Source organism: Triticum aestivum, chromosome 6D, assembly GCF_018294505.1.
Source record: "Triticum aestivum cultivar Chinese Spring chromosome 6D, IWGSC CS RefSeq v2.1, whole genome shotgun sequence".
Lineage (NCBI taxonomy): Eukaryota > Viridiplantae > Streptophyta > Magnoliopsida > Poales > Poaceae > Triticum > Triticum aestivum.
Genome location: NC_057811.1, coordinates 188,354,394 through 188,426,482, shown reverse-complemented (window position 1 = coordinate 188,426,482; position 72,089 = coordinate 188,354,394). Strand labels below are relative to the sequence as shown.

At 45.5% G+C, this 72,089-nt stretch overlaps 1 protein-coding gene and 1 pseudogene across 10 annotated transcripts; both read right to left on the bottom strand.

The window, feature by feature from the left end:
• Positions 1 to 25,640: 25,640 nt before the first annotated feature.
• Positions 25,641 to 66,146, bottom strand: LOC123144421 (protein phosphatase 2C and cyclic nucleotide-binding/kinase domain-containing protein). 10 transcript variants are annotated; one of them, XR_006471437.1, is made up of 16 exons: positions 66,038 to 66,146; positions 63,044 to 64,311; positions 62,614 to 62,745; positions 62,303 to 62,527; positions 62,081 to 62,206; positions 61,932 to 61,994; positions 49,700 to 49,782; positions 28,720 to 28,951; positions 28,204 to 28,514; positions 28,027 to 28,118; positions 27,862 to 27,928; positions 27,467 to 27,744; positions 27,212 to 27,277; positions 26,819 to 26,940; positions 26,294 to 26,450; positions 25,641 to 26,186 (listed from the first exon to the last, which is right to left on the bottom strand). XR_006471437.1 is itself a non-coding variant. In XM_044563555.1 (16 exons), the coding sequence occupies exons 2-16, from the start codon at positions 64,109 to 64,111 to the stop codon at positions 25,941 to 25,943; spliced, it is 3,261 nt and encodes a 1,086-aa protein (XP_044419490.1). In that variant the 5' UTR covers positions 64,112 to 64,311; positions 66,038 to 66,146; the 3' UTR covers positions 25,641 to 25,940. The 10 variants fall into 10 exon arrangements, 6 of the variants coding, with proteins under 6 accessions (XP_044419490.1, XP_044419488.1, XP_044419491.1 ...); XM_044563555.1 differs by having other exon boundaries at positions 28,034 to 28,118; XM_044563553.1 differs by having other exon boundaries at positions 28,034 to 28,118; positions 62,081 to 62,527.
• On the bottom strand, positions 28,959 to 31,783 carry LOC123144422 (uncharacterized; annotated as a pseudogene).
• Positions 66,147 to 72,089: the final 5,943 nt, after the last annotated feature.

Sequence of the window (72,089 nt, the reverse complement as noted above, 5' to 3'; positions counted from 1 at the left end):
ATCAGGTTTCAGACTTGGCAGAAAACAGAGCATGGCAGAATTATTAGTATGTAGGCCTCTTTGTGAGCTTGATGCACTCACTACAGAGCAATGCATGACAAAACAAGCATATTTACAGCAAGATGGCATGTTTATGAAGCTATCCATGGCAAGAAAAATTGCATAGCAAGTATGGATCAACTACAATAAGCTTGGCAAGATTGCAAATCATGTCAAGAATCTGCCAGAAATATTTTATAGCAAAAGTAGAGCAAGATTAAGTCATGCTACGGCCCTCCATAATTGCAAACAATTGCAGTAATGCATCAATTGCAACTATAGCTACAAAACATCCTTACTAGACATCTCCAAAATATGCATGGATCTCTCTGTAGCATCAAGTTTACATGGCAACAAAATTACAGCAGACAAAGACTTAGAGAAATCACCAAGTCCCTGAAATCAGAAATATTACGGGGCCTACTTTGCATGCTTGTGCTAGTCACCACAGAGATCACAAAAATACATGGACTATACCACTGGAAAGATGGCATGGCATACTTCAAAACACGTAGAGCTCATGCTCAAAAGATGCACAGAATAAATGATACAAAAATGACAAATCTCCAAGTTCTGTTAGGAACCAGAGAATAACAGCAACTAGCCCTCTTCCAGTGAAGATTTGGGCATCAAGATGACCTCTAATGAATATGGTGCAATTGAAAAAAATGAAGAGCATCGCGAGACGAACAATTTGACATATTACACGCGCGAATCAGAGCTACATGCAAGAAGTTATCGCATCGGGAATAAGTGCATATACTGATAAGATTCCAGGACTTGGAAGAAATTTGAGGCGAGAAAAAGTCAACGGGGCTCACAGATCGGAACGAGCCCGTGGTCTCGAGCTCGTGCTCGTCGACCGGAGGAGGAGAAGGGCGAGGCGGCGGCGGCGGTCGTCAGAGGAGGAGGGGACCCGGGGACGGCGGTCGCCGGCGGGCCTGCGGGCGGCGGCCGGAGGCCCAAGGCGCGGCGGCGGTGGTGATGGCGAGCCGGCCGGCGGCGATGGCGGCGGCGGCGGGGCCGGCCGTCGGTGGCGGCGCGCGGCGGGGCCGGCGGCGGTGCGCGGCGGGCGGCGGCGCGGGCACAGGAGGAGGCGGCGGCGGGCCCGCTGCGGGCTTCGCGGGCCGGCGGCGGGGCGGTTGGACGTTGTCCGGCGCGGACGGACGCGTCCGGCGGCGCGGTGGGAAAATCTCTAGGGTTCGTCTGCGAGTCCGTTTTCGGGATGCCCACTTATAAATAGGTAGAGGGAGCTAGGAGACTCCAAATGAGGTGCGTTTTCGCCCACACGATCGTAATCGAACGACCTAGAGCATGGAAGAGAGTCTGGTGGGTTTTGGGCTGGTTTTGGAGGGGGTTTTTGCTGGACACTCAAATGGACTTTGTGGATGCCCGGTTAACCGATGGAGTACCAAACGACCTCCGAATGGAAAGAAACTTGACCGGTAGTCTCCGGGTGGTATATTAAGACCACTTGACAAGCCTCGGTCCATTCCGAGAAAGTTTGACACATGCACACGAAAGAAAACAAGAGGGGTGCACCGGAGGAGATAGGAGCGCCGGATTGGAAAACGGACAACGGGGAAAATGCTCGGTTGCATGAGACGAACACGTATGCAAATGCAATGCACATGATGACATGATATGAAAATGCATGACATGACAAAATACAAAACGAAAGACAAAACCCGACAACGGAGGAAAAAACATAACACATAGCCGGAAATGGCAAGAGTCGGAGTTACAAATATGGCAAGTTACATGCGGGGTGTTACACCTACCATGTACGGACATGGTCTCGGAACACTGGAGACCGAAAGGTCGAACGTGAGTCATATAGTAGATATGATCAACATAGAGATGTTTGTCGGTGTCAAAACCGGCGGATCTCGGGTAGGGGGTCCCGAACTGTGCGTCTAAGGTCGATGGTTTACAGGAGACAGGGGACACGATGTTTACCCAGGTTCGGGCCCTCTCTATGGAGGTAATACCCTACTTCCTGCTTGATTGATCTTGATGAATATGAGTATTACAAGAGTTGATCTACCACGAGATCGTAATGGCTAAACCCTAGAAGCCTAGCCTGTATGACTATGGTAATGAGTATGTCCTTTCCGGACTAAACCCTCCGGTTTATATAGACACCTGGGGGATCTAGGGTTACATACAGTCGGTTACATAAGAAGGAATCTTCATAGTTGGTCACCAAGCTTGCCTTCCACGCCAAGGAGAGTCCAATCCGGACACGGGTACAGTCTTCGGCCTTCGTGTCTTCACAGCCCAACAGTCCGGCCCATTGATAATAGACCGGACGCCCGAGGACCCCTTAGTCCAGGACTCCCTCAGTAGCCCCTGAACCTGGCTTCAATGACGAGGAGTCCGGCGCGCAGATTGTCTTCGGCATTGCAAGCCAACTCCAAGATAGTCTTCAGATGTAATGATTGTATCCGGACTTGTAAACACAACTACAGAGGATATAATATTTCACGAACCCAATCTGCTGACAACTTTTTGGTAATATGACATCATGCCTGCTCGGTCATTATTTCCGAACCGTTGACTAGCCCGTCGTCCCATGTCTCAAGACGTGGTTTTATTGGAACGTCTTATCCAAGCGGAGATCGTGTCTCCCTTTTTTAAGGGATTCTTATTAACCCGGACGTGGGTAACCCAACCGTCACTCGGGTACAACTCCTTGGGAATAGGCAAGTTTTGAGGCCCAGGAGGAGACGCTCGATATCCGCGGTCTTTATATAGGGGTACAGACCCGTCTTTTTTCTTTCAGGCTTGCTTCTTCCTCAACCCTTGCTACCCCGAGTTCCAACACCCGGGTTTCAATCACCACAAGCTCCGATCATGTCAGGATCCAGCCGTCAAGGCCGGTGGGTGGCTTCCTCTGTCACGGAGGGAGATATTGCAAAGCTTCGGGAGGCGAGGTATCTGACCGCAGAAATCCTTCATCGGCTTCCTGCCGAGGGGCAGGTTATTCCCACCCCCAGATCCGGCGAGAGGGTCGTGTTTGTGTCGCACTTCCTCCGCGGGTTAGGGTTTGCACTTAACCCCTTCGTCCAAGGGCTCATGTTCTATTATGGGCTAGATTTTCATGATCTGGCCCCGGACTCTATTCTTCTTATCTCGGCGTTTATCGTCACGTGCGAAGCCTTCCTCTGAACTCCTCCGCACTTCGGCTTGTGGCTCAAGACTTTCGATGTGAAGCCGCAAGTGATAGAGGGGGAGCAGGCAGAGTGCGGTGGTGCCGCGTTGAGCAAGCTTGCTAGCGCTGTTTGGCTGAAAGGATCATTTGCCGAATCTTCCGACTTATGGCAGCAGGGGTGGTTCTATATCACCGAGCCCCGTGGCTCCAAGTGGGCAGCTACGCCCGCATTTCGATCCAGCCCCCCAATTCAGCTTGCATCGTGGATTAATAAGGGGTTGGACTGGGGATCAACGGACGAGGTGCGGGCTCTGCAAAGTCGCATCTGAAGCCTCATTGAGAGGGACATCAATATCGTCAATGTTGTTCAAGTAATGCTAGTCCGCCGGACCCTGCCGTGCCAGCGACGGCCTCTCCGCATGTGGGAGTTTAATCCAGAGGGGTCGTGGACTCTTCAGCACTTCTTTGGCACTACGCACGAAGGAATGTGGAGATTATTTTTCGGGAAACAAAAGCAATGGCCGGACACCACCGAAGATATCGGCCTAGACTGTAACCATCCGGACACCCCGGTAAGTGCCCGTTCGCCGAACACCTCATAATCAGATACCCAGTGGTAAGACACTGACCGAACCATCCTTTTTCAGGGCTGGATAAAGAAAGTGGAACGGATTAGGTGTCTGGCTCCCCCTTCCCGAAGACTCAGCTAATCCTGTGTTAACAAGGATGCTGGCCTCGGCACCATACCAGGCGCCGGCAAGGGAGGGCAAAAAGAAGAGTGAAAAGACCCGGGATGACCTTTGTTCCGGAGGTAAGTCGGATACTGAGTCCGGAGAAATCGACCTTTCCTCGCCTGAAGACAAAGGCGAAAGAGGAGCCAGTATCCCTTCTCCGAGCAGGAGGAAAAGGGCCGCCTCCGAAGGTTGGGAGGGGCGATCTCCCAAGAGGGGAAAGATGCCACCGTCGAGTGGCTTGGGTTTGGAAAGCGACGCCGTTGAACAACTCCAACATGGGGACAAGTCCTCGACCAAACCGTGAGTGAATCCGGGGTGCTTTGATAGCGTCCCGCTCCTTTGCCGTTACCAAAGATATACGTAACGTGTCCGTGCATTTTTACAGGTCAGCACAGAGTTTTTCGGGGCAATCCTCTTCTTCGGGAGGTCTCCTCCCAGAGATGATGGAAAGCGAGACGCCTCCCCCGGCCTCCTCGCCCAATAAGGCGGACGACTCCGAAGTGTCATCGCGGAGGGTTTTTCTTGCTCAACAAGCTATGCAGGGGATGAAAGAGGCAGTACCCGAAGGTGGACCTCCGACCGTCTGGGATTCTGGGGCCAATAATAAAGGCCCCGGACTGTCTGGCTTGCAGCCGACGATGATTCCGGAGACAGATGAACAGATTCCTTCAAAGGATGACTGTGCTCCTAGAGCGGCTTCCGGAGACCCAGCGGCTCCGGACATATTGCGGGACCTGTTGCGAAACGCATCTGTCTCGGGGGAACAGCGTACCTTGATGGGTACAGTGGTTGAGAAGATTTTGTCCGCGAAGAGCGGATTAAATGAAGCCTTCATGAGCCTGCTAAAAGGCTTCGAGGTTTGTGATATAATGTTTTCAGCTATGTTTTATTTGCAAAGGTGCACCTGTGTATAGGTAGTAGCCCCTGAGACTCGGGTTGGCTTCCACAGGGAAGCGAACGGAGGATCGAAAAGAATTATTCGAGGACTAACCTGATGAACTTGAACTCAGGCTGCTTCCCCCTTGGCTACTTCCCAGACTATGGATATTGCCGAGCTGCAGTGGAAGCTTGATGTAGCAGGGGACGATCTTGCGTTAATCAATATGCGTCTTGATGAGTCGCAAGGTATGTCTTCGGGGCAATCCCCATACATTTTTGTGGTATAAGCATGATGCTACAATTTATATGCTAGAATATCCATGGCTACAGATGGTGCTGCCGCCGTTGAAGTTCTTCGAGCGGAGCTGGCCCGGGCCAAGGAGCAGGCCCGGTGTAGCAATGCTGCTGCCGAAAAGGCATCTGCTGAGTTAAAAGCCGAACAAGCTGCACGGCGCCAAGACGAGGAGAAAGTATCCACGATGGCGCTCGAACTGAAAAATGCTACTAGCCGCTGTGAATTTCTGGAGAAGGAGAATGAAGCCAAAACGGCTGAACTGGACAAAGCCTTACAAGAGGCGAGAGAAGCACGGTCAGAATCGAGAGCAGCCCGTGAGGAGATCCGGCAAGCTGGGGAGATTGCGGCTGGTAACCCTTTTTGCTACAAACTAAGTTCGGCGATCCGAACTATGCTCAGCTTAACCGAGTGTGGAGTTCTCTGGATGAGTTTTTAGACTTGCCGAAGAGTTCTTCCGATGCGGCACAGTATTACCAAGCACGAGATGGGTACGCAACGGAGAAGCTTTTCTGGTCACAGTTTGGCGCATCAAAGCGCCCTCTGTTGCTGAATGAACAGATGTCCCAGTGGGCCGAGCTTCATAGGATATCCGGCGCTGCCATGAAGAACGTCATAATCCGGTTGTGGCCAACTGAGCCCGTTCCGGATAGCTACTTCGGTTTGGTGCAAAGGCTTGTTGACGCGGTGTCGCGTATCGACGCTGTGAAGCGGTCGGCGTGCATTGAGGGTGCACGGATGGCTTTTGCCCGAGCCAAGACATTCTGGGGGAAGATGAAGGCCATCGATGTCGCGGCGAAGAGTCCACCCAAGGGCAAGGACCGTCCTGAACCGGAGCATTATTTTGAAGACGTCCTAGAGGCCGCCCGCTTGATAGAGGGTCAGTGCTTGAAAGACATAATGTTCGAGTGAGTTGTATGAGAATTGTAAAAGACAATTTTATAGTTAATCTATTTGTATGTTTTGCTCTAAAGCTTGTATTCCTCCTGTGCGGCCGTTGTAATATAATCTGAAAGTTTTCCAGTCGTCGGCTTCAGCCCCCTCGTAGGAAGTACAGGGGTGTTCAGAAAAGCATTTAATCACTCTTTATCCAACGTCTTGGTCCATGAAGGAGGTGATAATGCGGCGAACCAGGCAATTGGACTATAGGGCGTTAACACTTTCACTTAGCCATAGGAGTTTTATGGTAGGACTACGACATAGCCCCTGGTATGTACGCGCCGTATTATAATACGATGCTTTACATTTTTGATCTGAAAAAGATCCCTCGTGTGACAGGGAGAATCGCTAAAGATTCCAATAAGTCGTCAAATGGTTGACCAGCTCTCGCCGCATCATGACAGTCAGTTTTCGGCTTTCTCTACTGAGGTACTTGACCGGATGAACCGGAAGCACAATCGTAGTAGTTATCCCTTTACTACCCTAGCCGATGGAGCGGAACATAGGGTAGCAAGCACAGGAGCCGGGAAACCCAACTATTGACCCAAGACAATGATTCGGAGCTGATGCATATAAGGCCAAACTTACGACGCCGAAGTACGCTATAGAGCTGTTCGGACTTTTGTTGGCAACTCATTTGTTCCCGTACCGATCCCCTGGCAGGTTATGCCAAGGTATATCTGTGAAACAAACATGGGAGCCATTTTCATTGGCGAAACAACACGGATGATTAATTCGGGTACTGTTTACTGGGACCTGAGTGATATGCCAATGATTACTTTATATATATATAAAGACCACAACCCCGGCCATTTGACATGCTCAAGGTTGGGGCGGAGGAAGAGGCATAGTACAGGCTCGAAATAAAGAGTGCGGTCTACAAAAAGTTATTTTGGACCTCCTGTCGCACGTCTGCGCCGCCTGTCCTCGGCGAGGGGAATCCTTTGTGGAAGAAGCCCCTTAGGTGAGTGTATGGATCCGAACTCCGATAGAGTCAGTTTTAGATGTTTGTCCTATTCGTCACCTGTTTTTAAGACATAGTGAAGGAAAAAATAAAAATAAAATAGATAAAAGGTGTTACGGGAATGCTTGCAGGTTTGTCTGTAATGTGCTTCCGCCAATGCCCATGGTATCTTGAGTGCATAGTGATGTATGTGCGGTACAAATTTTGCAGGTATACGAAGTGAGCGGCGGAAGCCGGGCTGCTATTTCCGCTCTGGGAGTAGTCTATCCTCGGGTGGAAATTGCTTCTGACCCCCTATATGTCATTGGTGAACCTCTTCATTGTTCCTGTCGCCTGGCAGCCTCCTCCCCTTGTATTCGGCGTTGAGCTTGCTGGCCTGCTTAAAGACCCAACAGTTTCTGTTGGTATGATTAGCTGGTTTATCGTGGTGGTCGTGAATCTGGCAGGGTCGGTCCAATATCCTGTCTAGGTTTGATGGTTCGTCTCGGTTTGCCTTGAATGGCTTGTTCCGTTGACCAGGCTTGGGATTGCTGAATCCGGCGTTGACCGTTGTGTCGCGTGATCTTTCATTATCATTGCGGCTATTGTAGTTGCTTCGTCGTGGCTTGCCGTTGCCGTCTCGGATTTCGGAAGTGCCCGTGTCGCTGGCACTGTTGCTTCTACGAGCGAGCCAGCTGTCTTCTCCTGCGCAAAAGCGGGTCATTAGAGCAGTGAGGGTTGTCGTGGATTTAGGTCCTTCTTGACCGAGGTGGCGTGCAAGCCATTCGTCCCGGACGCTGTGTCTGAAGGCCGCAAGGGCTTCCGCGTCCGGACCGTCGACGATTTGGTTCTTTTTGACTAAGAACCGAGTCCAGAGCTTCCTGGCTGACTCTCCGGGCTGCTGGACAATGTGACTTAGGTCATCGGCATCCGGTGGCCGGACATATGTTCCTTGGAAGTTGTCAAGGAAGGCTTCTTCCAAGTCCTCCCAGCTGCCTATGGAATTTTCAGGCAGGCTGTTTAACCAGTGCCGAGCTGGCCCTTTTAGCTTTAGTGGGAGGTATTTAATGGCGTGGAGGTCGTCTCCACGGGCCATATGGATGTGGACGATAAAATCTTCTATCCATACCGCGGGATCGGTTGTTCCGTCGTATGATTCAATATTGACGGGTTTGAATCCTTCGGGGAATTCATGATCCATTACTTCATCAGTGAAGCAAAGAGGGTGTGCGGCGCCTCTATGTTGGGCCACACTGCGACGTAACTCCGAAGGAGTCCATTTGCGGTTTTCAGCTCTGGCGTGGCTAGGTTTGTCACGTCCGGATAGGTAGCCGTCGTCGCGTGTCCGGGCATGCCCTCGCGATCCGTAGATCGATCTTATGTGTCCTGCTCTACTGTCCAAGTCCCGTTGAAGGTCGTCTGTACAGCCACGGGCTGTGTTATTCTTGCCTTTACGGCGAGGTGGGGCGGTCTGGTGTTCGGCTTGAGTTGGCTCTTTATCCGGACCGAATTGTCGATGACCTGCCGAATTGTGTGATGATGGTACGGGCTCTAATGCCTCGTCATTGAACTGAGGTAGCAGTCTATGCTTCGGGTAGCTTTTGGCTGGGCCACTAAGGCCGTATTCTTCGGCGGCCAGGACGTCAGTCCATCTATCGTTGAGTAGGTCTTGGTCAGCTTGAAGCTGTTGCTGCTTCTTTTTCAGGCTCCTTGCAGTAGCTATTAGCCTGCACTTGAAGCGCTCCTGCTCGAGGGGTTCTTCGGGTACGATGAAGTCTTCATCGCCGAGGCTTACCTCATCTTCGGAGAGCGGAAGGTAGTTGTCGTCCTCCGAATTGTCACTGGGCAGAGCCTGTTCATCGGGGCTGGCTTGCCCGTTTTCTTGTTCCTCCTGTTCGGATCTTGCTCCAACAGGGTCTTCATTGTTTTCGACGTCATCCGAAGTACTATTTTCTCCGGTACCAGTGTTGCTATCTTTTGAGCGACGTGACTTAGAATGGCGTTTAGGGCGCCGGCGCTTGGACTATGTCTCAGGAGGTTTATTCGCAACTGGATCTTCTTTGTCATCATCGCTAGCTTTTTTAGGTGTATCAACCATGTACACATCGTACGAAGAGGTGGACGTCCCACGTCCAGTGAATGGTGGGTCTTGGCCTTGCTCCTTGTCGGCATCGTCGTCTATACCGTGAATGTCTTAGGAGCCATAATCAAGCATGTCGGTTAAGTCCTCGATAGTGGCTATGAAGTGGGTGGCGGGTGGGAAGCGAAATTCTCCATCATCAGCCTCCAGTTCGAACCGGACATAGTTCGGCTGTGAGTCCCCCGCCAAGGACAGGCTCTTCAATGAATTTAGCACATCGCCCAAGGGCGAGTGTTGGAAGATATCTGCGGTGCTCAACTCGAAGATCGATAACTGATCCAGTTCGGCGTCCGCAGGCGTGCGTTGTTTAGAACTTATAGCCGGAAACGAGTCCGGAATTCCGTTGACGCAGATATTGCAAGGTGCTGAGTCTGTGTGCGGCTCCAACACCGCAGATTATGTGGCTTCGGATGGCGCGATCTGCTCCGGATCTAAGGCCGTAGCAGTTACAGGAACCATCTCTTGAATATGGTCCGATGACAGATTTAAGTCATGTTCATCGGAGCAAGGGGGAGCGATCGCCGTGGACTCAAATCCGTTGAAGATCAAGTCTCCACGGATATCTGCGACATTGTTCAGGCTTCCAAATCTGACCTGGTGGCCAGGGGCATAGCTATCGATCTGCTCCAGATGGCCAAGCGAGTTGGCCCGCAGTACGAAGCCGCCAAATACGAAGATCTGTCCGGGGAGGAAGGTTTCTCCTTGGACAGCGTCACTATCGACGATTGAAGGGGCCATCGAACTTTTCGTCGACGGCACAGTGGAACTCTCAATGAAAGCACCAATGTCGGTGTCAAAACCGGCGGATCTCGGGTAGGGGGTCCCGAACCGTGCGTCTAAGGTCGATGGTTTACAGGAGACAGGGGACACGATGTTTACCCAGGTTCGGGCCCTCTGTATGGAGGTAATACCCTACTTCCTGCTTGATCGATCTTAATGAATATGAGTATTACAAGAGTTGATCTACCACGAGATTGTAATGGCTAAACCCTAGAAGCCTAGCCTGTATGACTATGGTAATGAGTATATCCTTTCCGGACTAACCCTCCGGTTTATATAGACACCGGGGGATCTAGGGTTACATAGAGTCAGTTACATAAGAAGGAATCTTCATAGTTGGTCGCCAAGCTTGCCTTCCACGCCTAGGAGAGTCCAATCCGGACACGGGTACAGTCTTCGGCCTTCGTGTCTTCACAGCCCATCAGTCTGGCCCATTGATAATAGACCGTACGCCCGAGGACCCCTTAGTCCAGGACACCCTCAATGTTCACCATTGATGACTACCCCATCTCACGTGATGATCGGACATGGGTTAGTTGATTTGGATTAGGTGTCACTTAGATGACTTGAGGGATGTTTATTTAAATGGGAGTTCATTAGTATTTTATTAATTGAACTTAATTTATCATGAACTTAGTCTTAATAGTGTTTGCATATCTATGTTGTAGATCAATAGATCGTGATATAGATCCCCTATTTTGATATGCTCCTAGAGAAAACTAAGTTGAAAGATGATGGTAGCAATGATGCGGAATGGGTCCATGATCTGAGGATTATCCTCGTTGATGCATAGAAGAATTATGTCCTTGATGCACCGTTAAGTGACAGACCTGTTGCAGGAGCAGATGTAGACGTTATGAACTTTTGGCAAGCTCGATATGATGACTACTTGATAGTTTAGTGCGCCATGCTTTACGGCTTAGAACCGGGACTTCAAAAACATTTTGAACGCCACGGAGCATATGAGATATTCCAAGGGCTGAAAATTGGTATATCAGACTCATGCCCGTGTCGAGAGGTATGAGACCTCTGACAAGTACTTTGCCTACAAGATGGAGGCGAATAGCTCAGCCAATGAGCATGTGCTCAAAATTCTGGGTACTATAATCACTTGAATCAAGTGGGAGTTAATCTTCCAGATAATATAGTGATTGACAGAGTTCTCTAGTCACTATCGCCAAGCTACTAGAACTTCGTGATGAACTATAACATGCAAGGGATGACGAAAACGATTCCCGAGCTCTTCACGATGCTGAAATCGGCGAAGGTAGAAATCAAGAAAAAAACATTAAGTGTTGATGGTTAATAAGATCACTAGTTTCAAGAAAAAAGGCAAGGGAAATAAAAGGAACTTCAAGAAGAATGGCAAGCAAGTTGCGACTCCCGTGAAGAAGCCCAAAGCTGGATCCAAGCATGAAACTAAGTGCTTCTACTACAAAAGAAATGGTCACTGGAAGCGGAACTACCCCAAATACTTGGCGGATAAGAAGGATGGCAAAGTGAACAAAGGTATATTTGATATACATGTTATTGATGTGTACCTTACTAGTGTTTGTAGTAGCCCCTGGGTATTTGATACCGGTTCAGTTGCTAAGATTAGTAACTCAAAACAGGAGTTACAGAATGAACAGAGACTAGTTAAGGGCGAAACGACGATGTGTGTTGGAAGTGATTCCAAGGTTGATACGACCACCATCGCACACTCCCTCTACCTTCGGGATTAGTGTTGAACCTAAATAAATGTTATTTGGCATTTGCGTTGAGCATGAATATGATTAGATCGTGTTTATTGCAATATGATTATTCATTTAATTCAGAGAATAATTATTGTTCTGTTTACATGAATAAAACTTTCTATGGTCATACACCCAATGTGAATGGTTTATTAAATCACAATCGTAGTGAAACACATATTCATAATATTGATGCCAAAAGATGCAAAGTTGATAATGATAGTGCAACATACTTGTGGCACTGCCATTTAGGTCATATTGGTGTAAAGCGCATGAAGAAACTATGCAGATGGATTTTTGGAATCACTTGATTATGAATCATTTGATGTTTGCGAACCATGCCTCATGGGCAAGATGACTAAAACTCCGTTTTCCGGAACAGTGGAGGGAGCTAATGACTTACTGGAAATAATAAATACTGATGTATAGAGTGTTGAGGCACACGATGGGTATCGTTATCTTCTAACCTTCACATATGATTTGAGTAGGTATGGGTATATCTACTTGATGAAACACAAGTCTGAAACATTTGAAAAGTTCAAAGAATTTCAGAGTGAAGTGGAGAATCATCGTAACATGAAAATAAAGTTTCTACGATCTGATCGCAGAGGTGAATATTTGAGTTACGAGTTTGGCCTTCATTTAAAACAATGTGGAATTGTTTCACAACTCATGCCACCTGGAACACCACAGCGTAATGGTGTGTCCGAATGTTGTAACCGTAATTTATTAGATATGGTGCATTCTATGATGTCTCTTACCAATCTACCACTAACATTTTGGGGTTATGCATTAGAGACAGCCGCATTCACCTTAAATAGGGCACCGTCTAAATCCGTTGAGACGACATCGTTTGAACTATGGTTTGGCAAGAAACCTAAGCTGTCATTTCTTAAAGTTTGGCGTTGCGACACTTATGTCAAAAGGCTTGAACCTGATAAGCTCGAACCCAAATCGGAGAAGTGCATCTTCATAGGATACCCTAAGGAAACAATTGGGTACACCTTCTACCACAAATCCAAAGGCAAGATCTTTGTTGCCAAGAATGGAACTTTTCTAGAGAAGGAGTTTCTCTCGAAAGAAGTGAGTGGGAGGAAAGTAGAACTTCATGAGGTAATTGTACCTTCTCTCAATTTGGAAAGTAGCACATCAGAGAAATCCATTCCCGTGATGCCTACACCAAATACAAAGGAAGCTAATGATGATAATTATGAAACTTCAGATCAAGTTACTGCTGGACCTCGTAGGTCGAACAGAGCACGTTCCGCACCAGAGTGGTACTGTAGTCCTGTCCTGGAAGTCATGTTATTAGAACATGGCGAACCTATGAACTATGAAGAAGCTATGATGAACCCAGATTCCGACAAATGGCTTGAGGCCATGAAATTTGAGATAGGATCCATGTATGAGAACAAAGTGTGGACTTTGGTGGACTTGCCCGGTGCTCGGTAAGCCATTGAGAGTAAATGGATCTTCAAGAGGAAGACGGACGCTGATGGTAATATCACCATCTACAAAGCTTGACTTGTCGCAAAAGGTTTTCGACAAGTTCAAGGGGTTGACTATGATGAGACTTTCTCACCCGTAGCGATGCTTAAGTCTGTCCAAATCATGTTAGCAATTGCCGCATTTTATAATTATGAAATCTGGCAAATGGATGTCAAAACTGCATTCCTTAATGGATTTCTTAAAGAAGAGTTGTATATGATGCAACCAGAAGGTTTTATCAATCCTAAAGGTGCTAACAATGTGTGCAAGCTCCAGCGATCCATCTATGGACTAGTGCAAACATCTCAGAGTTGGAATATATGCTTTGATGAGGTGATCAAAGCATATCGTTTTATACAGACTTATGGTGAAGCCTGTATTTACAAGAAAGTGAGTGGGAGCTCTATAGCATTTCTGATAATTTATGTGGATGACATATTGCTGCTTGGAAATGATATAGAATTTCTAGATAGCATAAAAGGATACTTGAATAAGAATTTTTTTCAATGAAAGACCTTGGTGAAGCTGCTTACATATTGGACATCAAGATCTATAGGGATAGATCGAGACGCTTAATAGGACATTTACAAAGCACATACCTTGAAAAGATTTTGAAGGAGTTCAAAATGGATCAGTCAAACAAGGACTTCTAGCCAGTATTGTAAGGTGTGAAGTTGAGTAAGACTCAAAGCCCGACCACGGCAGAAGATAGAGAGAGAATGAAAGTCATTCCCTATGCCTCAGCTATAGGTTCTATAAAGTTTGCCATGCTGTGTACCAGACCAATTGTGTGCCTTGCCATGAGTTTGGCAAGGGGGGTACAATAGTGATCCAGGAGTGGATCACTGGACAACGGTCAAAATTGTCCTTAGTTACCTAAGAGGACTAAGGAAATATTTCTCGGTTATGGAGGTGATAAAGAGTTCATCGTAAAGGGTTACGTCGATGCAAGCTTTGACACCGATTCAGATGACTATGAGTCTCAATCTGGATATGCATTGAATGTGGGAGCAATTAGCTAGAGTAGCTCCATGCAGAGCATTGTAGAGATAGAAATTTGCAAAATACATACGGATCTAAATTTGATAGACCCACTAAACTTCTTTCATGAGCAAAACATGATCACACCTTAGTACTCTTTGGGTGTTAATCACATGGCGATGTGAACTAGATTATTGACTCTAGTAAACTCTTTGGGTGTTGGTCACATGGCGATGTGAACTATGGGTCTTAATCACATGTCGATGTGAACTAGATTATTGACTCTAGTGCAAGTGGGAGACTGAAGGAAATATGCCCTAGAGGCAATAATAAAGTTGATATTTTATATTTCCTTATTCATGATAAAGGTTTATTATTCATGCTAGAGTTGTATTGATCAGAAACTTAAATACATGTGTGAATACATAAACAAATACCGTGTCCCTAGTAAGCCTCTACTAGACTAGCTCATTGATCAAAGATGGTTAAGGTTTCCTAACCATAGACATGTGCTGTCATTTGATAACCGGATCACATCATTAGGAGAATGATGTGATGGACAAGACCCATCCGTTAGCTTAGCATATTGATCGTTCAGTTTGTTGCTATTGCTTTCTTAATGTCAAATACATATTCCTTCGACAATGAGATTATGCAACTCCCGGATACCGGAGGAATACCTTGTGTGCTATCAAATGTCACAACGTAACTGGGTGATCATAAAGATGCTCTACAGGTATCTCCGAAGGTGTTTGTTGAGTTGGCATAGATCGAGATTAGGATTTTTCACTCCGAGTATTGGAGAGGTATCTCTGGGCCCTCTCGGTAATACACATCATAAGAAGCCTTGCAAGCAACGTGACTAATGAGTTAGTCGCAAGACGGTGTATTACAGAACGAATAAAGAGACTTGTCGGTAACAAGATTGAACTAGGTATGAAGATACCGACGATCGAATCTCGGGCAAGTAACATACCGATGGACAAAGGGAAATACGTATGTTGTCATAACGGTTCGACCGATAAAGATCTTCGTAGAATATATAGGAGCCAATATGGGCATCCAGGTTGCGCTATTGGCTATTGACCGGAGAGGTGTCTCGGTCATGTCTACATAGTTCTCGAACCCGTAGGGTCCACACGCTTAATGTTCGTTGACGATATAGTGTTATATGAGTTATATGATTTGGTGACCGAATGTTGTTCGGAGTCCCGAATGAGATCACGGACATGACGAGGAGTCTTGAAATGGTCGAGAGGTAAAGATTGATATATAGGACGATAGTATTCGAACACCAGAAGTGTTTCGGAGTACACGGGGTACTCATCGGGTCACCGGAAGGGGTTCCAGGCACCCCCGGCAAGTGTATGGGCCTTATGGGCCAAAGGAGGGGACAGACCAGCCCACGAAGGTGCTGGTGCGCCCCTCCCCTTGGTTGGCCAGCCCTAGGGGAAGGAAAGGAGAAGGGGTAGCCCCTCCTGCCTTTCCCTCCTCGGGGGAGAAAGGAAGGGGGCGCCACCTCCTTCATTTCTCCCGCACTTATACAAGGAAAGGGAGGCACTTTGGGGAGGACCCCAAGTAGGATTCAGCCTGCTTGGGGGCGCCTCCTGGCTGCTTCCTCCACCCCCACATATATATATGTGGGAGGGGGGCGCCTAGCACACCAGAACATTGTCTTAGCAGTGTGTGACGCCCACCTCCACCGTTTACACCCCCGGTAATATTTTCGTAGTGCTTAGGCGAAGGCCTACGGAGATAACTTCACGATCACCAGCACCACGCCGTCATGCTGCCGGAACTCATCCACTACCTTGCTGAAGGAAATGTGCCCTGGAGGCAATAATAAAGTTATTATTTATTTCCTTATATCATGGTAAATGTTTATTATTCATGCTAGAATTGTATTAACCGGAAACTTAGTACATGTGTGAATACATAGACAAAAACAGAGTGTCCCTAGTATGCCTCTACTTGACTAGCTTGTTTGTCAAAGATTGTTATGCTTCCTGACCATAGACATGTGTTGTCATTTGATGAACAGGATCACATCATTAGAGAATGATGTGATGGACAAGACCCATCCGTTAGCTTGGCATAATGATCGTTTAGTTTTATTGCTATTACTTTCTTCATGACTTATACATGTTCCTCTGACTATGAGATTATGCAACTCCCGAATACCGGAGGAACACCTTGTGTGCTATCAAACGTCACAACGTAACTGGGTGATTATAAAGATGCTCTACAGGTGTCTCCAAAGGTGTTTGTTGGGTTGGCATAGATCGAGATTAGGATTTGTCACTCCGTGTATCGGAGAGGTATCTCTGGGCCCTCTCGGTAATGCACATCACTATAAGCCTTGCAAGCAATGTGACTAATGAGTTAGTTACGGGATGATGCATTACGGAACGAGTAAAGAGACTTGCCGGTAACGAGATTGAACTAGGTATTGAGATACCGACGATCGAATCTCGGGCAAGTAACATACCGATGACAAAGGGAACAACGTATGTTGTTATGCGGTTTGACCGATAAAGATCTTCGTAGAATATGTAGGAGCCAATATGAGCATCCAGGTTCCGCTATTGGTTATTGACCGGAGATGTGTCTCGGTCATGTCTACATAGTTCTCGAACCCGTAGGGTCCGCACGCTTAACGTTCGATGACGATTTGTATTATGAGTTATGTGATTTGATGTACCGAAGGTTGTTCGGAGTCCCGGATTAGATCACGGACATGACGAGGATTCTCAAAATGGTCGAGACATAAAGATTGATATATTGGAAGGTTATATTCGGACACCGGAAAGGTTCTGAAGTGTATCGGGTATTTTTCGGAGTACCGGGAGGTTACCGGAACCCCCCGGGGAGTCTATGGGCCTTATTGGGCCCTAGTAGAGAAAGAGGGCAGCAAGCAAGGTGTGGGGCGCCCCCTCCCCCCCTAGGCCCAAACCGAATTGGTTTAGGGTTTGGGGGGCCGGCCCCCTCTTTCCTTCTTCCCTCCTCCTCTTTCCTCCTCCTAGTAGGAATAGGAAAGGCGGGCCAAACCTACTTGGAGTAGGATTGCCCCCCCTTGGCGCGCGCCTCCTCCTAGGACGGCCTCCTCCTCCCTCCCTCCTTTATATACGTGGGGAGGGGGCACCCCAAAGACACACAAAGATTTGTCTTAACCGTGTGCGGTGCCCCCTCCACAGTTACACACCTCGGTCATATCGTCGTAGTGCTTAGGCGAAGCCCTGCGCCGCTAACTTCATCATCACCGTCACCATGCCGTCGTACTGACGGAACTCTCCCTCGGCCTCAACTGGATCAAGAGCTCGAGGGACGTCATCGAGCTGAACGTGTGCTGAACGTGTGTTGAACGCGGAGGTGCCGTACGTTCGGTACTTGGATCGGTTGGATCGCGAAGATGTTCGACTACATCAACTGCGTTACTAAACGCTTCCGCTTTCGGTCTACGAGGGTACGTGGACACACTCTCCTCGCTCGTTGCTATGCTTCTGCTAGATAGATCTTGCGTGATCGTAGGCAAATTTTTTGAAATACTACGTTCCCCAACAGTGGCATCCGAGTCAGGTCTATGCGTAGATGTTATATGCACGAGTAGAACACAAAGAGTTGTGGGCCATAATAGTCATACTGCTTACCAGCATGTCATACTTTGATTCGGCGGATTGTTGGATGAAGCGGCTCAGACCGACATTACGCGTACGCTTACGCGATACTGGTTCTACCGACGTGCTTTGCACACAGGTGGCTGGCGGGTGTCAGTTTCTCCAACTTTAGTTGAATCGAGTGTGACTACGCCCGATCCTTGTTGAAGGTTAAAACAACACACTTGATGAAAAATCGTTGTGGTTTTGATGCGTAGGTAAGAATGGTTCTTGCTAAGCCCGTAGCAGCCACGTAAAACTTGCAACTACAAAGTAGAAGACGTCTAACTTGTTTTTGCAGGGCATGTTGTGATGTGATATGGTCAAGACGTGATCAGATATAAATTGTTGTATGAGATGATCATGTTTTGTTGAAGTATCGGCAACTGGCAGGAGCCTTATGGTTGTCTCTTTATTGCATAAGATGCAAGTGCCATATAATTGTTTTACTTTATCGCTATGCGATAGCAATAGTTGCAAAAGCAATAGTTGGCGAGACGACCATGTGATGACACGTTGATAAAGATCAAGATGATGGAGATCATTGTGTCATGCCGGTGACGATGGAGATCATAATGGTAGTTTGGAGATGGAGATCAAAGGCACAAGATGATGATGGCCATATCATATCAAATATTTTGATTGCATGTGATGTTTATCTTTTATACATCTTATTTTGCTTAGTTCGGCGGTATCTTTATAAGATGATCCCATACTAAAATTTCAAGGTATAAGTGTTCCCCTGAGTATGCACCGTTGAGACATTTCTTCGTGCTGAGACACCACATGATGATCGGGTGTGATAAGCTCTACGTTCACATACAATGGGTGCAAGCCAGTTTTGCACACGCAGAATACTCGGGTTAAACTTGATGAGCCTAGCATATGCAGATATGGCCTCGGAACACTAAGACCGAAAGGTCAAGCGTGGATCATATAGTAGATATGATCAACGTAGTGATGTTCACCATTGAAAACTACTCCATCTCACGTGATGATCAGACATGGTTTAGTTGATATGGATCACGTGATCATTTAGATGACTAGAGGGATGTCTATCTAAGTGGGAGTTCTTAAGTAATATGATTAATTGAACTTTAATTTATCATGAACTTAGTATTGTTAGTATTTGCAAATTATGTTGTAGATCAATAGCTCGCGATGTAGCTCCCCGTTTATTTTGATATGTTCCTAGAGAAAACTAAGTTGAAAGATGATAGTAGCAATGATGCGGACTAGGTCCGTGATCTGAGGATTATCCTCATTGCTGCACAGAAGTATTATGTCCTTCGTGCACCGCTAGGTGACAGAACTATTGCAGGAGAAAATACAGACGTTATGAACGTTTGACAAGCTCAGTATGATGACTACTTGATAGTTTAGTGCACCATGCTTTACGGCTTAGAACCGGGACTTCAAACATGTTTTGAACGACATGGAGCATATGAGATGTTCCAAGAGTTGAAATTTGTATTTCAGACTCATGCCCATGTTAAGAGGTACGAGACCTCAAACAAAAACTTTGCCTACAAGATGGAGGAGAATAGCTCAGCTAGTGAGCATGTGCTCAGAATGTCTGAGTACTACAATCACTTGAATCAAGTGGGAGTTAATCTTCCAGATAAGATAGAGATTGACAGAGTTCTCTAGTCACTATCACCAAGTTACTAGAACTTCGTGATGAACTATAATATGCAAGGGATAACGAAACAATTCCCAAGCTCTTCGCGATGCTGAAATCGGCGAAGGTAGAAATCAAGAAAAGCATCAAGTGTTGATGGTTGACAAGACCACTAGTTTCAAGTAAAAGGGCAAGGGAAAGAAAGGGAACTTCAAGAAGAATGGCAAGCAAGTTGCCACTCCCATAAAGAAGCCCAAAGCTAGACCCAAGCCTGAAACTGAGTGCTTCTACTGCAAAGGAAATGGTCACTGGAAGTGGAACTGCCCTAGATACTTGGCGGATAAGAAGGATGGCAAAGTGAACACAGGTATATTTGATATACATGTTATTGATGTGTACTTTACTACTGTTTATAGCAACCCTTCGGTATTTGATACTAGTTCAGTTGCTAAGAGTAGTAACTCAAAACGGGAGTTGCAAAATAAACAGAGACTAGTTAAGGGCGAGGTGATGATGTGTGTTGGAAGTGATTCCAAGGTTGATAAGATCACCATCACACACTCCCTTTACCTTCGGGATTAGTGTTGAACCTAAAATAAATGTTATTTGGTGTTTGCGTTGAGCATGAATATGATTGGATCATGTTTATTGCAATACGGTTATTCATTTAAGTCAAAGAATAATTGTTGTTCTATTTAAATGAATAAAACCTTCTATGGTCATACACTCAATATAAATGGTTTATTGAATCTCGATCGTAGTGATACACATATTCATAATATTGAAGCCAAAAGATTCAAAGTTAATAATGATAGTGCAACTTATTTGTGGCACTGCCGTTTAGGTCATATTGGTGTAAAGCGCATGAAGAAACTCCATGTTGATGGGCTTTTGGAATCACTTGATTATAAATCACTTGATGCTTGCGAACCATGCCTCATGGGCAAGATGACTAAGACTCCGTTCTCCGGAACAATGGAGCGAGCAACTGACTTATTGGAAATAATACATACTGATGTATACGGTCCGATGAGTGTTGAGGCTCGCGGCGGGTATCGTTATTTTCTCACCTTCACAGATGATTTATCTACTTGATGAAACATAAGTCTGAAACATTTGAAAAGTTCAAAGAATTTCAGAGTGAAGTGGAAAATCATTGTAACAAGAAAAAGTTTCTACAATCTGATCGCGGAGACGAATATTTGAGTTACGAGTTTGGTCTTCATTTGAAACAATGTGGAATAGTTTCGCAACTCACGCCACCTGGAACACCACAACGTAATGGTGTGTCCGAACGTCATAACCGTACTTTATTAGATATGGTGCGATCTATGATGTCTCTTACCGATTTCCCACTATCGTTTTGGGGTTATGCACTAGAGATAGCTGCATTCACGTTAAAAAGAGCACCATCTAAATCCGTTGAGACGACACCGTATGAACTGTGGTTTAGCAAGAAACCTAAGCTGTCGTTTCTTAAAGTTTGGGGTTGCGATGCTTATGTGAAAAAGTTTCATCCTGATAAGCTCAAACCCAAATCGGAGAAGTGCGTCTTCATAGGATACCCAAAAGTAACTGTTGGGTACACCTTCTATCACAGATCCGAAGGCAAGATATTCGTTGCTAAGAATGGATCCTTTCTAGAGAAGGAGTTTCTCTCGAAAGAAGTGAGTGGGAGGAAAGTAGAACTTGATAAGGTAATTGTACCTTCTCCCGAATTGGAAAGTAGTTCATCACAGAAATCAGTTCCAGTGATGCCTACACCGATTAGTGAGGAAGTTAATGATGATGATCATGAAACTTCAGATCAAGTCACTATCGAACCTCATAGGTCAACCAGAATACATTCTGCACCAAAGTGGTACGGTAATCCTGTTCTGGAAATCATGTTACTAGACCATGACAAACCTACGAACTATGAGGAAGCGATGATGAGCCCAGATTCCGCAAAATGGCTTGAGGCCATGAAATCTGAGATGGGATCCATGTATGAGAACAAAGTATGGACTTTGGTTGACTTGCCCGATGATCGGCAAGCAATAGAAAATAAATGGATCTTCAAGAGGAAGACGGACACTGATAGTAGTGTTACTATCTACAAAGCTAGACTTGTCGAAAAAGGTTTTTTACAAGTTCAAGGTGTTGACTACGATGAGATTTTCTCACTCGTAGCGATGCTTAAGTCTGTCCGAATCATGTTAGCAATTGCCACATTTTATGAAATCTGCCAAATGGATGTCAAAACTACATTCCTTAATGGATTTGTTAAAGAAGAGTTGTATATGATCCAACCAAAAAGGTTTTGTCAATCCTAAAGGTGCTAACAAAATGTGCAAGCTCCAGCAATCCGTCTATGGACTGGTGCAAGCATCTCGGAGTTGGAATATACGCTTTGATGAGTTGATCAAAGCATATAGTTTTATACAAACTTGCGGTGAAGCCTGTATTTACAAGAAAGTGAGTGGGAGCACTACATCCTTTCTGATAAGTATATGTGAATGACATATTGTTGATCAGAAATGATGTAGCATTTTCTGGAAGCATAAAGGAGTGTTTGAAAGGAGTTTCTCAAAGAAAGACCTCGGTGAAGTTGCATACATATTGAGCATCAAGATCCATAGAGATAGATCAAGACGCTTGATAAGTTTTTTCAATGAGTACATACCTTGACAAGATTTTGAAGTAGTTCAAAATGGAACAATCAAAGAAAGAGTTCTTGCCTGTATTGCAAGGTGTGATGTTGAGTAAAGACTCAAAACCTGACCACGGCTGAAAATAGAAATAGAATGAAAAGTCATTCCCTATGCCTCAGTCATAGATTCTATAAAGTATGCCATGTTGTGTACCAGACCTATTGTGAACCTCACCATGAGTTTGGCAAGAGGGTACAATAGTGATCCAGGAGTGGATCACTGGACAGCGGTCAAAATTATCCTTAGTGGTATAAGGATATGTTTCTCGGTTATGGAGGTGACAAAAGGTTCGTCGTAAAGGGTTACGTCGATGCAAGTTTTGACACTGATTTAGATGACTCTAAGTCTCAATCTGGATACATATTGAAAGTGGGAGCAATTAGCTAGAGTAGCTCCGTGCAGAGTACTGTAAGACACAGAATATTTGCAAAATACATACGGCTCTAAATGTGGCAGACCCGTTGACTAAACTTCTCTCACAAGCAAAACATGATCACACCTTAAGTACTCTTTGGGTGTTAATCACATGGCGATGATAACTATAGAGTGTTAAATCACATGACGATGTGAACTATTGGTGTTAAATCACATGGCGATGTGACCTAGATTATTGACTCGTGCAAGTGGGAGACTGAAGGAAATATGCCCTAGAGGTAATAATAAAGTTATTATTTATTTCCTTATATTATCATAAATGTTTATTATTCATGCTAGAATTGTATTAACCGGAAACTTAGTACATGTGTGAATACATAGACAAAAACAGAGTGTCCCTAGTATGCCTCTACTTGACTAGCTTGTTTGTCAAAGATTGTTATGCTTCCTGACCATAGACATGTGTTGTCATTTGATGAACAGGATCACATCATTAGAGAATGATGTGATGGACAAGACCCATCCGTTAGCTTGGCATAATGATCGTTTAGTTTTATTGCTATTACTTTCTTCATGACTTATACATGTTCCTCTGACTATGAGATTATGCAACTCCCGAATACCGGAGGAACACCTTGTGTGCTATCAAACGTCACAACATAACTGGGTGATTATAAAGATGCTCTACAGGTGTCTCCAAAGGTGTTTGTTGGGTTGGGATAGATCGAGATTAGGATTTGTCACTCCGTGTATCGGAGAGGTATCTCTGGGCGCCCTCAGTAATGCACATCACTATAAGCCTTGCAAGCAATGTGACTAATGAGTTAGTTACGGGATGATGCATTACGAAACGAGTAAAGAGACTTGCCGGTAACGAGATTGAACTAGGTATTGAGATACCGACGATCGAATCTCGGGCAAGTAACATACCGATGACAAAGGGAACAACGTATGTTGTTATGCGGTTTGACCGATAAAGATCTTCGTAGAATATGTAGGAGACAATATGAGCATCCAGGTTCCGCTATTGGTTATTGACCGGAGATGTGTCTCGGTCATGTCTACATAGTTCCCGATCCCGTAGGGTCCGCACGCTTAACGTTCGATGACGATTTGTATTATGACTTATGTGATTTGATGTACCGAAGGTTGTTCGGAGTCCCGGATGAGATCACGGACATGACGAGGAGTCTCGAAATGGTCGAGACATAAAGATTGATATATTGGAAGGTTATATTCGGACACCGGAAAGGTTCCGAAGTGTATCGGGTATTTTTCGGAGTACCGGGAGGTTACCAGAACCCCCCGGGGAGTCTATGGGCCTTATTGGGGCCTAGTGGAGAAAGAGGGCAGCAAGCAAGGTGTGGGCGCCCCCCTAGGCCCAAACCGAATTGGTTTAGGGTTTGGGGGCCGGCCCCCTCTTTCCTTCTCCCCTCCTTCTCTTTCCTCCTCCTAGTAGGAATAGGAAAGGGGGGCCAAACCTACTTGGAGTAGGATTGCCCCCCTTCGCGCGCTTCCTCCTAGGCCGGCCTCCTCCTCCCTTCCTCCTTTATATATGTGGGGAGGGGGCACCCCAAAGACACACCAAGATTTGTCTTAACCGTGTGCGGTGCCCCCCTCCACAATTACACACCTCGGTCATATCGTCGTAGTGCTTAGGCGAAGCCCTGCGCCGGTAACTTCATCATCACCGTCACCACGTCGTCGTGCTGACGGAACTCTCCCTCGGCCTCAACTGGATCAAGAGCTCGAGGGACGTCATCGAGCTAAACGTGTGCTGAACGCGGAGGTGTCGTACGTTCGGTACTTGGATCGGTTGGATCGCGAAGATGTTCGACTACATCAACCGCGTTACTAAACTCTTCCGCTTTCGGTCTAGGAGGGTACGTGGACACACTCTCCCGCTCGTTGCTATGCTTCTCCTAGATAGATCTTGCGTGATCGTAGGCAAATTTTTTGAAATGCTACGTTCCCCAACACTCGCCGTCTTGTTGGATCAAGAAGGTGGAGGACGTCATCGAGCTGAACGTGTGCTGAACGCGGAGGTGTCGTACGTTTGGTACTCGATTGGTTGGAACGCAAAGAAGTTCGACTACATCAACCGCGTTGTTAAAGGCTTCTGCTTACTGTCTACGAGGGTACGTAGACATACTCTCCCCCTCGTTGCTATGCATCTCAATGGATAGATCTTGCGTGTGCGTAGAAAAATGTTTGCTTTCCATGCAACATTACCCAGCACCATGTAGCAAGGAAGATTATTCGCCCCCAAAAGGCAAACATAAGCCGGCACAATGGTCCTCATAGCTTGAAGAAGTCACTTTGAGCGCTCGAGCACCGCAGGGCAAGGCGCCAAGGTAGCCCCTAAGCCATCGAGATGAAGAAGGAAGCGAGCCCAAGGCTGCCCTGCTATTGTTTTGCAAGCTACCTCCGTCGCCAGCGGAAGCCCGAACAACCAAGTAAGCCCCTCGCAGGGGGGGGGGGTGTCAAGGAAATGCTCTTCCTGGGCAAGCTCAAGAAACCAACTATCAAAAATGTCATGGGAGATTCCATCTCACTTCATCCCATGCAGGCACACCCTATCACCACCTGGGGGCAGAGAAGACGACCCCATGGGAGTACATGAGCCACCTCCGCAAATTCGCAACCCAGGCGACAAATGTCTCGGAGGCTCTACACCAAGGTGTGACCCTTGAAGGTCACGCGAGGAGCACGTGGGGGGACAACAATATTCCGGGCACACTACCATACATACCTTTGATGTAGGTGGGACAACATACCAGTCATCATCATTGCCAGGAACATCATGGATACCCGCTTCGATAGCTCGGCGCCTTCCTCGTCGACACCATCATCATTAGCTGCACAACGCTTGAAGAGCATGCTCAAGGAAGGCGATGGGCATCAAGCCCCCACCGAGCCCCCACCAATACCTCAAAGGGCTTTACGAAGATACAGGGAGAATATCGGGGAGGCGCCCTGAAGCCTTCACCCCACTCATTGGCTTCACTCCAGGAAGGCTGCCCTCCGCCACCTTCATGGCAAAGCTTGCCTCATCACACAAGAGCCGCCACCAGCCACCCATGTTGAATCCTCGTCTTACATAAAGAGCACAAGTTACAACCAAGTACCTTCGGACACACGGCTCTTGTTTTTTCTCGTAATTTTTTTAACAAAATCACACAGATGGATAGCAAAAGATGAAAATTGCAAAATAATTAACAAATGAAAGACGGATATCCATACATATGTATCATATGGATTATTAGCCACCTTACAATCCAATGTTGGTGCCTTATTAGAAACCAATTTATCACTATTTTCTCGTTTTGATGGGCACTAAAGAAATGATTGCAGCTTGACCATTTATCTTTTTGACAAAACTTCGCTACGTTTAATCATCTAGATATCTTGTTTTCACAAGATATGAAAATGCTCGCAAAAAATCAAAAGAAGTTTTCTTAAATAGCACCAGCAATCTGTCAGCATTCATCTGAAATTACCAATCTTTGATCCACTCTGGAGTAGTCATATCAGCAGGATCTTCAGTCAGGATGGAAGGGGGCACTGTTAAATCCTGCTGAAGAGTTTCTACATATATGTCGATGCGATTAGAGATTTCTTGAGGTACTCTTGAAGTGCCATCTGCTATTTGTTTCCAGTCAATGTCATCAAACCAGGGATGTTCCTTCACAGCGTCAGCACCTGTGGCTCCAAGGCGTGTATTTTCATCTACCACAAGTAGCTGGCCAGAGAAACCACAAAATTGAGTTGCCTTATTGCACATAGAACAAATAAGGTCAAAGATATATATGAACAATGAAAGTACAAACATTGGACCGCGGGTACAACCTTGGTTATAAGGTCACCAACTTCCACACTGAAAGCTGATGGTATAATTAGGCGACCTTTCGCAATCTTACCGAAAGGTTCTAGCTCGCTCTCCCTCCAGGACCCAAATGGCATGTCTGATTGCAGCATGAAATAAATCAATACTCCAAGCGCCCACCTGATCATACAAAAGCAAAATAACGATTGGTTAATGTTTACAGAACTATAGATATACATACAAATCGCAAACTCATAGCTTTCCAGCTGAAGAATGTAGTGCAAAAAATATTAATGTGCATTCTTTCCTGAAGAGAATTTGTAATTTCGTATCTACTTCAATCTTGCTTCTTGGGAGAGATTAGGTTTTTATATGTCTCCATCTGCTGTGTTTTCGGCACTGAAAGCACCTTCTAGAGGAAAATGGGCATGTCGGCACTGACACCGACGGCAACAATGACAACAACAAAGACATCCATGACAACAATAATTCACAGCACGCATAATTTGGAAGGTCTTACACAAAAATGGGGGTAGATAACCACTTACCAGTCAGCAGTAAACCCATGCCCCCTGCCAAGAACAATCTCTGGAGGTAGAGAGTCAGCGATGCCACATATTGTGTAAGTCCTTTCACCTTCCAACTTCTTCGCAAACCTGAAGTCAACTATCTGTCACACATAAATACATTTTTATCATTAGAACAGCGATGCTATCTGCTCTCCTGTCACATGAAATGTCAATTTAGTAAATTAGAAACTACGCAACAATCAAGATTTGTCCTGGTCGAAGAAGGATTATATATTTGTATGCTATGGTCTTAGGGCTAGATGAACATGTGTGTTAGTTTTACATTCCTCAAAAAGTGCTTATTAGAAACATGAACATTCTCTGCAACAAATGGTAGTTCTATCACCAGATACCTTAAGGTCAGATAATCACCTGCAGATATCCCGATCGGTCGAGCATAAGAATATCTGCTGAAACACCTCTGTAAAGAATAGACCTCTGAAATATTGTACATACTTAGATGCATATTGTAGATAAGCTCATAATATGAAACATAATACAGTTTTTTTTAATGTCTGCAGAAAAGACACAAAATGGTCTGACCCTTCCCCGGACCCTGCGCAAGCGGGAGCTACATGCACCCGGCTGCCCTATTAGTCTCTCAAGTGCAGAAAATGAAAATCTTACCCGATGAAGTTCTTCTAGAGCAACAACAACTGAAGCTGCATAGAATCGTGCGGATGACTCACTTAGTGGTGCATTAAGTATTGAAGCCAGTGAGCAACAAAGGCAACAATTCAGCAGTATTCCAAGGTATGATTGATCCGCACAAGTACATAAAACTTCTGGCACACAAGCTGATTTGCTCAAAGTTTTCATCATGTCTTTCTCCTGAAACACCTGCTTTTCCTTACGGAGATCATTTACCCTCTTAATGTAGAACCTTTTGAAGCTTTTCATCTTGTCTGGTTGATGGTTAGCACAAAGGAAACAGAACACGATTAGCTAAAAGTCATGTATGGCTGTTAGAAAATTGATACATCTGATAACAAAGGACAGCCAAGCTGAATTCATCATCATACCAGAGCCTCTAATTTGGACAAGACCGATCTCGCTGCAATCAGCGGCATATATGCACTCCTTCCATTCCTGTGAACATATATAGAGCCATGCATCAGCAATGATCTGACCAAATCTTTCCCCTGATAGAAACATTGACATTAGAGAAAAGAAATTGAAATACTAACCCCCTACCAAATCAGATAGCTGAACCCTCCTGAAGGGCAAATCGTCATCCGCACAATGCTGGTTCTCCTTTGGGATAAGAGAACTTTTAAGCCTGCATATATGTCGTGAAATGATAAGCTCAGTGGCTGAGAAACATCTCCTGGGTGACTATGAAAAATATGTTACATGTACAGTACTTGGAATCAGCCTGTGATGGTTTAGGCAAGGACCCAACAATTAAATCAAATTTCTCTTTTGCTATAGTAGAACAGATCACATCACCAACTGAGCTAGCAGTAAATGTGATAGTCTCTCCAATGAGAGCCCACTCTCCAAAGTGACCTCCCTCATCTATCTCAACCACATAATTACCACTTTCTTGACTCTGTTGGACTTGCTTTCCGTGAGTACTAAGAAGATCCCACGAATCTGAATTTAACCTATCAGCTGCTACTGTAAGTCTCACATGGCCTCTTTGAATAATATATAGAGAAGAGACGTCATCATCCTGAAAAAGAAAAGAAACAATTAATAACTATTCAAGGATCCCATAAGTTTGCAAAAGAGCATGCCGATATGTTTTCTTTTGGCCGTGTGCATTGCAGATGCAGAGGTGGGGAGTTAACTCTTTTGTGATTATATCTCCCTGATATGGTGCAAACAATCAATAAAAGCTTCCATTTCATTAAAAAAACAATTTTCAGGCAGTATACCTTGTCTACTATTACTTGTCCATCTGCAAATGATACCTCAACAAGTGAGTCGGCAAGTTGACTTAGCTGAAGCACTGTCAATCTTGTAAACAGTTGTACAGATCGGAGCAACTTCAGTGATGGTATGTTTGAAAATTCTGACATCAGAATTCCCCGGAAATCCTCCCGCTTTAGAGCCCATAATGTTCCATTAGTCACGGCACGGACCGAAGACTGAAGTGGCTTGTTATACCTGTTTGTTTATAAACAACAAATGGTAATTAGATGTGCTAAATAGTGAGGGACTGAGCGTCACCTATATCCGTCTGGACTGCTTATTCATATAGTACTCCCTCCGTAAACTAATATAAAAGTGTTTAGATCACTATTTTAGTAATCTAAACACTCTTATATTAGTTTACAGAGGGAGAATATGGTTAAGTCAAGTCATGGCATGGGGGAGATACTTAGGGCGGCCAGGCCAGACCCAACAAGAATGAAATTTTATTGGATTCATTTGGTTCAGAGGTTGATGGTGGCCAACCTATCAGGTGATGACGACTCGTTTCGGTAGAAGCTAATAAATCCTGGTAGTTTTACCATAATATCATGTAGACTGATGGTATTAATACTGGTACGGTCTTGCAAGATCAATATATATAGAAGTTTAAGATTTCATTGAAATTAAAGATTTACCAAAAAAGGCTTTCGCCCTGCTTTATATATAAAGCAACAATCATCAACAACCCGGTACAAACACACGCCAACACAACACACGCACACACCCAACGCAGGATACATTGGTGCTGAGAGCGGCAACACCACCCCTAGGACTACAAGAGCAACCGGGGCCTTCAACCGTGAACACGCCACCGCGAAGATATGAAGCTGCATACGACGAACCGTGGGCTCCAAGGGGGCGCCTTCAGGAAGGTTACGACACCGGAGCGCCACCACCTCCCGATCCGAGGATCAGAGGAGCAACACGACGGGCAATGAGAGCCGCGACAACGCCTTCAAGAAGGGAACGAGCTTCGCTGCCGCCGGTCCGTCCGAAGATAGAGGTTTTCACCCGGCCAACACTCACCGCTACCGAACGCCACACCCCAGCTAGCACGCTGCCCACACGGCTATGGCCACCGGGCAGACCGAGCCACGGGCTCTGGCCATGAGCACCGCGCTAACACCACCTAGGCTGCCGCCCCGTCATCCAAGACCTTGACACCACCTCACCCGAGACCCGCCGCTACCCCAACCAAAGAGACGAGCAGAAAGGCCCCGCCTTTCACACCCCTGGGCGGCCCCCAGCGCCGAGACCCAATAGGCCGGCCAAAACTGACCTCCATCGACCCGTCCTGCAGCACCGGGCGCGAGACGAGCTCGGTCCTGCAACACCGGCCGTGAGATGAGCGATGGACCGCAGCTGGGAGAGGGCCAACCCTTCGACGAAAGTAACGCCCGGACGACGAGGAGAGGGATCGAAGGCCGACACAAGCCGCGTACGGACGAGCTGACGCCGAAACATGCTAGCCGCTGCCGCAGCCAACCTGCCAAGCTGTCGTGGGGCCACCCACGACCGGAGCAGCAACCACACCGGGCACGCAACCACCAGGAAGCCAACAGCACGGCGCCGCCAGATCAGAGGCAGCCCCGCCCCACCGCTTCCTTGCCAAGCACAGGGCTCACCACCAGCTTCGCACCAGAGCATGCTGGGGAGCACCACCCCGGCCAACACCCCGCGCGGCGCCCCAGCCAAGTCGCTGCCATCTCCCCGCGTTGCCTTACGCAGCTGAGCAGCCGGAGGTCTCGACTGCCCCGAATTGGCGCCGCCACGCCCGGCACACCCCACCATCTCCGACGTGGCCTTCCACGCCAGCGAGCTCGCCGCCAAACGCAGCCACGCCCCACGCAGCGCAGCGCCCCCACCCGACGGTGCTGGCCCGCGCCATCCACCACTGCGCGGAGGAGAGAGGAAGCCTCGCCGCCGCCCACGCCGCTAGGGCTTTGCCCGCCAGCGGGATCAGGCGGCGGCGAGGAGGGGGGAGGAAGGAGGGAAGAACTTGGACCGGCGGCGGCTAGGTGAAAGCACAAGTGCTCTCTGGGCGATTTTTGGTAATTAATGTCAACATATCTCTTGTTGGACTAATACTTTTATCTAGTATATCTCAGATGAGTTCAACAATGGCGTGGCAATGACGAGAGGATGTGGAACCCCTTCAAAATGCTAAGGACAAAGATTGGCAAAAGCTCAAGACTCTTCATTTTCATTTTAGTGATCCAAGATCACATTGAGTCCATAGGAAAGCCAATACTATTAAAAGGGGATGAGGTGTTGCTTAATGGTCTACTTGCTCAAACTGCTTAGTGATATTGCTCCAAAAACCCTCAACCACTTTCTCATTTTCACATATGTCCAAAACCAGAAGTCAAACTCGACCCCACCGATTTGATCTATCCGGCGGCACCGAGTTCATTTGACCTAGCCACTGACAGAAACCTTAGACAATTCGGTCTCACCGATCGGGATCTCGGTTTCACCGAGATGGCCTTGCAAACTCTCTGTTACATGTTGTAATTATTTCGGTCTCACCGAAATGTGCAATCGGTCCCACCGAGTTTGCTTGACCAACTCTCTGTTTGCTCTTTGCTGAAATCGGTCTCACCGAGTTCATGCAATCAGTCTCACCGAGATAAGGTTTTGCCCTAACCCTAACACATCGGTCCCACCGAGTTGATCATGTCGGTCCCATCGAGATTCCTAACGTTCACATTTTGAACTAAATCGGTCTCACCGAGTTCTTCTATTCGGTCTGACCGAGTTGGGTCAAATGTGTGTAACGGTTGGATTTTGTGTGGAGGCCATATATACCCCTCCACCACTTCTCCATTCAAGAGAGAGACATCAGAACATGCCTACACTTCCACTACTCATTTTCTGAGAGAGAACCACCTACTCATGTGTTGAGACCAAGACATTCCAATCCAACCACAAGAATCTTGATCTCTAGTCTTCCCCAAGTTGCCTTTCACTCAAATCATCTTTCCACCATAGCCAAATCTGTGTGAGAGAGAGAGAGAGTTGAGTGTTGGGGACACTATCATTTGAAGCACAAGAGCAAGGAGTTCATCATCATCACACCATCTATTACCTTTTGGAGAGTGGTGTCTCCTAAATTGGTTAGGTGTCACTTGGGAGCCTCCGACAAGATTGTGGAGTTGAAGCAAGGAGTTTGTAACGGCAAGGAGATCGCCTACTTCGTGAAGATCTACCCGAGTGAGGCAAGTCCTTTGTGAGCGATGGCCATGGTGGGATAGACAAGGTTGCTTCTTCGTGGACCCTTCATGGGTGGAGCCCTCCGATGGACTCGCGCAACCGTTACCTTTCGTGGGTTGAAGTCTCCATCAACGTGGATGTACGATAGCACCACCTATTGGAACGACGGCAAAAATCTCCGTGTCTTAATTGCGTTTGCACACTCCAATCCCATCCCTTTACTTTCTTGCAATTAGCATGCTTTACTCTTTCCGCTGCTCATACTCTTGCCATGCTTGCTTGAAATGTATTGTGAATGCTTAAACTTGTGCTAAAACTCCACCTCAACTTGAAGAACTTAAAAACTGCTACTTTTGCTTGTTGAGGGTCTAATCACTCCCCCCCCCCTGGTAGACACCTCTTCTCGATCCTTTCAATTGGTATCAGAGCTTTGGTCTCCATAGCTTTGGTTTAATCACCATTGGAGGAAGATGCATGAGTCTATGATTGAGAGTATTAGACGTAGAGTGCCAATGCTTGATGGAGAGTTCTATAGTGCTTGGAAAAATGAGATGCTTGAGATTTTCAATGAATATAATTTGAACAAGTATATTACTAGCCCTTGTGCGCCTCCCATTGATCCCTTGCATCCTACCCCCGATGAGTATCTTGACATGACCCACAACCTTAGAGTTATTGATCTTATCATTAGAGGATTGACTAGAAATTTGCTTGTGTGCTTGACTACATTTGAATGTGCTTATACCATATGGAGATATCTTGAGGAGTGCTTTCCAAACTATTCCTCAAAAAATCTAGATGAGATACTTCAAAAGTCCATTGCTTTTCATAAAATGCATCCTAGTGGTCCTAAATTTGGTGATTGTCTATTTGAGCTTCGTGACCTCATGCGTGCCAAAGGAGACGTTGGAGTCATTAGTAGCATCATTTCTCAAGTCATTAGAATTCATAAAGATGCACATTGTCATGGTCATAAATCTAATGAATCACTCTCTCTAGGTGATGATCAATCACAAGACGATGTTGACATGGATATTATGACGAGGATGATGATAATGACTTTGATCTTGATGAGTCAATGAGACACTTTGGTCTTATGGCTAACCTTCGTGGTTACATGGCTGGAGGAAAGGAATGGGTTCTTGATAGTGGATGTACCGATCACATGACCGGAGACAAGGATGTGTTTCGAGAGCTTGCTAAAAATAATGATCCCCGAAAGTATGTCACTTTTGGTGATAACTCAAAGGGTAAGGTGCTTGGCCTTGGTAAGGTGGCTATCTCACATGACAGCTCCATCCAAAATGTTATGCTCGTTGAATCTCTTGGCTATAATTTACTTTCCGTATCTAGACTAGCCGATTTCGGTTTCAATGTCCTATTTACTTAAGTAGATTGCCAAGTGTTTCGAAGAGATAATCATAATATGGTCTTTACCGGGTATATGTAGAGGTGATCTATACATTGTTGACTTCACTAAAAGAGCTCAACCTAGAACTTGCTTAATTGCTAAATCTTCTAAAGGTTGGTTGTGGCATAGAAGGTTAGGTCACGTGGGCATGCGAAATCTTGATAAGCTTATTAAAGGTGATCATATACTTGGTATTAAAGATGTTATATTTGACAAGGATAGACTTTGCAGTGCTTGTCAAGCAGGAAAACAAGTTGGAGGAACTCATCCCGTGAAGAACATCATGACCACGAGAAGACCACTCGAGCTACTTCATATGGATCTTTTTGGTCCCAACGCCTACAAGTCTCGGTGGTAACTCGTTCGGATTGGTCATTGTTGATGATTTTTCAAGATTTACGTGGGTGTTCTTTTTTGATGATAAATCGCAGGTCCAAAAGATCAGGAAGGCCCAAAATCAATTTGAAGTAAAGATCAAGAAGGTTCGGAGCGACAACGGAACGGAGTTCAAGAACGCCAATGTGGATACCTTTCTTGACGAAGAAGGGATTTCACATGAGTTCTCGGCTACGTACACACCTCAACAAAATGGAGTTGTTGAGAGAAAGAACCGGACACTTTTTGAGATGGCAAGAATGATGCTTGATGAATACAAGACGCCAAAACACTTTTGGGCGGAAGCGGTTGAGACAGCTTGTCATGCAACAAATTGACTATATCTCCACAAGCTTCTCGGCAAGACGGCATACGAGCTTCTTACCAGTAACAAACCCCAAATTGGATACTTTCGAGTATTTGGCTCAAAGTGCTTCATTCTTGATAAGCAGCGTCGTTCGAAATTTGCCCCTAAATCTCATGAAGGTTTCCTACTTGGTTATGGCTCAAACTCTCACACTTACCGTGTCTACAACAATTTCACCTGAAAGGCTGAAGAGACGGTAGATGTGAAGTTTGATGAATCTAACGGCTCGCAAGTAGAGCAATTGCCAATTGATGTAGGAGACAAAGACCCTTCGAAAGCAATTCAAGACTTGTCCATTGGCAAGATTCGTCCAACGGAGGTGAAGGAGAGTACCTCGTCCGTTCAAGTGGAAGTCTCAACTTCACGACAAGGTGAACCACAAGTTGACTTGGAGGCATCCACAAGTGGAACACGTCAAAATGAAGGAAACGAGGAAGTGCAACAAGATGAACCTCATCGACGTCCTTCTCCACCTCCACAAGAGAATAACAACGCCAACAACAATGAAGAAGAACAAGAAGAAGACAATGAAGAGGATGTTCCACCCCGACCCAAACAAAAGCTCTCACGAGTTAGAGCAAGAGTCTCAAGAGACCATCCCGTCGAACAAATCTTTAATGATATTCAAACCGGGAGAATTACTCGCTCTAAAACTCGTTTGGCTAACTTTTGTGAACATTACTCATTCATTTCTAGTATTGAACCTATGAAGGTTGAAGAAGCTCTTGATGATCTGGATTGGGTGAACGCCATGCATGAAGAGCTACAAAATTTCGAGAGGAATCAAGTGTGGACATTGGTAGAAAAGCCGAACAACAACCAAAATGTCATTGGAACCAAGTGGGTGTTTCGGAATAAGCAAGATGAGGATGGACAAGTTGTACGCAACAAGGCTCGTCTCGTCTCCCAAGGCTACACTCAAGTCAAAGGTATGGACAATGGTGAGACATATGCCCCCGTTGCTAGACTTGAGTCCATACGGATCTTACTTGCTTATGCCAATCACCATGATATCATGTTATACCAAATGGACATTAAAAGTGCTTTACTAAATGGTGAAATTGAGGAGGAAGTCTATGTTAAACAACCTCTCGGCTTTGTTAATCCCAAGAAACCTAATCATGTTTACAAACTTCACGAATCTTTTTATGGTCTTAAACAAGCTCCTAGAGCATGGTATAAATGCTTGACCAAATTTCTTATTGAAAAAGGCTTTGAAATTGGGAAAATTGATTCTACACTTTTTACTACAAGGGTTAATGATGAATTATTTGTGTGCCAAATTTATGTGGATGATATCATATTTGGTTCGACTAACCCTCATTTTAGTGAAAAGTTTGGAAGGCTAATGTCGGAGAAGTTTGAGATGTCTATGATGAGTGAACTCAAATTCTTTTTTGGTTTGCAAATCAAGCAAACTAAGGAAGGTATCTTTGTTTCCCAAACAAAGTATACCAAGGACTTATTCAAGAAGTTCAATATGCAAGAAAGCAAAGGTATGGAAACACCCATGCCTACTAGTGGACATCTTGACTTGACTAAAGATGGCAAACCGGTTGACCAAAAGGTTTACCGTCTATAAGTGGTTAATTGTTATATATGTATGTGCCTCCCGTCCCGATATTATGCTAATTGTGTGCATGTGTGCACGATATCAAGCGGCCCCTAAAGAATGTCATCTTAAAGCCGTGAAAAGGATAGTGAGATACTTAATTCATACACCAAACTTTGGCATTTGGTATCCTAAGAGGTCTTCTTTCGATCTTGTTGGCTACTCCGACTCGGACTATGCCGGAGACAAGGCTGATAGAAAGTCCACTTCGGGTACTTGTCAATTTTTTGGTAGATCTCTTGTGTCTTGGTCCTTCAAGAAACAAAACTCGGTATCCTTATCCACCGCCAAAGCGGAATACATTGCCGCCGGATCATGTTGTGCTCAGTTACTTTGGATGACCCAAACTCTTAAAGATTATGGGATATATGTGAAACATGTTCCATTGCTATGTGATAATGAGAGTGCTATTAAGATTTCTCACAATCCCGTGCAACATTCTCGAACTAAGCATATTGAAGTTCGTCATCATTTCATTCGAGATCATGTTGCTAAAGGAGACATCAATCTTAAGCATGTTCGTACCGATAAGCAATTGGCGGATATATTTACCAAACCGCTCGATGAGAAAGTATTTTTCCGTTTGAGAGATGAATTGAACATCATTGATGCCTCAAACTTGGAGTAGAAACTCCATTTGGATACATGCAACACATGAGCCTTCTATGACTAATCCTTGGTATTTCTCTTAAGATGATGATCATATGTCTTGGATCTATTCTTGTACCTTGCATGTTATCTAACCCTTGTAGGTACTTGGATGACCCAAATCTATGAGATTGCAAGGCACTCACATCTTGAGCAATCTCTACATCACCAAGTTTCTACTATATGGTTGTCGAATATAAGGAAGCATGAATCCACTCAACATATCCTTTGACAATTTCTATATATCAATTCATGATTGTTATTTTGGATACACAAGTGCTCTTCAAAAGCAAGACTAACCCATGTAGAAAGATGAACTCAAACTATCAAGTGGTGCTCCAAACTCTTGATGAACTACATCAACCTTGAGCATCCAACACAAGTTCGACTATATGATCAAAATCAACACCACTCAAGGTATGTTATTCCATCTTAGAGAAGTTTTACTCCAAGTCTGAGACAAAGAAACTCTACAAGATGTGAAGACATCAAAATGCTTAAACGAAAAATGATAACCCCATTTTGAGCTTCGATGAGTATGACCTATAATCAAGTGTTATCACTTGACTCCTCGGTCAATATACTCTAACATAGGTGACTTTATCGCCGACCCCTCTCTAGATGAAGTTCTTTAGTGTTTCTTTGCTTTGTGTTTTTGCATATGATTCTTGCTATCTTGTTCCTCTTATAAAAAAACTTCATCTAGATCTCTTTTCTTTTGTGTGTTTGTTGCAAAACTTTCCGTTAATTCCTTGCAAATCTTTGTGAGATTCCAATTGCCAAGTGAGCTGAGATGACAAGATTTTTCCTCTACATTGAACTCGGACTCACCGATTCATGCCTATCGGCTAGACCGAACTACAGGGATTACTTGTAGACAGTTCATCGGTACTACCGACGAGGACTAACCCGATCTGACCGATATGCCTCATCCATGACACTGCCAACTCGGTGTCACCGATGAAAACGGATCGGCGTTACCGATTTCACTGCTGAGAAAACCTTTTGCCCTTGCATATTTCATTTCTTCTCCAGCTCCACTCAATGATTTTTATCCTCTACTCGCATCTTAATTTACATGTTGCTTTGTAGTGTGTCTTAAGGACCAAACCTAATTGACTCATGCTTCAGAAGTTTCCTTCTTGGAAATTGATGCCAAAGGGGGGAGAGAGAGAGAGCACATCAAAGCTTATCACATGGGAAAGAGAGTACATCCTAACTCTTCCAGATGCCAGTAAAATAAGAGGAGAGAAGTCACATGTCTTTAAGAGGGGAAAGACATGTCAATATATGGTTTCATTGCTTTAATTTTTCATGCTCTGATTTTCTGATTTTCTCTTACCCTACCTTCTCCCATTATCCAATATCAGATTCAGGGGGAGAAAGAGTTCATATCTAGGGTAGAAAATCTGCTGGAATTCATTGCATATTTTTAATCCTTGGGGACATGTCTATATCCAAATGAAGTACTAAGTACCCACCCGTTACATGTCATCCCAGTCTTGGTACTCTTGTGGTTTCCTGAACTTGCTTTATTTCGAGTGTTCTTGTGTTATCTAACCCTGTTTTCTCAAGTTCATCTCTTCCAAAGCCAACTCAAGACCATAAGGTAAGTATATGCATCACACTCATGCATGATGATCTCTTGCTGCTGCACATATTGTTTGCAAGAAGGATTCATGAACATGTAGGTACACCTATTCTATTTACATCATCTGCTCTGATGCATATAGCCAAGATACATGTAACTCATTGCTTGCTCTGACATGCTTATGCACTCACATGTTCTTATATTCCATCTTTACATGATTGCATACATGTAGGGGGAGCCTATGCATGTTACATGTCCTTCCAAAGCTTTACTTGTTACTCTTCATATCTTTATCTAAAGCTTTGATGTATGTTGTCACCAATTACCAAAAGGGGGATATTGAAAGCACAAGTGCTCCCTGGGTGATTTTGGTAATTAATATCAACATATCTCTTGTTGGAGTAATACTTTCATCTAGTATATCTCAGATGAGTTCAACAATGGCGTGGCAAGGACAAGAGGATGTGGAACCCCTTCAAATGCTAAGGACAAAGATTGGCAAAAGCTCAAGACTCTTCATTTTCATTTTAGTGATCCAAGATCACATTGAGTCCATAGAAAAGCCAATACTATTAAAAGGGGATGAGGTGTTGCTTAATGGTCTACTTGCTCAAAGTGTTTAGTGATATTGCTCCAAAAACCCTCAGCCACTTTCTCATTTCCACATTTGTCCAAAACCAAAAGTCAAACTCGGTCCACCGATTTGATCTATCCGGCGCCACCGATATCATTTAACCTAGCCACTGCCAGAAACCCTAGACAATTCGGTCTCACCGATCGGGATCTCGATTTCACCGAGATGGCCTTGCAAACTCTCTGTTACCTGTTGTAATTATTTCGGTCTCACCGAAATGTGCAATCAGTCCCACCGAGTTTGCTTGACCAACTCTCTGTTTGCTCTTTGCTGAAATCGGTCTCACCGAGTTCATGCAATCGGTCTCACCGAGATAAGGTTTTTCCCTAACCCTAACAAATCGGTCCCGCCGAGTTGATCATGTCAGTCCCACCGAGATTCCTAACGTTCATATTTTGAACTAAATCGGTCTCACCGAATTCTTCTATTCGGTCTGACCGAGTTGGGTCAAATGTGTGTAACGCTTGGATTTTGTGTGGAGGCTATATATACCCCTTCACCCCTTGTCCATTCAAGAGAGAGCCATCGGAACGTGCCTACACTTTCACTACTTATTTTCTGAGAGAGAACCACCTACTCATGTGTTGAGACCAAGACATTCCAATCCAAACACAAGAATCTTGATCTCTAGCCTTCCCCAAGTTGCCTTCCACTCAATCATCTTTCCACCATAGTCAAATCTGTGAGAGAGGAGTTGAGTGTTGGGGACACTATCATTTGAAGCACAAGAGCAAGGAGTTCATCATCATCACACCATTCATTATCTTTTGGAGAGTGGTGTCTCCTAGATTGGTTAGGTGTCACTTGGGAGCCTCCGACAAGATTGTGGAGTTGAACCAAGAAGTTTGTAAGGGCAAGGAGATCGCCTACTTCGTGAAGATCTACCCGAGTGAGGCAAGTCCTTCATGAGCGATGGCCATGGTGGGATAGACAAGGTTGCTTCTTCGTGGACCCTTCGTGGGTGGAGCCCTTCGTGGACTCGTGCAACCGTTACCCTTCGTGGGTCGAAGTCTCCATCAACGTGGATGTACGATAACACCACCTATCAGAACCACGCCAAAAATCTCCGTGTCTTAATTGCGTTTGCACACTCCAATCCCATCCCTTTACTTTCTTGCAATTAGCATGCTTTACACTTTCTGCTGCTCATACTCTTGCCATGCTTGCTTGAAATGTATTGTGAATGCTTAAACTTGTGCTAAAACTTCACCTCAACTTGAAGAACTTGAAAACTGCTACTTTTGCTTGTTGAGGGTCTAATCATCCCCCCCCTCTAGACACCTCTTCTCGATCCTTTCACTAGGGTTTCCCCCAGGTCGCACGCGGGGGCGACGCAGGGGGAGGGGTGAATCATTAAAGATTTTTATGTGGTTCTTGCACAACGGTATAGTTCTGACCAAGGATAACCTGGCAATCGTCGTTGGCAGGGATGCAAGAAATGTTGCTTTTGTTATCAGAAGGAAACTATTTAGCATTTGTTTCAAGCATGCCCATTTGCAACATTGGTATGGTGAATAAAGCTTTTAATCTACTACCCCCAACTAGCATGACGAATATGTTCGGTTCCCTCTACACTTAAGGCACAAATACATGTTGGTGTTCGCGATTTACTATGGGCATTATGGAATTGTTGTAATGACTTCATCTTGAACAAATACAAATTTCCAAAACTTCTTGCAGGTCATCTACAGAGCCACCAACTTTTGCGCGTGGTCTACCCTTCTTCGCGTGGAGGACAGTGGGTTGATGGACTTTGGGTGCAACGGACGAAATGATAGGATATGCGATTGAGTCATTGTATCTTGTTAGTGCCTGATTGTTTCAAGCATTGTGCCCTTTTGCTTGTTACTGTATGTACGTCGTACTGGATGTTTGACACTCTAACCTTAATAAGTACGGCTGTGTGCATGGGATGATGCAGAGGCCAGGGGTAAACCCCCCTTTTTGAAAAAAAAACTTTACCTCTAAAGTTATTCATTATTCCTCTTTCAGTTTTTAGGTTCACTTATTTTTGTAGTTTTATGTTTATCTAAAAATTTCTTTTGGACATTGTATTTGTAAAAATATTCAAGGAATATGTGTTTTTTCAGCAGGAGATATAGTTTGTTCAAACAGTACACATTTTTAGAATAAAGGTAATACACGCAAGTTAATTGTATCTGTGTGTGGCATAAGTAAACCTTCTAACTTCTTTAAAAAAGGAAATTTTTAAACACGCGAATATTTGTTTGAAAGACATTTACATTTTCTAATCGTATGTTGGAAAAAAATTCCAAATATGTTCAGCGTTCGCAGGGTGGTGGGCTAACCAGGTTTCCGGGCTCCCCACCCATCACCAGTGTGGTGGGTCAAACAAGTTTTTGGGCTAGCACGATAGTTGATGGCGATATGATTTTGTTGTTGTGTCTTTGCTTTGTTGCACAAGTGTGTGAGCATTGGTTGTTGCGCTGAAAAGGTTGCACGACCTTTGTCGCTGACCACAAGGGCGGCACCCTCGTGGGTCATTCCTTGTGCTCTAGTCCTTCGGGTGAAAACCTAGATCAGACGATGGCGACCTCGATGTCGCTTCCTCCTGGGGGCGTTGTTCTTGGAAGTATGACCCCTGGTTGGTGTGCATGTTGTTATGTCTTGCACGCCCTTTCGGACCTGCTAGGGCCGACCATGTCAGATCGTGTCTAATTGGTGGTGGGTCAGGTACAAGATCGCCTTGGTGCGGTAGGGATGCCCCTCATGGTGGTGAGAGGTAAGCGATCTGCAGTGTCTTCATCCAGTTGTCTTTGTTTATAGGTTATGGTAGGTTAGGATTTGCTAAGATTGTTTTTAATCTCTCCTATACAATCCTACCTTATCTCTAAGAGAGACTTCTTACCCTCCAAGTTTTGTACTCTGTATATGTTACAGTATATGTGCACTGCATTAGCCCTTTTCATAATTTCGGACTTTTGGTTGCGTTGGCTAGTGCATGAAGCTTGACATGGTATCAGAGCTAGGTTATTTTTTTGGGCGCCGGAACTCGCCCTCCCGATCCAATCTTGCGCGTCGCCGACACTTCTTACGCTGGCGTGCTGCTTCCCTTGGTTAACGCACGGACGACGTTCGAATCGTGGCTCTTGCAGCCGCCCCGTCCAGATCGAGGTTGTCGCCGTTGTCGTTCTGCTCCAAGTCACCGCTCCGTTCGGGCCGCTAGTTGCCTTCTCCGGATGGGTCACGCCTGGGTTGTGAAGAAAGCTGTCGATCCAGCAGACCTGATCGATCTGGAGCTCTGGACATGGCCAAAGCGCAGCCACCTTCGTCCAACACTTGTGCACGTCTGCATGTTTGTCCGCTGTTGCCCCCTCTATGTCCACGCATAGGCCTCTTGAGCCATACCTCTGGGTCTATTCACGTGTTGACTTCCCCGTCACACGTGAGAGGGGGTGTTACAGTATATGTGGACTGTCTAGCCCTTTCCATCAGTTCGGACTTTTGGTTGCGTTGGCTAGTGCATGAAGCTTAACATGGTACCGGAGCTGAGGTCTTGAGTTCAAGTCCTAGCTTTTGCAATTTATCTAAAAAATTGTTGATGCCCCCCTTTGTGTCCACGTAGTCCTCTTGAGTCATACATGAGTTTCGTGAGCCGTCGCTCTCTTCCGGTTGCACGTGTTGACTTGTCTTCCCTATCACACGTGACGGGGTGTTATAGTATATGTGGCTAGCACTAGCCCTTTCCACCAATTCGGACTTTTGGTTGCCTTGGCTAGTGCATGAAGCTTAACAGTATATACTAGCCCTCGAGGCTCCGCAATACAACAAGCGATTCCATCACCCCTCTAATCCTCTTGCATGGTATCGCCGCAAGTTCCTGACATCGCTCCACCACAACTTCTGCGCTGCCTCCCCTGGGAGGTTCGTCTGCCGATTGTGCTGATCGGCTGCCTTAGAGAGTCCTTCTCCTGATTCATTTATCAAGGGTTTTCTCTCTCGTCGGTCGTTTGATCGGCGTTTCTTTTTTGGTTTTCCGCTCTAAGATCGGTTTGCATTGCCCGTCAACCCTCTATGCGCCTCTACCTCGACATTTGTGTCAACAAGACCGGCCTCTTTTTCGACTATGCGGCCTAAGGCGGCACGCGACACCCTAGGGGATGCCCATTGTCCGCCGTTCCATCCACACATCGTTCTATAAGAGCCTTGAGTGGTTAGTTATTTGTCCTAATTAGTCTATTAAATATATTCTTTCTATCAACGCATCGAGACACAAGCGTTGTGTTTTCTCGAGAGAAAAAATGCGAAAGAGCAAATTTTAATAGCTAACCAAACATTTTTTTCTTGTGCTATAATTAGTCATGAAAATATTTTATTTACTTCTTAACTAAACATGAATTGTAAACTACCTTGTTGCTAAATTCTATAATAAACATCTGCTTTTTGGGAAAAAAGTTTTTTGACAAAAACAAAATTAAAAAGATGTGCTAAATGGGCTTGCCCATACCCGGCCCATTTGCTCCCTTACACATGTGGCATCCAGCAGTGGGAAATAGGACCGCTCCATGGCATGGTACATTTCGGATATAAAAAAAATACTTTGCGTGTAGTTTGCAAGCAAAGGCATAGCTCAACATTTTAGTATCCGTGCACTTAAGAGTTTACAGGTTAATATTTTGCATTTCAACATTGTTCAAAGGGAGATAACATGGACTACATGCTTTATAGCGATTTCTTTTGAATCTTCAGCGCATGGTAGAACACTTGGCATGGTAGAAAATGTACAGACTGGCCAAATGGAGTGTGGTTTGTAGGCCGAAAGACCAAGGTGGCCTTGACATTAATGACCTGCAGGTCAAGAATGATGCCGTACTTAGTAAATGGGTTTTCATGCTAGTTACTGAGGATGGTGTATGGCACACCATGCTGCGCAATAAATATCTAGGCCAAAAAGCTGTGTCTTAGGCCTATTGGAAACCTGGCGACTCGCACTTTTGGGCTGGACTACTAGTGGCAAAGAAACATCTTTTTCACTTTGGATCCTTCTCGATAAAAGATTGGTCGGAGATTCGTTTCTGGGAGGACAAATGGCTAGGCAAGCCAACCTCCGAGAACAATATCCAGCTTTGTGCCGCATTGCTCGTGATAAAAAACATACTATTGCGCATGTGCTCTCAATTCATACCTGCCAAATATTTCTTTTGGGCAGGATTTGATTGGCTCCCGTCTTTTGTCATGGCAAAATCTTCTATCCAGATTGGATTTGAATAACCTGACACAAGGACAAGATGTGTTTCGCTGGAATCTCACTACATCTGGGTCCTTCATAGTTGAATATATGTATCGTGCGCTCACACATTCAGAGGTTCCAGTGGATAATAACAAGAAAATTTGGAAGTCAAAGATTCTGCTAAAGTTTAAAATCTTCATGTGGTATCTTCGGAAGTGAGTTCTACTAACCAAAGACAACCTCGCCCGTCGCAATTGTGTCACGACCCTGGATCAAGGCGTAACAAATCAACACGGAACAACTCAAATCGATTGATACAAGTGTTCCCGGTGTATGAATCGAATTCACCAAACCTAGGTTCACTGAGGGGATATAATCTAGAGAAGAGAACTGAGGATGGGAGGAACATAGATCAAGGATAGAAGAGCAACAGAGGATACATGGGGAGAGACTCGTCAGGCCACGAGGGAGGGGCGAGCCGAGGAAGAAGAAGCAATTCTGTTCTGTTATGTTCGATACCGCCCCTCGCTGCACTCCTGTGTCCTTTATAGTTCTTGCTCCAAGGCTTGATCCGCTGGGCCAAGCCCATGTACAAGCAGCCCATAAATCCAATGCGGTCCAGTGGGTATGTAGGGTGTACCGCCCCCGCAAAACATTGCTTGCCCCCAAGCAATGGCTCGGATTCCACTTCCATGAACACCTCCGGGTTCTCATGGCAATCCATCAAGCGTGCACATGTTGCACGGTTGAGGAATACAGGACTTACAACCTGGATTGGATGTGGAAGCAATGCTGCGAGCCATCTTCTTGTTGATTCATGGGAACCATTCCCTCCTGAATGAATGAAACCCACTGATCAATCTGATAGTGCCAAATGACACGGGCAAAAGCTAGCTCTGATTCAGTATTATGTAGGGATCTTTTCAACCTTGAAATTCTACAACTAGTTTCAGTTAATCCATCTGCATTTGTTCCTAGACGAAGGACAACACTTGTATGTACTTTCATCTGTGGTCTCCAACTTGTACAGTTCAACATCAGACTCATTCGACACCACATAATAGCTAATCCTGGGCACTGTTCATACTGCCATATTCCCATTGGCTGAGGTATTGGATTCTCGAATTTCTTGATACATACACAGTATTCTGGCCAACACTACTCCCATTTTGCCATCACGAATACAGACTGAAGAGCTTGAACATTGAAACTGCTAGTAGGACCTAAATCATGTTTCCCACTGTTCAACAGCAACAAATCCAGTTGACATCCTTTAGTACCTTTTATCAGACTGGAATAGGCAAAGAAAGCATGACATGATTGTGTAGTTTGAGTCGGAAACTGACTTGGTTGCTGCATTAAGGCATAAATCAAAAGTCTGCGCTCTAGTGTCAGACAACAACAATTCCAATCTGTACAAGCAAACCTCAAAGTACCAGGATCCCAATTTCTTGTGGCCAATCTGTACAAGCAAATCTCAAGGATGCCAAATTCTCCTCTGTATTTACTGTGTCGTGTTTTAGCAACTTTCTCTGCTTGCATTACTCCAACAATGGCTGAAATAACAAGGATTCAGACATATCGCGCATCCTTGGTATGCAGAAAATGATAAGCTTGACAGAGAATTATAACATCCAATGAGCAGTTATCCGTCAATATATTTGCACAAAGTTTGAGACCAAAAAACTGACCGTAGCCGCTGCCCCACAATTGCATGCATATAAAGAATCTTCATAATACCAGGCTCCCATTGCACATAAAGTTCAATTGAAAGAACTCTAATCTTGGCATCCTCCCAAACATTTAGGACAAGCGGCAGGTTCATGTAATAGACTTTGATGGTTCCAGCAAAATGTTTGCAACTAAATACTCCACATATGTATGGTTCTAGCAGAGTAAGCACTAGTGGACCTGATGGCATGTGAGTAAACTTAATTAAGCTTTTGCATGTGCACCTTCCAGCCTTCAGCTTGATAGCAAGTCTTAGGATGCCTAGGATAGAGCTGCAGACTGATATTACACCCAGATCAATACCATGAGACGGACATTGTTCCTTGCTGCTGGCCGGACTCCACCATCGGCACAAGAAATGACCACTGTCGGTATAGAGACATTTCCTCAGAGGAAGAGTTCCAAATAACAACTCCAAGTATGATGTTTGTCGTGATAGGCAAGCCAATGTCATATGTACACTTTCCTGTCGACTGCATGCAAACGACGGTCATGGTTGTGGCCTGCATATGTGTATAGTGTGGCTTATCCACACTTACAATTGTGGAGGCCATGGTTGCCACTCATGATGCAACCCTTCTTCGAGCAGCACGTACATGTCGACGTCCTCTGTATCATCACCTACCGGCACCAGCGAGAACATAGGCATTGTCCTGCTGATGTCTTCGTCGAAGCATTCTGTCAAGCACTTGTGGAGCATCTGCTTGTCAGTAGAATCGACACAGGCTCCAAAGGACTAGTTATGGCCGCAGACAGACCCCCCATGCTATGGAACACGTCGGCATTGTCGATGCCTTGGCCGGGACAATGCGTCGAACAGGTGGTGGCTGTCAGCATGTTGAACTCAAGGGCAGTGCACCGCTGAAGCGGTTGTCCAGGGAAGGCTCCATGGATATCATGAGAGGGGCAAGCGAAGTGAGTGTTGACTGCACCTCACTTTTTGCAGGAGTCAACAACATCATAGGCTTGACAACCTCGGCATTGGAGCTTGGCATGGGTGGCGATGCTCCTTGTACTGCAACTTGTACCGAGGTAGGTGGTGCCATCTCCACACAATCAAAATCAACAACGAACGACTTTGAGTTGGGCAGTGTGATGAAGCTGATGGACGATGGGGCATGCTGGATGTCCAAAAAGGAACACCCATCATAGATGCATCCTCCATGCAGTGCATCCTTAGCCGCTCGCCTCCGGCCATGATTGGAACTCCACAAACACCTCCATGTGCAAGGATTTATACGAGACACACAGATCATGCACCCCATAGGCATCAAAGAGCTGATTAGTACATCCTCTGTTACCTGGTAGATCAAGTTGGTGATGGTGATATGCAAAACGCAGTTGCTGGCTGCCTTCTGGTGTATTGACATTTTGTCGAACAGGTGGTGAGTGGTGGAAAGGGACACGAAATTTGATGGAAATTTTCTGGGATTTTTTGAGAAAATCGATGGGTGGATCGAACAGCTCTGAATACCAACTGTCACGACCCTGGATCAAGGCGTAACAAATCAACACCGAACAACTCAAATCGATTGATACAAATGTTCCCGGTGTATGAATCGAATTCACCAAACCTAGGTTCACTGAGGGAATATAATCCAGAGAAGAGAACTGAGGATGGGAGGAGCATAGATCAAGGATAGAAGAGCAAGAGAGTATACATGGGGAGAGAGAGACTCGTCAGGCCACGAGGGAGGAGGAGCGAGCCGAGGAAGAAGCAATTCTGTTCTGTTCTGTTCGATGGAATTCCCTATCTGACGCTCTCTGCGTCAACGTGTCGACCAAACGCACAGGTGCGCAATTGATTGGGCCGGCCCATCTACAAATGCACGTATAGCTGGCAGTTCCGGTTTTGGGAACCTTCTAGAAGATTCCTAGCCGGTTTTCTCGGTTCTGGGATCCTTCTAGAAGGTTCCTCAACTGGCTTCTTTTCCTTTTTCTGATTTTTTTTCTTTTTCTTTTTTCTGTTTCCTATTATCTGTTTCTTTTAATTGTATATTTTCAAAATTGTTCCAAATATTCGAAAAAAATTGTTTCCAATTTTCTTTCAGTATTTAAAAAAAAATTGAAGTTTAAAAATTGTTCGTGTTATACAAATGTTTCTTTTTATTTTAGAAAAATGTTTTGATTTTCAAAGAAAATCGTGTATACAAAAAATCTTCAGGATTTTCAAATTGTATCAGATTCAAAATTTTGTTCTGCATTTGAAAATCTGTACCAATTTTCAAATTTACTCACCAATTTATAAAATGTTTGCATTTTCAAAAAGTGTTATGGAATTGTTTTTTTGTGTTATACAAAAAAAATGAAGTTAGCGAAAAATGTTTCCATTTTCAATATTTTGTTCACATATACAAAAAAGCTTCGGGATTTTAAAATTGTTCTCGGGTTCAAAATTTTGTTCTTCATTTCTAAAGTTTTACCTGTTTTCAAAATATGTTCACCAATTTAAAAATGTTTGTCTTTTAAAAAATGTTCTGGAATTTGAAAATTTGCTCGCGTTTTACAAAAAATGTTTCCATTTTCAATTTTTTTGTTCACGTACACAAAAAATCTTCAGGATTTTAAAATTGTTCTCATGTTCAAAATTTTGTTCTGCATTTCAAAAGTTGTACTTGTTTTCAAAATATGTTCACCAATTTTGAAAATGTTTGCATTTTCCAAAATTATTCTAAAATTTGAAAATATGTCCACGCTATACAAGAAATGTTTCCATTATCAACTTTTTGTTCACGTACAGAAAAAATCTTCAGGATTTTCAAATTGATCTAAAATTCAAAATTTTGTTCTGTAATTTCAAAAAAGTGTTTGCAGTTTTTAAGTAATGCTCAATTTACGCCGGTGTTTTTAGTTCATTTGACTTCGAGCCAAATATTTGCCACGAAGGCTCGATCGGTGTGGTGGCTAGCTAGATGCGTTCACACCCGGGAGGTCTATAGTTCAAATTCCAGCTCGGGTGCAGTTTTCTTTTTACAAACTTTTGCTCGCGCGACTTCAGTCCTAACGGGTCGGCCCAGTCGCGCGAATCCTGTGCAAAAGGATGACTTTTTGACGCAGAATGCGTCAAATAGGTGCTCCCCTGTTCGATACCTCCCCTCGCTGCACTCTTGTGTCCTTTATAGTTCTTGCTCCAAGGCTTGACCCGCTGGGCCAAGCCCATGTACAAGCAGCCCATAAATCCAATGCGGTCCGGTGGGTATGTAGGGTGTTATAAATTGGCAAGGAAGTAAGAACTGTAGTTTTTGTACTCACGATTAGACAATCAAACACCTCCTTTTTCAGTGCAAGTTTGCACGTTCTACATGGTTAGTCATCCAAGTAGCGTTTAATTTGTATCTGTCAACAAGTGTTGCCAATATTTGTGGCCATTGATTGAACAGTATTCCAAACAGTATTCAAAACGCTAACAAGGATGGGAGTGTATGCCTTGTTATGTGGCTATGTACAAATGATTTGGTCTTTAATGGCAAAAATTGTTCACCTTCACAGCTTATTCTCCGCTGTATGCACTCGCTTCGTAGATGGTCTACGCTACACCGAACGGAGTGCCAACCGCTGTTTAAGGTGGTGTGTATGCGGTTGGAGCAGGTGGCCATGGAAGTTTTTACCCAACATGGGTGGCAGCATAGTCTCTGGATCAGTCCACCACCTCATTCGACATAGGAATAGTGTCGGTCCTATGACTCTTCTGTTGCGATATGTCGGTTTTTAATTTTCATTTTGTCAGACTGTTGGTATTGACCGTGTGCGTTTTAGCTATGCAGAGGCTGGGTGTTGCTCATCATGCTTTGTATTCACTTGATGCTACATTTTGAGTCAATAAAAGTGCCCTTTATTATTGACAAAAGAGAGTAATGCATTAGCTTTCAGTTTTGGCACTTAGTGTTGTATGTCCTTGGAAATGATCGAGTGACTGATTACAAGGGCCAATGGTTGAGTACGGCTCTAAGCTCCATATTTAGGTGCAGAGAAGAAAAGCTTAATTATGTACTACTGATAAAATCAATGTGACACTGAGAGCTGACCATTATTCACCACCTCGCACACGTATGCGTGTTGAATGGTAACACTAGGGGTGACAGGTGTTCACCCAAGTATTTTCTACAGAAACTTCGCTTATAAGCATACTGAAACAGTATAATAAAACACTGAGTAAAACTGACTCACATCAGTGCTAGCTCTCCAAAGGAAGATAGTTTGTCAGCAGTATACCGATGCAAGACCTTGGTCACTTCCTTCCCATCTTCTTCCTGTTTATATATCCTTCATTAGCTTAGCCTTCGATAATCATAGCATAGATATTAAAATAAAATAAATAATTTATGAACTGATTTAATTTCTCGAACTACATGGTTAAACTCAAATCTCGATATAAGCAGCATATACGGAAAAGGTTTGTGCAATGACCAACTAGGTAGCTCTGTAATACCAATCACAGTGACAACTTGCTTCCACTGCTACTTTTCATCGCTTCATACATGGCCACCAACAAGGTAGCACCCAGTGGCGGACCATGATTTTCACATGAGGAGGCTAAGAAAACAACCACATAGAAAATAGCAATACATCACGCGGATTCAAATTTCCAGCAGTGCAGTTAGGAGCTTGATGAATTGGCATAAAAAGGAACATAGTGTTTTTCCTCTTTATGCCTGAACTAAGATAAGAAGTTACTCCCTCCGATCCATAATAACTTAGTTCAAAACTGCGACACTTATTTTGGATCGAAGGAAGTATTAGATAGTTAAGCAAAAGATAAGAAGTAGATCTTTCATTGAGCATTTTAAGGCCGGTTGACAACATCCAATGTCTCCCATGAGGGTGCCTGAAACTCCAATTTTTCTAGGCAGAGGTAGGTATATATATATATATATATATATATATTAGTTTGTAGCAAGATTCCCCGCTCTGAATTTTTTTCTACTTGGAGCTTCTTCCAAAGAGGTTGGGATTCTAGTTTCAATTGGATGTGTCCCGGTAAGATCATTAACGACTGATATACTGCCTAAGACAAGGCATGCTCTCCCCTCTGCATATCGAGAGAACAAAACAACTTCCTGATTCTAGATTCTTTCATTTATACCTACGATATCCACGCTAAAGATGAAAACTTTTGCAGTTCATATCAGCCTGATTGCCTGAATGAGGAAGTAGAGTCAGTTTCGTCCATAAACTGGGCCAAAGATCTGACAGAGGTTGACTTGCTGGCTTGTGAGTTGCCAGCTCCGTAGTTGATTACTAACCAGAGGATAGTGACAGCCAATATTCCTATTCCTGCTTGTGTGCTTGTTTGCTATTCTTCCTGTTCCTGTTACGAGACGACCTCGGCTCAAGCTGACCCCACACCGAAAGTCGCCAAGCAGTCTTGGGCTCCATCAATCAGTGAGGAGGAAACCAAAACCTGTTGGAGTTCCCCGCCATCACCTCGCCTAGATCCGGGGATTCATACCCTCCTGTAGCAGAGATATAAGTCGCAAAGGCTACTTGCTTGCCAAGGGGGGAGAACTACCTAGTATCAAATTCACAAAGCAGCACATTTAGTAGTTGACATCTTTCTTTCTCGTTTTCACCGGAAAGGAGAATTTTCATGTTAAGCAAGAAGAGCTATGAGTTGGAGGGCTATTTCACCGACCGTCACTTCTCCTTTGCATCTGCCGAAGACGAAAGTAGCCCAACGACAGGCTTGTGTGGAGTTGAATGACAACATGCAGAGGTCTTTTGGCGAAACTGGGGGCTCTTTGTCTAAAGGAAGGGCAAAGTCAACAGGCCAATCCCAGTTTCAGAATTGGAAGAAGCAGTAGGAGGTTCACCATCAGAAAGGCATGGGGCAACAAACTCTCTTAAAGCTTTCTTCGAATAAGTCTTTCGCTTGACTTGGCTCAACGGCATGTTACGAACATTATCAATCCTTGAAAAAAGGAAGAAATGGCGAACGTACGCTATCCAACAGAAGTCCCGACTGATATGACTATTCCTATCCTTTAGCGAATGCTGGAACGAAAGTAATCCCTCCAAGTTCAATAAAAAGGGTATTGCAAATCAACTAATTGTTTGCAAAATACCACCTCCTCCTGTTGGTTTCCTGAAAATCAACCAAAAGCAAGGGTAGCCTTCGTTGCACATCTTCTGAAAAGACAAGGACCCGGTATCGGCTCAATCGAACAAGCTGAGGTATATAGGGAATAGTTTCAATTGGATGTGCAACATGATCCCTCGCTTTTGACTGTATTCAGTGGCCTATTGTGCATATAAATACTTGGGATTAATTTTCTGTTCGGCCAGTACTTTGTTAGGCAGATCCCCCAGATTCGTATTTTTTAACTTAGTAGTCATTTTTCTGCAAAAAAAAAAAAAACTTGGAAGTCATTTTGTACTCCCTCCATTTACTTATACAAGGCCACTATGGGATATACGTTTTACATCAATACAAGGCCACCAACAGTAATCGAGGAAAGAATTAATTATATTTCCTCGTACTAGCAACATGTTTAATACTTGCATGCATACAGTCGTAATGACACTAGCTACTTCCTCCACTCAGTTTCCTTGCATGCATGTTGCGTATTAATGATTCCAGTAAACGAAAAGAAAAGTTAGCTTGTCAAGTATGCATTAAATTTTATCTTGATACCTGTAATTTGAGTTTGTGGCCTTGTATATAAAAATGGAGGGAGTACTATTCTTCCATCTGTATATACACAGGGCGGTTGATGTGTCATTGTGAAATCCTAAGCTTGTAAGTTTATTCCTCTTCTCATATCTTTCTTTTAGAAAAGGAGGATGACCCCTGGCTTTTGCATCTGGGCGATGCATGCAGCCATTTTATTAATTATTCACAAAGACCTTACAAGGTAATACATCAGGTAGTCCAAAGCCACCATCTTGGCAACATCTGTCGCTACTCCTATCCACTCGATGAAGGGGTGCCGATTGTCTGAGCCGAATACCAAACAAACATCACACCAAAGCCTAACATCTAAAGCCGGAGGCCCCAACCAAGCTGCATTGTTGGGTCTGGGGCACACACCGGTCCGGCACACTCTCAGAGCCTGCCGCCGCCGTCTTTCACCGATCCATCTGTAGAGCAGGTACTGACGCATCGACCTTGCCAGGCCAGCCGTCGACGCCACCACGGCGCCAGACAACGCCACCATCCTGCACGTATCCATCCACACGTGCCCGTTGCCGAAACTCCGCAGCGCCATGCCGCCAAGATCCGCCTTCGACCTTGCCGTAGATGTAACACCGCTCCTCCTCTTGTCCCCTCCAGCCAGAACTTGATCCAAAACGATGCCCCCAGGAGGGAGAACGACACCGAAGGCTTCATCATCGTCTGATCCAGTAGACCCAGCTCTAGGGTTTCCCCCGGAACATCCCGATCGAGTTGATGTGTGCAACGATGATGCCTCGAGAAGGGAACAACTTCAGAGACGTCACCATCGTCCGCCAAGGCTGCAGTCAGGCGCGATTTCACCGGAAGCCACGTCGTCCCGATCTCATGGCTGGCTGGAACCGCGCGGAGCCTCAACATGACGACGTATGCCGCCCCAGGTACTCCGGAAGAGATCCTCCATCCCCTCACCGGTCCCTCCACATGCCGCAGGCCGGCCAAGATCACGCTGCGGCGGATCTGGACGGGACGCCAGATCCGCGGCCGCCGCGACCCATCTCCAGGAAGAGCCATCCACCACATCATCCATGGAGTGCTTCACCACCACTCATGCATGCAGGGAAGCCCATCGCCGGCCATGGACCGTTGGCCACCACCGCACAGGCTAGGGGCGCCGCCCTGCCTGCTGCCCATGGGCGCACCACAAGAGGCGCCCCTGCCGCCTCTAGGGGATCCCGCTGCAGATCCGCCCGCCCTAGCGCCTTGGGCACCGGGCCCGCCGCCACCGCGGACCTCGCTGGCGGCAGCGGCGGCAGGAGAATGGTCGAGGGAAGGCTGGCGGCACTGGTTTTTTGGGGCCCAGGCGTCGCCCAGGGGAGGCGACGCGAGGGGGTACGCGAGGGGGAGGGTTCTCCTCCTGAATTTATTTATGACCCTTTCAAAATGGGAGAGATTTTCACTTCCCGGCCTCTGCACCAACTAGGGATACATACAACCATTTTAGTATGAGTACCAAGATAAACATGGTCCTCAGATTTTTTTTTTAAATGAGTATTGTTGAGTAGTATGATTATTAGGAAAGATAGGATAGCATAGGATCTTACCCTACCTTGTCTTGTGCTCCAAGTTGGTCATTGTACTCCTATATAGTATATATATGCTCATAAGGCTCAAGCAATACAAAACAATTCGACCAATCCTTTTATATTCCTTAACATGGCATCAGAGCGTCCTCGTGGATCCACTCATGGGGATTTATGTGTCCCGTGCATGCAGGTGTTTGCACGTGGTGCATCCCTTGTGGGTGTGGGTGCATATCTTCACGCGTACCTTGGCATCCGTCTTCCTGATCTCGCTCGTCGCGCCTTCGGTCTAATCAGCCGTCTGCGCGCTGCTTCGCACGCAAGATCTAGTGACAATCGTCATACAGTATACAATATATGTGTTTCCCCGCCGATCGAGCAACAGGCTTCCGCTGCGTCGTCCCTTCAAATCGCAACGTCGCCGCCCCATGGTTCTCCCGGCGGCTGCACCGACTCGCGCGCTGCCGCTGCGTCACTCCTTCGAGCCGTAGTGACGCGGCCTGCGGTCCACTGCCACCCCCAGGCCGTCCACTCCAAGGCGTCCCCGTGGTTGCATCGACCCTCGCACTGCTGCTGCCTCACCCCATCGGGCCGTAGCGAGCATGTCACGTGGTCCCTGCCGCCGCCCCATGGTTCTCCCCGTGGCTGCACCGACCCGCGTGTTGCCGTTGTGTTGCCCCTTAGGCCGTAGTGCCGCGGCTCGCTGTCCACCGCCGCCCCGAGGTCGTCCGCTCAAGGCCGTCCTCCTGGCTGCACCGACCCTCGCGCTGCCGCTGCGTCGCCCCATCGGGCCATATCGAGCATGGCACGTGGTCCCTGCCGCCGCTCTGAGGTCTTCCCCGCCGTCTCCCCGACCCACGCACTACCGCTGCGTCGGCCCTTCGGGCCGTAGAGGCGCGGCATGTGTCGGTGTATTAAACCGGCAAGAGTAAATTTTCAAACAAAGATTTCCCAAGCTGAAAGAAGCAACTCTTCGTGGATCAAGGAGCGCATCAAGAAGACCAAGACAAACCACAAAGATGAAGCTGACCCTTGCCGACAAGGCAGGCCCGGCAAGAGAAAAGCCTGGCAGGCGCTGAACCCGGCAGGCCTTCACCAGCCAGCAGCGCTCCACCTCACATAGCAGGTAGTCACCCATCGGTGAGGTGTCGAGCCCGCAGGCGGTTAGGTGAAGCTTGTCGGGCACGTGGAAGCCCGCTGGAAGAGTTACCTTTATTGACACCCATCCTAATGGCGTGTTAGCCTAATAGGAGGCAGATGAGCAAGCGATGCGGCAACCTTGCCGGGGCTCCTCCTCCTTGCGACACCTAGCGATGCATTTAATGCATTTTTGTCCTAACTAGCAGAGTTAGGTATGATAGTTTTGTTTCTATCTAATCACCCTGTAATGACCCTTTTGCCACTGTGGTAACCCCTTGAGCTATAAAAGGAGGGCCAGGGCAACTTTTACAAGGGTTCGAACCAATTGCAACCTCACGCATACGTACTCGTGCAGCTGCCCTCTCCTCGCGACTTGTCGGGGGAGAGTGCTCTCTGTACTTGCGCATACACCCATTCAATACACCAAGGCAGGAGTAGGGTTTTACGCTTCTCAGCGGCCCAAACCTGGGTAAAAACCGCCGCGTCCCTCGTCGTTCTTGCTCTTTGCGCCGTGTGCACCCCCCTTGCCGAACCAGAAAGGGACAGCACTGTCCCATAGATCGCTGGCTCCACGCCGACATCTTTGGTGCGCCAGGTAGGGGGAATCACTGGCGTGAATCAAGCCAACGGACGACGCGTCGACTTCATCAAGTTTAGCATCTTCTTCACTTTTCATGGCGCCCAAGAAGGGCTCCATGACTACAAAACCTTCCACGTCCAAACTCCCACCGCACGCATCTTTGGACGGCGCAGGCGGCGCTGTCTTCGCGGACGGTGCGGACGCCACGGTGGGCGCGGCCGGCACAGGAGGTGCGGTCGTCGTGCCCACTACGGTGGAGACGGGCGGGGAGACTCCGGAGGCGGACATCTACCTCGACCCTCCAGCAGAGATAGCAACAACGGCCCGGGTGGCGCGGGCGTGCGGGCCCTGCCTCCTCAGCGCACCGGCGAACGAATCCATCGGAGTGACCCTGTCCGGTCAGGCGCGAGCCGCGACCCTCCCGTTGTGACGACTCCAGCAGCGATGACCAGGGGAACGACATCGAGGCACACGCCGCGTCCATCACAAGATGGGCGCGACATGACACCAAGCGACGTTGTTGTGCCTCCATAGCAGTGCCCGCACGGCAAAACGTCTGTCAATCAGGTCCAAGATCTTCACGCACACCTCCCGCCACGCCAACCTATTGCCACTCCCGCAGTTCGGCGGCAAGATCGTAACGGCGCTCCTGTTGGCTCTGCCAGGAGTCGAGCGATGTCACGTTCTTCACACTCCAAAATGCCTTCTAGAGCAACAGAAGCAATGGCGCGAGCTCAGATGCGTGTGTGGTTCCCATATAGGAGCAAGAGCACTTGTCAGGAAGGCTTTCCGGCAAGATTTTTATTGGCCCAACGCCCTCCAAGATGCAACTGAGCTAGTAACAAGATGTGAAGCATGCCAATTCCATTCGAATAATGTACATCAGCCTGCACAAGCCCTCCAGACAATCCCTTTCTCCTGACCCTTCTTGGTCTAGGGGCTCGATATCTTGGGCCCCTTCCCCAGTGCTACCGGGGGCTTTGAGTTCTTGTACGTCGCTATCAACAAGTTCACAAAGTGGCCTGAGGTAGAGCCGGTGAGAAAGGTGACTGCCCAGTCAGCCGTCAAGTTCTTCAAAGGATTAGTTTGCCGGTTTGGGGTCCCAAACCGAGTCATCATTGACAACGGCACTCAGTTTACGAGCCGCGCCTTCATGCAATACATCCATAGCCTTGGAAGCAAGGTTTGCTTCGCCTCCGTTGCTCACCCAGGAGCAATGGGCAAGCAGAAAGTACGAATGCTGAAGTGCTGCCCGGGCTCAAAACAAGAACCTTTGACAAGTTGCACAAATGCGGGAGGCGATGTATTGATGAATTGCCGGTGGTTCTTTAGTCACTCAGAACGACACCAAATCGAGCTACTGGCCAAACGCCCTTCTCCCTAGTCTATGGTGTAGAGGCGGTGTTACCCACGGAATTCATACACGGGTCACCTCGAGTACTTGCCTACGATGAAGTAGCGCAACAGCAGCTCCGGCATGACGATGACGTGCTCCTTGAGGAAGATCGTCTTCGGGCGGCTGTGCGAGCTGCACGCTAACAGCAAGCCTTGCGCCGCTATCATAGCCGCAAGGTTCATGCCGAAGCCTTGAGGAAGGCAACCTTGTCCTTCGGCGCGTTCAATCTGCTAAGGGAACAAACAAGTTGACGCCAAAGTGGGAGGGCCCTTACCGGGTAGTGCGGGTCACCAGACCTGACGCAGTTCGTCTGGAGACCGAGGATGGCATTCGTGTGCAAAACTCGTGGAATATCGAGCATCTTCGCAAGTTCTACCCGTAAGGCGCCATTGCCGAGCCTTGTCTCGGCAACCCCTTTTGTACGAGCATAGTCCCAGGGACTTGTAACCCTTTGTACAAAGCCAGGCGCAGATCCTGTGCGTACCTAAATAATGCTAGGTGCTCCACGAGCTTTCATGCATGTTTACTTATGTACTGATGCATAATATTATGTGATAGCACTTTTGCTTGTATGAAGTGACTAACATACCGCCAAGGTATCCACATTACTATGCTTATCCTTTCTGTTTTCTTCAAATGCAGAAGGATTCCCCACGTACATGTTTCCCGGGGAGGAACGAAGATGGAACGTTGGATTGGCGGTTCATTTTATTTCATGCTATAAGTACAGCAAAGAAAGATCGAGTGCAAGGAGCGCAAAAGGAGCGGTCACCCCGCCAGGACCAGAGGGACGCAGCTCGACGGGAGCCCCGACACGGAAGACGAAGCCGGAGTCCAGGTGCAAATGACGGTGCTGTCGGCGCCCAGCTGGTGATGAAGGTGTTGCCGGCATTCAGCTAGAGTCCGAGTCATCGTCTTCGGACATGACGGCCGGAGACTCGCCGTCGCCGTCTTCACCGTTTGCGTCCTCCTCGTCACTGTCGCTCGAGGAGGAGCTTTCGCCGTCGCTCGAGCATTCCGCACAGCACCCTAGACGAGCGCCTGAAGGCCCGAAGATCTTCACGGAGAGCGCGTCGGCCTCCACCAGCTTGAAGTGGAGGAAGTGCCCTTCCGCCAAGTAGCGGGCGCGAGCGAAGGATTTCCACCCTCGGGTGAGGTACATGACGCCGTTGGTGGGGAGCTCCACGTTCACCCAAACAGCGCCATTAATGCAGCCGTTCACGCGCAACCACAACCCGAGCGGCCGGTCCATCTCCATCACCCTGGCAAAGGGGCGAGAGAGCCACAGCCTGCTCCTTGGCGGGTCACGCAGCTCGACGATGAATTCAAACGCGGTGTCCCCCATGTGGCCTTCCGTCGGGGGCGAGGCCGCGGGAGGTGGAACCGCTAGCGCCCGGTCCGGGCTCCTCGACCACGACCACCACGCCGACCACGATCTCGCCCTGCGGCCCCGCCCCACGCACTGGAACCAACCTCCACGGCCGCCGCCGAAGCAGAAGCATGGCTCCGAGGGGAAGCTCTCGCCGCCACGGAGGAAGAACGAGCACGACCTCTTTCTCTCGCCATGGAGAGAGAAGATACAAGGAGAAATGGAGGAGAAGGAAGTGGATGAGCATCGCCTTCCACGCCCCCTCCTCCTTTTATAGGGGAGGGCATGGGGGCTGGTTCTCCACTACCCTAGGGGCAACCGCCCTGCTTCGCCAATCCCAGGTCCTGCGCCCCTGGCAGGCGCATTACTCCACCGGCCACCCCGCCTCGCCAATCCGGCGTTCTGGCTCCATCAATTGAAGCGCTATTTCCACGACCGCCCTTCTGCGCCAATCCCACGTCTCGCTTCCAATCCGCGTCGTGGGGGAGGGGGCGCATTAAAGGGAGGGAGTGATGACAAAAGATGGCAGTTACCCCAAACCATGTGTGATCGTCGGCTACCCGAGCTAAGTCTCGTGGCGACCCACGTTCGTACGCGCCCTTGGTTTTTGGTGCAGACACTGAAACACTGACTGGTGATAGGAAAACCGGAGGAAAGCCGGGGGCTAACCCAAGTTCAGATTAATGAAGAAGCAAAGAAAATCTCAAGACGATGGCATCAATACAGCAACGTCGGCGTCGTCTGTGCATTGTTTGGGTCTCACCCAACGATGCCCGGCAACACGTGCGGCCGAGACCCGGGGGCTCCTGTCGGTGTATTAAACAAGGGGTATAATACCCTGACTTATGCACAGACAAGTAACAACTTCCTAGGCAAGAGTAAATTTTCAAACAAAGATTTCCCAAGCTGAAAGAAGCAGCTCTTCGTGAGATCAAGGAGCGCATCAAGAAGACCAAGACAAACCACAAAGATGAAGCTGACCCTTGTCGACAAGGCAGGCCCGGCAAGACAAAAGCCCGGCAGGCGCTGAACCCGGTAGGCCTTCATCAGCCACCAGCGCTCCACCTCACCGAGCAGGTAGTCACCCATCGGTGAGGTGTCGAGCCCGCAGGCGGTTAGGTGAAGCTTGTCGGGCACGTGGAAGCCAGCTAGAAGGAGAGTTACCTTTATTGACACCCGTCCTAATGGCGTGTCAGCCTAACAGGAGGCAGATGAGCAAGCGGTGCGGCAATCTTGCCGGGGCTCCTCCTCCTTGCGACACCTACGATGCATTTAATGCATTTTTGTCCTAACTAGCAGAGTTAGGTATGATAGTTCTGTTTCTAACTAATCACCATGTACTGACCCTTTTGCCATGGTGGTAACCCCTTGAGCTATAAAAGGAGGGCCAGGGCAATCTTTACAAGGGTTCGAACCCATTGCAACCTCACGCATACGTACTCGTGCAACTGCCCTCTCCTCGCGACTTGCCGGGGGAGAGCGCTCCGTGTACTTGTGCACACACCCATTCAATACACCAAGGCAGGGTAGGGTTTTACGCTTCTCAGCGGCCCGAACCTGGGTAAAAACCACCACGTCCCTCGTCGTTCTTGCTCTTTGCACCGTGTGCACCCCCCTTGCCGAACCAGAAAGGGGCAACACTGTCCCATAGATCGCCGGTGCCACGCCGACAGCATGCGGTCCACTTCGCCGTCCACGCGCGTCGAATTCTGTGTGGTATGCACCGCACCACCTTCCTAGGCGCGAAAATGCCACCGTCCGCGATGGTCTTCGTCATGCTGTCGGGTTCTTCCTCGCCGACTTCGAACACCGCCGCCGCGCTCCTAACCTAGCCGCCGCCGCCTCCTCAGGCCGCCGCTGCCGCTCTTCTTCCTGGTCCACAGCGACTACCTCGATACCTGCCACCCCGACTCGACATCGACCACGGCGTCGCTCGCACGGCTACCTCGACCACGGCTACACCACCCTACGCTCTTGGCTACCTCGACATCGGCACAAAGGGCTACTGCCTTGCTTGAGCAACCTCATCGGTTTCCACTCCAGCCACAACTTCCGCGATGCATTGACTGTTGCGACTATGGGGGGATGTTCGTCGGCTTACCTTCGGATTCCTCTCCAGTCTCACCGTCTGCGTCGCTACCGTTGTGACTGCGGGGGATGTTGAGTATTATGATTATTAGGAAAGATAGGATAGCGTAGGATCTTACCCTAGCTTGTCTTGTACTCCAAGTTGGTCATTGTACTCCTATCTACCCCTAATAATAAAGGGGCTATTGTTTCTGGTCGTACGTCATATAATTTACCCTATAAGTTGACAAAAATTACCCACCAATGCCACTCGTAAGTAAAAAAAAACGATTCGTTTCTTCGAAAGTCTCCGATGTGCTAAGTTCTTTTACAGGGAAGATACCCCATATATTTCACAAACATGCGAGCAGTGCAGTGGTTGGAGCCTGTCGCTTCCACTGTGTAGGCCAGGGTTCGATCCCCAGGATCTGCTGATTTTCCATCTCCTTTTTGTCACGCACCTCCTCCCCCGTGCACGTTCATGGGCCGCCCCGGGGCGTCGTTTTTTTCATTTCGTCTTTTGTCTTTTCTTTTCTTTTCTAACTTCTTTTTTTGTTTTTCCTTCTTTAAATTAATTCGAGATTTCTAAATTTCAAAACGTTATGAATTTTGAAAAACATTTCGGGGAAATTATAAAGTGTTGTGAATTCAAAAATGTGTGGGAAATCATAAAATTTTCGCAGTTTCAAAAAATATTAGTGATTTACAAAACTGTTCACAAATTATTAAAAAATACAATTTGGAAAAAAATGTTGGGAAACAAAACCATGATCATGATTTTGAAAAAATAATCGTGTATTCAAAACAAATTCTTGAATCTGAAAAAATATGTCGATGAACTTTTAGAAAATATTAAAAAAAGCTCAAAAAATGCGAGTTTGTGGTTAATGAGATTTGTTTTTAAAGTTTTTAAAGTGTGTCCGGCAGTGGCAAGCTCATTGCCTTGGGATTTACCATGTCGGATACATTGCGATCACGTGGACATCGGTCCATTATCAACGAGGGTGGGAAGAAAGATAAGTGGCAACGTGACGAGTCACTGTGTTAAAATAGATGATGCTCATATGTCAGGGTATTGAGTCATACTTATTTGGCTAGCGTGTATTTTTTCTCTCTCTCCCGTTGCAACGCACGGGCATGTTTGCTAGTATATATATACATGCCCATAAGGCTCAAGCAATAAAAAACAATTCGACCAATCCTTTTCTATTCCTTAACAAGTGTCAAGATAATTCTTGATGGGTGGTTCCACCCAGTGGCGGCGCCAAGAATCGAAGGGAATCAGCATCACGCCCCAGGCAGCCGCCCGGGCTGCCTGGGGCCTGTCTCCGCCGCTGGTTCCACCACGGACCAAGCTTGATCCTCAATAAATTGTGGAAAACCCCTATGCATCACCTGTCAATTCTAGGAATTGAACTCGGGTCGTTAGGCCGCACAACCGCATGCCCAACCACTGAGCCAAGGCTCTCCTGATATCTGATCAGCACGTTTGTGTGCAGTTATTTTTTTCCTCCTGATTTTGGGTTTCTCTCTATTCTTGATTATATTCTCTATTTGATTTGCATTTTTAACATAATATACCAAAAAAGGCTTTCGCCCCGCTTTAAGCAAACCGTCAGAAGCCAACATAATATATAAGCTTCAAAACCATTACCTGCATGGCCAGAACTTCAAACTCACCATTCCCAACAACATAAAAGCAGTCGCCTTCACCACCCTGCATTATACAATCTTCTTATTGTATACTTCTAAGCAGCCTCAAAATGTCATTAAAAGACGTAATGAAAAGTGGGGGATAATAACCTGCTGCACCACTATATCCCCGGGTGTTGCCTCAACCCGTTGCATGCAATCAAGTAAAACATTGTGTTGTGAATCAGTGAGCTTTCTGAAGAGGAAATGATCATGTAGTATCCTCTCAATATGTGCCTTTGTATCATTTTGTTTATAGGATTTGTCAGCAGTAGGAGATAATAAGAAGTCCTGAACTAAATTTTGCACAATGGAAAAGTGGGTAGACCTTACTTGCTCTTCCCATGTCTTGCGATGTGATGGAGATGGAGGAGTCCATAGTTGACCATTTTCCAGAGAACTTTCAATAGCTCTCAACCGTGCACGTGATAGATCATGCCTGGAACGCTGGTTATTGGGGTTCAAACTTGTGATGGATGGTGATTCAGAGCCCACCAGCTCTACTACTTGCTGTGATGGTTGTAAAGACACCTTCAATACGGTATGGGTGGAACCACTCTGTTGAAAGACGAGGTTTATCCACGTGATCAAATAAAATAACTGCTATGGAAGCTACACAGGAAACTATAATGATAAATCCATACATCAGTTAACCCGTTAATATGTACAAGTATGATTGTGATGTCATCCGTACGAGTTTCATACTGCAGCCAGAGACGATAGGACTCAGCAACAATCGCAGCACATGCATCACGAGGATCCTTGTATTTAGCAATCTGCAAATCCATCATGATAGAGTTGAATATACTGTCACACTATACATGAGAGTATTCACAACATGTATGCAATGCAATAGGTGAAGAAGGGCTTGATCTCTAATATATACTCCCTCTGCAACTTTTTGTAAGACATTTTTAGAGTCCATGACAGTGTTAAAAAAACATCTTATATTAAGTTACAGAGGGAGTATGTCTCTACTATTCCAGCGAAAAACTTGGTGCTCCCAGGATATTCAGAAACTAAATTAAGAATCACACAGACAACCACGGATTAGCAGCAGTAGATGGGCTTTACCATGTCTACGACTGTTTGGCTAGAAAGAAACTCGAAAACTCCGTCACTAGCAATAACGAAGAATGGATGGCTGGCACTGAGCTCCAGGATAAAAATTTCAGGATTTGCAACGACGCCAATTGATTCAGCAACAGAATCTCCAATACTACGAGTAAAAGCAGTTCCCGGATACATGCCATTTTCCACCCACAACCTTGGAGGATCGCCATCGTCACTTTCCTCGTTGCCCCAACACTGAACATCTGGATTCTTTAGTCCTTCTATTTGATCCAATGTCAGAACCCTGGCACCACACTCCTTGACCCTTTCGACCTCATCGGTCCGGTAAGGAGTTTGATCTATGGACAGGTCAACAGCAATAATATACTCTCCTCTTTTCTCAGCAATAAGAGCACGTGAATCGCCTGTATTTGCAATGTACAATGTTTTGCCCCTCACCAGTATAGTGATCGCGGTAGTACCACTCATGGAATCATCCAAGCTGTCCGCATGGAGCTGAGAATTTGTTGCCAAGAAAGCAGAATGAAGAGCCTGAACAGCATCAGTACGAAACCGGCTATCCCGGAGCAAGTTTTCACACAATCTTCGTTTCACGAACTGCGAGCACTGAGCTCCATATTCCCCATGACCATCAAATACACCAAAGAAGTGGTCATCAGGGCTTGTTCCAAATGGAGTGTGTATGCAGAAGCTATCTTGGTTTGGTTTGTCCAATGACTCTGGGTAGTAACCTCTCTGAGACAAATAGGAGTATCTCAGGTCATAGTTTCCCAACGGGACTCGAACTTTGCGCGAACCTTCTGGAGGAAGAAACTGTGAAGAGACCCTTGAGAGACGATTAATACCAACATTTGATTCCCTTGTAATGTTCATTTGGCCGAATCCATCATCTCCCTCTAGATCATCAGAAGAGCCATCTGAAGCACTAGAATCTATCTTTGCCCTTCCCCAACTTGATTTTCCCCTTGACTCTCTTCGGGAGTCAGGTGTTTGATTAAAACACCCGTGGGAACGCAAACATCCCTTAAAATGTGAACAAAAACAACACTTCGAAGGTGAGCAGCCCATCAGATGTAAAACCAGCTTGGTAAGGGCCAAGAGGCAGAAAGAACATGAACACTCAGAATTCTCCGATCCAGCAATAAATGATGGACCGACAAGACCAATTTCAAGAAGCTGTCAACATATACTGAATCCAAGAACTCAGAGCGCCACACTCTGTAGATGATACTTATTTCCTTACATATCAGAAAAGTTCATACGCTCACCTGAAATTTTGAAAAAAGAATACTAAACAATTCAGGCATAACCCCAATACCGAAAAAGGCTTTCGCCCCGCTTTATATATAAAGCAAACCACCAGAGGCCGCCCTCAGAAGTCATAACCCCATTATAAGTTACAAGCGAACTATTTGGAGATATTATTTCATAACAATGAAAATCTACCCATGAATTCTTATGGAAGCACAGATTTGGAAGAATACTAACTTAAGTGCAATAATAACATAATGATGAGAAAAGAATAAAAGAAGAAGCCAATCCTTGGCACTGTAGTGTTTAGTCCCTCAGTAACAGGAACTCGGCTTTTGTGTGTAGGAGTGTAAGCATGCAACTGGTAGATCATAGAATTTAAAAGATAGGCACCCTCTTCTAAAATAACATGATGGAAGAACTGAATTTAATTGGCATTTCAATCAAATGGAAACACTGCAAAACAACTCTCTTATTGGACAATAAATAAAATGATTGATAAAGAAATAGCTCAAAATCTAAATAACATACCATATAACAATTGAATCTTGGAAAACACAGAAACATTGAGAGCAAAACATGCATTACCCTAAGATTTGACCAATCAGACACTCACCAAGAAAACTATTTACAGAAAACTTAAGATATGTAGCTCTACTAATAATGTGAATCATCTGAAGTCGTCAACTCCAAGCAGAAGAAGCTAACACATAGGAGGAGGACTACTAATGTGTACATGTTATTCAAAAATGAAAATTTTGGCAATGGTAATTGGAAAGAGTAAATTACATCATTCCCTGCGCGTTCGTGGAACTCTTCTATTTTTGGTTTGCGCGACTGGGATGCTGTTTTGCTGCTCCCTTATCTCCTGATAGTGGAACCCGGTCTATTTTTAGAATGGATCATGGAAAAATGTCCAACCAGTCCTATTTATTTGAGAATATTATAAAAAATAATGAATTTTTTTGTTAAGCTTTTTCATTTTTCATTGCGATTTCTTGTAACTGTTGTCTTACAAACAAAACAGTCAAGTGCATTTATCTATGAAAGGCATATACTTTACTAAGCCTCTATGTAATTTCGACTTAGAGAAAAAACTCACCCGCAAAAAAACTGAAAAAACTGGAAGCAATCCTAGTGTGGAGCAATATAATGACTAAAGATTTGTGGGTGCCGTTAAAGAAGTGCAATATACATATCAAGTTCATTTAATGTTCTTAAAAAACTTCAATCATTATAGCACAAAATGTTGGGAAAATCTTGATCAATTCAAAAGGTAAATTGATTCAGACAAAAAATGTCATTAACAGCTAAATGTTACTGCAGTTCAAGTACGCAAGAGAGGGCCTTTCACTCCCCCCACCACAACGTTCAAAGAATCTTTCTCTTTTCTTCGAAGAAGCAGCAGCAGCCAGACGTGCTATTTATTGCCAAAGAAAAGAATCTCATATGGTCCTAAAGAAATTCTACAGTGGAAAAAGAAGAGGAAAAGAAAAGAAAATCCTGATAGCAGAGTTCCCTTGTGTACGAAATAATTACACAATCGCATTATAAGCACAAGTATCGAGTAAGCACAGCAAAAAAAAACTGAGCTGTTCTTCAAAGAAAAATACAGTAGTTGCCAGGTACCTGACTTGGGATAATGATAGATCATTCTGCAATCACGACTACTATGAACTCGGCACTCCCAAGTCCCAACTACCAGAACTTAGAAGAAAGGAGGAGAACGGCCATGGAACTTACGGACGTTGCTCGCGAAAAGTGGGGAATCTGCGGCAGCATACGGACCTGTAGCCTTCGTGGGAGAGAGAGGGAGGGAGGGGGGGGGGGGGGGGGGGGTGAGTTTGTGAGGTGGGTAGAGGAGGAGGGAAGCAAGCAAGGCAGACAGGAGCGGAGAAAGTGAGAGGAGGGAGGTGTGTGTGGTGGTCGTCGAGTAGGGAGGAGCAGAGGAATGTATTACTACAAGATTAAAGAAGGAATCATCAACCGGTGATCAGGGGAAGGGAAGGGGAAGGATGAGGCGGGGAAATGGAATCCCACGAAAACAAGAACCATTTTTTCTAAGAAAAGATATCAAAGTGCATCTTTCTAAAAATTATCAAGCAAAACAGAAGGTACAATGAGAATATGGCTGATAGAAAATAAAATGGATCGTTCCTAAAAAAATGGAACAAATTAGATTTGGGGCGGCTCCGGTTAACCTGACACTGGGAAAGACTTATAGAAGGTCTCAAATTAGTGGCGGACAAGGTCAGATACCCGCCACTGCTTTTTAGGAAATATATTATTGGTGGGTAGAAGTAAAAGTCCGAAGTACATAGCAGTGGCGTGCAGAAATTACAACATGCCACTCTTAAATTCTTCCAAATTTGTTGGCGGGCTAAATACAACAGTGGCGGGCAACGGGCCGAAAAATGTGTCCGCCATAGTATTATTTGGGTAAACTGTGTAATTCTTTTTCATAGTTTCCAAAAATTGGAGTGGCGGGTGTTGTAAGCCACCCGCCACACATATTTTAAGTCTAAAAATTCTTGAAAAGATAAATTTGCTAAACCCATAATAGTCTCAAATTTGAGCATGGGGTTTTGAATGGTGTGTATTAATCATAGAAAAAAATGTGAAAGAGTATTTTGCCCTTTTTAGTGGTCGGAAAATCAGTTAATGCCTTGAAATTAGCAGATCAACTTGAAAAGTGGCCAAATTTGAGCATGGGTCTTTGGATGGTGTATATTAATCTTAGAAAAAGTTTGAAGTTTAAAAGATATAAAATAAAGTTGTGCGTGGCAGGCGGTGTTTTCTGTTTGAAACCTTGACACTTTGTGGGAGAGTATCTGATTTGTACAAGAGGTGCATCAAGTGTTTGCCGTAACACTCTCAAATTTTTACCATGCCCCTACGAGTGCCCAATGAAGACACCATGCCAAGTTTCGTCCCTTTTGAAGCTCATTTGCACGTGATTTCCTACCGAAGAGTCTTTAACCTTTTTTACTGGTCGAAAAATCAGTTAATGCCTCGAAATTAGCATACCAACTCGAAAGGTGGTCAAATTTGAGTATGGGGCTTTTTATGGTGCGTATTAATTATAGTAAAAAAAATTGGAGTTCAAAAGATTTTAAGTATGGAGCGGTGTGTGGTGATGTCTACTACGCAACTTTCTTCTTGTAGACTTTATTGGGCATCCAAGCGTGGAGTTTTGTAGGACGGTAACAAATTTCCCTCAAATGGATGATGAAAGGTTTATCAATCCGTGAGAGATGTACGATGAAGATAGTTCTCTCTCAAACAACCCTGCAATCAAATATAAAAAATCTCTTATATCCGCAACATACCCAATACATTAGTCAATTGTATAGGTGCACTAGTTTAGCGAAGAGATGGTGATATAAGTGTAGTATGGATAGTAGAAATAGGTTTTTGTCATATAAACAAATAAAAATAACAAAGTAACAAGTAACCAAAGAAGGTAAAATGGTGTCTCAATGCTTGGAAACACTAGGGTTCATACTTTCACTAGTGCAACCTCTCAACATCATTAACATAATTAAACCACATGATAATCCATTAAAGTGCAGTAAAAATTCACTCCAAAGTTTCTATTTCTATCGGAGAAAGTAGCATGAAATCACATAGGTAGCAAACCACCTCAAAGTTGTCTTTTCAATCAATCTATTGAACCACCCCCAAAGTATCACATATAGTTCTAGAGGTCGTACTATGACAACACCATATGATACCATCATTCAACCTTTATGCTTAGTGTACCCCAATGTCACCTTGGGTATCTGCAAGTTAATTATTAGACAGGTATCAAGTGGTCTTAAATCCAAAGTATTCTATCTAGCATAAAGAAAATTCGAAGAACAAAACTCAATTCACCACGAAAATAAGAGAGGGAGGTGAACATCATATGATCTAACTTTAGTAATAAAGCTCATGATATAATCAAGATCGAATCCATCCAGAACATGAGAGAGAGGTTGAACACATAGCTACTAGTACATACCCTCAGCCTCGAGGATGAACTACTCACACATCACCATGAGAACGGAGGAGAAGTTGGTGGTGATGTTGATGACAGAGATGTCCCCAGCGGCCTCCGGGCGCAACTAGAGCGGAGGGGGCAGGGGAACCTCCTCCTCCTCCTTCTTCTTCTTCCCTGGACCTGCCGGGAGAGAGGGAGATCTCCCCTAGATTGGATCTCTCTTCTGTCTTCTCTTTTTCGCGTCTGTTTTCTAGCCTTTCACCATTTCTTTATAGCCGGAGATTCGTAACTCTGATCGAGCTGAAACAAGCTCAAGAGGCGTGACCAGGGGTAGGCCACACCCCCAGGGCTTGTGGAGCCCTCGGGCACCATCTTGCATTGATTCTTTTTTCCAAAAATCACATATATTTCATAAAAATTCTCCGTAAATCCCCGTGGCACTTTAGCATTCCTAGATATTGATATCATGTAAAACAAAAAAACATGCAGAAAACAGGAACTAGCACTGGGCACTAGATTAATAAGTTAGTCCATAAAAATAATATAAAAGTGCACCCAAACCATATATATTTGACGTAAACATAGCATGAATACTTCATAAATTATAGATATGTTGGAGACGTATCAACATCCCCAAGCTTAATTCCTGCTCCTCATTGAGTAAGTAAATGATAAAATAATTAATTTATGTAGTGTGAATGCTAGAATAGAACAAACGTTTGATCACATAGGCAATGATAATTCTAATAACAATAGCATCATTCCATTAACTTCAACATATCATAAAGTGGTAATGAAGTATCTCGCAATCTTTCAAGACTATACTGCAAACATAAAGCAATCAATGAATTAAGGATGATGACTAGGTACCCCAATTTGAAAATAACCATCATACTTATACAATGCTCAACAAATTTCTATTAGAAGAATGCATACAAAGCTAAGAGTGATCCTCATGCTCAATACGTGGTGCCAAAAGAGAGAGAAGATGGAATTGACCCAACATGAAAAGTAAATAGATACGCTCTTTTCGCACACGAACATATCACGTGTACCCTCGATGCCGGGGGTGATACACCGCAGCTCACGCCGAAGGAGTCTCACCGGAAGCGCGATTCGCAAGACGACCGGAGAGAACTTTTGAGGACCCGAACCCCACACACCCGGGAGGGATCCCATCAGGGAGTGTGGCGGCTATGGGTTGCCCTAGGTCGGTCAAGCCGTCCCTAGAGCCTTGGTATTCGCAGCTCTCCAACACGAAGAACGAGGGAGCAAGAAATAGGTAGAGACAAAAATGTGGATGAAAAGGTGGTAGATGCCTTGCGATTGTGTGTTGTTGTTTCAATTGGCCGTCAACCCTTATGTATATAAGAGGCAGCTGGACTTCCCATGCAAGGAAAGGTTTGGATTCACGTAGAAAACCCTAGTTTGGGTGCAACTCGGACTCCGAACTTTCCAAAATAGTTCGGTTTAAAATCTGACTGCACCTTGCGGGTCACTTTTGAGGCAGTTAACGATCTCATATGAAAATGTGACCAAAAGCAATTTTAACCGTTTTGACGAGACGAACAACTTTCATGTTGAACGTTTTTTGATTCGAGGCTTTCTTGAGGGTTTCTTGGATTGCTTTCTGAAGTATACAACAGAGAATTTAAGATCCGGATGATAGCCCCCAGTGTCCGGCCATCTACTGCAGCAGCTATATATTAAGCTGGTCTCTTTGGCGCCCCGTGCAAGCCTCATATGACTTCAGATCACGATGACTCCAAAAGAGAAGTTGATAAGCTCAAAGAGGAGAACAAAAGTCCTATTGTACAGTTCACCATCGGAGGTCATCTTGGGGGGAAAATTGGCCAGCAAAATGGTACAAAATATCCTGGGGCAAACTTCAGCAACACATTCTTTTGGCTCTCGAGGTTGCATACGACCTCAGATGAAGATGACCCAAACATCAAAGTTGTTCATTTATATGATACGAAGATTCCATATGTTGATAACTTTTTCATTTGAGGTCATATTAAATATGTTCTCTGTTGTGCCAAAAACTGGTGTGAACAAATACCCACCCTGTTTTTCGGTAAAGCTTGCGTGCCGAAAAATAACTTCCAATGAGTTTATTCTAAGGACGATGTCAACACTCCATCAGCAATTCATATGTGCTTAGGGAGATAATTATATATCGACCATGTCTTTGCTTAGGGCGATAGTTTTCTATTAGCCATGTCTTTGCTTAGGGCGATAATCATATATTGGTTGTTGCCTATCTAGGCTTCTTGCCACACACTTGGGTGGTACTTTTCAAAATATTTACCGTTGAGAGCTCGAGGTAATAATGTCCCTTGTATGGATTCCACCAAATATGAGTTTTCGGGAACCACCCTTGTAATCTTAAATGGACCTTCTAAACTTGGAGACCACTTCCCGAATTTTCTATCTTTTGAACCAATTGGTAGGAGTACCTTCAAGACAAGATCGCCAACTTGAAAATTCTTCAACTTGACCTTCTTATTGTAATCTCTTGCCACCCTCTACTTCTATATCTATGGCCTTCAAAGAAGCCAAACATTTATCGGCGACTTCATTAATATTGTCCATCATCAAGTTATAGACGTCCACCGCTGATAACTCATTTTGTTTGGCTATTCTTAAAGCATTCAAATTCATTTCCACTGGCAAAACAACATCTTGACCGTATACGAGATCATATGGAGTTACCTTTGTAGCACCATGCCTTGAGATTCTGTGTGCCCACAAAGCTTCGGACAATAACTCATGCCTTCTCCTTGGATTATCCTCAATCTTCTTCTTGATGAGCTTGATTAATATTTTATTGCTAGACTCAGCTTGTCCATTGGATTGGGCATAATATGGAGAGGAATTGAGCAACTTTATCTTATATGATTTGGATCTTTAGTTAATGTTTGAGGAATGCCGACTCTATGAATAATGTGCTCAGTTATGAATTGAATTACCTCTGTATGCGTCATATTTTTTAGAGGTATTGCTTCAGACTATTTAGTGAAATAATCAGTTGCCACCAACACGAACTGATGCCCTTCCGAAGAAGGATGAATCTCTCCAATAAAGTCTAATCCCCAACCTCTAAAAGTCCACAACTTGGTAATAGGATGTAACATAGTAGCGGGAGCTAATTGAATATCACCAAAGTTTTGACAAGCTTCACATCCTTTATAATACCTGAAGCAATCATTAATCATCATCGACCAATAAAACCCAGCACGTTGCAATAACCATTTCATCTTGGGAGCCGACTGATGAGTGCCACAAATTCCTTCATGGACCTCTCCCATAGCAACTCTCGCTTGGTCCTCATCTAAACACTTTAAAAGAAGATCATCAACCGTTCGACGATAAAGATCATCAACTATCATCGTATATTTGAAAGCCATATGACGAACTATCCTGTCCACCCTTTTACTAGGATCGTGTAAATAATCAATGATGGGTTTCCTCCAGCCTTGATTTTCTTCTGCATTAAATTTTTTAATAGTGGCTGAAACGGTGGGCTCCGGTTCGGCCTCCCCTATGTTGGCAAGACTAGACATCGGCCTTGAGAAATATGAAACATTCCATGATCAACACGATAGCCGGATGCTTGTTGTGCCAACTCATTTTCTCTCCAATTGTCATGTCTAGAGATATGAGCAATGCTAAAATAATCAAAAGTAGAGATTATATCTAGACATTTATCAATATAAACATTATGAGATTCGTCAAAACATAAGACTTTGGATATTTGTTGCACTACTAATAACGAATCACCAAAAGCCTCATTATGTGTAGCACTTATGG

What these genes read in the sequence shown, in the direction of transcription:
- LOC123144421 (XM_044563553.1), bottom strand. Translation starts at nt 64,111, where the DNA reads ATGGGCTGCTCACCTTCGAAGTGTTGTTTTTGTTCACATTTTAAGGGA. An exon ending in GACAAGTAATAGTAGACAAG is followed by an intron (nt 28,515 to 28,719) that starts GTATACTGCCTG and finishes TTTCTTTTTCAG; the next exon opens with GATGATGACGTCTCTTCTCT. An exon ending in CATGGGTTTACTGCTGACTG is followed by an intron (nt 26,451 to 26,818) that starts GTAAGTGGTTAT and finishes TTGTATGATCAG; the next exon opens with GTGGGCGCTTGGAGTATTGA.